General features: G+C 41.3%; 2 protein-coding genes across 3 annotated transcripts in view; both read right to left on the bottom strand.

The window, feature by feature from the left end:
• The window catches only part of HMGCS2 (3-hydroxy-3-methylglutaryl-CoA synthase 2), a 19,479-nt gene extending 2,718 nt beyond the window's left edge, over window positions 1-16,761 (bottom strand). The window contains exons 1-6 of one of the 2 annotated variants that reach the window (XM_065927072.1): window positions 16,658-16,761; window positions 9,657-10,111; window positions 6,018-6,143; window positions 5,272-5,436; window positions 3,342-3,507; window positions 713-883 (exon numbers count right to left, since the gene is read on the bottom strand). In XM_065927072.1, coding sequence (XP_065783144.1) covers window positions 713-883; window positions 3,342-3,507; window positions 5,272-5,436; window positions 6,018-6,143; window positions 9,657-10,111; window positions 16,658-16,761 — 1,187 coding nt within the window. The remainder of the gene's footprint in view (window positions 1-712; window positions 884-3,341; window positions 3,508-5,271; window positions 5,437-6,017; window positions 6,144-9,656; window positions 10,112-16,657) is intronic. The other variant, XM_065927081.1, reaches the window with a different exon arrangement.
• A 24,460-nt stretch (window positions 16,762-41,221) lies between these two features.
• REG4 (regenerating family member 4) lies at window positions 41,222-57,871 on the bottom strand. Its single transcript, XM_065927067.1, has 5 exons — window positions 57,805-57,871; window positions 52,801-52,898; window positions 49,151-49,288; window positions 47,516-47,621; window positions 41,222-41,289 (listed from the first exon to the last, which is right to left on the bottom strand). Exons 1-5 carry the CDS (start codon window positions 57,869-57,871, stop codon window positions 41,222-41,224), a joined length of 477 nt encoding a protein of 158 aa, XP_065783139.1.
• Window positions 57,872-72,089: the final 14,218 nt, after the last annotated feature.

Here is a 72,089-nt window from a genome sequence, read left to right as displayed (position 1 = left end):
ATCTATAAAAATAAAAACTAACTCTGGGGCACCTGCCAAGCTTTTACTGTTTTAATTGCTTTTGATATTTAACATTCATCAAAATTTTAGACGGTAGGTATTGTTATTATACAAATTTTATAGTTGGGAAAAATGAGGACCATAATAGTCATTTTTCCAAGGTCAAAGTTAGTAAGTGGTAAAGAAATTTGAACATAAATTGTGGGTTCAAAAGCTAGACTTTCTTAATCACAATGCTTTACTGAGTACAGACATTTTAAATGGATGAGATAAAGATATGCATAAAAGTTCTCCTATTTTCTTGATGTATCCAAATAGATCTTGCACATCTGCTGGCATGATACATGCATTTCAGTTTGGAAAAAGTGTTAATCATGTCCCCCAGGCTCCTCTGGCCTTGGCGTTCTCCAGGCAAAAATACTGGAGTGAGTAGACATTGCCTTCTCCAGGGGAATCTTCCCTACCCAAGGATCACACCTGGGTCTCCTGCATTGCAGGCAGATTCTTTACCTTTTGAGCCACCAGGGAACCACTGTTTAATACTGATGGTCAATCTACCTACACATACACCTTTGAAATACATTTCTTTCATTTTCCTTCCTTCCTTCTTTCATTTTTGAAAAAATTCTGTACGAGAAAAGGAATGAAACTTGGCTGACTCTTCAGACCAGAGGCCAGAGTAAGAGGAGGGAGGGACAGATGCAGTACTCACTGGGCCAGAAGTGAGGCCAGGCATCCATATAGGGATGAGGTGTACATATTCCCGTTGTACGTGGAGAGGTAGAGGGAGTTCTTGGTTTTCTTATTGAACATGTCCAGAGAGGCTTTTAGAAATGCTTTATCTACATCCTTATTGGTGTAGGTGTCTTCCAGCTTTAGCCCCCTGTGAGGCAGTCAAAGGAACAGGCCATATGAGAAGCCACATGAAGGAATAAGGCAGCAAGCAGAAAGTATAATAGCTACTGGAGAGAAGACTTTGGAACACATGTTTTTATTATAGAATATTTGGAAATACAGAAAATATAGAGGAAGTGTCACTAATAGTCTTACTGCTCAGAGAGAGAGCATCAGTCATAGTTTTCTTATGGAATCCACTCCAACTTTTATAGTTTATTGAAAAATAAAACCAAGCTATACATTCTGTTTAGCATGCTTTCTTAACTAATTTTCTCTATAACATGAAATCATCTCCTATAGCATTATTTTTAAAGACTGCCAAATAGATCATGATAGGATGTAGCCCTCTTTAAACAAACTCCCCATTTTCTATCCTCATTAGCTGAAGCAGTGAATAGCTACATGTTTTTTTTTTTTTCATGAAACAAACACTTTTTTTCCATTAAAATCTTTTTTATACAATTTAAAAGAGTTATTGTCCATTTACAGTTATTACAAAATGTTGGCTATATTCCCCATGTTGTACAATGCATCCTTGTAGCCTGTTTTATACCATTGTATATCTGTTGGAGTGTACCACTGATATCTGTTTGTGCTCACTCAGTCGTGTCCGACTCTTTGTGACCCCATGGACTGTAGCCCGCCAGGCTCCACTGTCCATGAGGATTCTCCAGGCAAGAACACTGGAATGGGCTGCCATGCCCTCCTCCAGGGGATCTTCCTGACCCAGGGATGGAACCTGTGTCTCTGGTGTCTCCTGCATTTCAGGCAGATTCTTTACTGCTGAACCACCAGGAAAGCCCAATATCTGTCTAATGGAGAAGTAGTCCACTGTATATCTAAACCACATCTTCTTCCACTGTTCATCTATGGATGGACACTTAGGTTGCTTCCACATCTTGGCCATTGTCAATAATACTGATTTGAATATCAGAGTACAGGTGTCTTTTCAAATTAATGTTTTGTTTTGTTTTGTTTCCAAATGTATACCCAGAAGTGAAATTGCTGGGTCATGTGGTAGGGTTTTTTTTTTCCCCCGCTTTTTTGACAAATAACTACATGTTCTTTTAAACAGGTGAAATTATTGAGCCAAAAGTTATGCATGTCTTTAAAGCTTTTGATTCATGTTTCCCTATTACTCCCCCAAATCTGTCCACTATTGCTCATTTTCTCATAGCCTTAAGTCTGGGTATTCAAAATTTTTAAAGGCTATGTAAAGAAAACATTAGGCTTCTGTCCTAGCTCAGTTGGTAAAGAATCTGCCTGAAATTCAAGACACCTGGGTTCAATCCCTGGGTCAGAAAGATCCCCTGGAGGAGGGTACAGCAACCCACTCCAGTAGTCTTGCCTGGAGAATCCCCAGAGACAGAGGTGCCTGGTGGGCTACAATCCAGGGGGTTGCAAAGAGTCAGACAGGACTGAGTGACTAAGCAGACACATAAAGAAAACATTGACTTGTTTATATGCATTACTAATGGGCATGCACATTTAAAAATATGCATATGTGCATTTCTTCCCTGAGGAAACTTCTTGTCCATATCTTCTATTTAGTGGGTTTATCTTATTACTGATGAAACTTTCACATATTAAAAATATTAGCCTATTACTTTTGGTATATGTTAATATTTTTTCCATGGGGCAAGTCTTAGAAGTAGTGTTTGTGCTAACTTTGCTGTTTTGGTTAGTTAATAGCAGGGTTAGCAGTAGTAGTTAGAAGTGGGGACAAATGTTGGTAGAAAACTCTAAAACTTGAAATGAGAAGATACCAAGAAGAAAGGGAAAGATTCCCTTCCCAATGAGATCTCTTTGTGTCAAAGTTTCTTTTTTTCTAAATGCCTTGGAGTATTGCATCAATAAACAGCATTCTCCCTGCTTTATTGACATCCAAGGAAGGGGAGTATGTTGGACTATCCCTTTTTCATAGATGAAGGGGTGGAGGCAACAAGTTAGACATTCTTTAAGGCAATGGCAAGTGAGAATGAGACCAGACCTTCCCCAAGTTGCCGTCCTGCACTGTGATTATTTGCTTCTAGGTGTTCCCGTACAGACTGTGAGACCCTCTAGGCAGGGAACACGGAGTCACACCACTTTTATGTCCCTAGAGTTTCATATGAAGCCTGACACACAGTTGACATTCATAACATGTTTATTGCCCAAATGAATTAGGCACACTCCCTTTCCCTTTTTCTTATTCTCTGAAACTTCCTTAAGTCACCTGATTGACAGGTGCCAGCAGGGTCCCTCTGCTCCCTGAGATACTAGGTGAGGTCCTATGTAGACAATAACCCAGTAACCCACAAGAGGACTTGATGTCATTTCTACTTTGTTAGAGGATTGTTGTTTTTACCCCACAGGAGTGGCTAGTCGTCCAGATTCAAGGCATGAGGAAGCCCCTTCCTTCTCACCCCTCCTGAGCCTCTAGGCTCCTCCTGAAGAGGACTCACCTGAAGGACTCCAGCCCCTTGTAGATGCCAGTCTGTGAGTCACCACTGGCCAACAGGAAGTCATTGAACATCAGGCGGGCCAGGGATTTCTGGACTAACTTGCAGAAAGGCGTGTGAAAAATCACATACTGCAAATCATCGAGAGTGAAAGGCCGATCGATGCCAGCTGGAAGAAGAAGTGTGAAAGCAAGGATGCAGTGTGACCCTTTCTGAGATCTACCTGTTCTAAGGCCTCCCAGAGAACGGGCTCCTACCTACAGTGAACACACAGCTCGTTCATTTTACAAGCATTTTACTAAACGCTTTCCCAGGTGGTGCTAGTGGTAAAGAACCTGCCTGCTAACACAGAAATGTAAGAGACGTGGGTTAAGTCTCTGGGTCGGGAAGATCCCCCTGGAGGAGGGCACAGCAACCCACTCCAGTATTCTTGCCTGGAGAATCCCCGTGGACAGAGGAACCTGGCAGGCTACAGTCCATAGGGTTGCAAAGATTTGGACAGGAATGAAGTGACTTTGCATGCACATTACTCATGAAAAAGGAAAAGAAATAAATGTTTTCTTCCTTTCTGCCACTGCCAACTTCTGTGACAGATAATTCCTCAAATCAACTTCATATTGTATTATTTTCTCTATCTTCCAGAGGAGAAAACAGGGTCTCCAAAATACGAAGCTAAGTTACATGTCTGAGGTCACTCAGCTTGAAAACAGCTGATTTTGGCTTTAGGTCCCAGTGTCTCTGACTCTACACTCCAGACCCTCTTTCACTCCAAAGAGAAGAGCAATGCGCCCTCTGCCCTTAGGAAGTTTACAGTTTGGTGCTGAGATTCAAAGCAGCATGGAGCAAATTCCATATGAGAATGAGGGGTAAAATGAAAATGTCATGAGTTCAGAGGGTGACAGAGCAATTGCTGTTGTTTAATTGCTAAGTTGTGTCCAACTCTTTGGGACCCCATGGACTGTAGCCCGCCAGGCTCCTCTGTCCATGGGGTTTCCCAGGCCGGAATACTGGAGTGGGTTGCCATTTCCTTTTCCAGGGAATCTTCCCGACCCACGGGTTAAGTCTCCTGCATTGCAGGTGGACTTTTCACCATCTGAGCTACCAATTAGCCAGTAGCAATTTTACAATGGGTGGGCAGAGGCTGAGAAGTCTAAGTTGACTCCTTTCTCATGGGGGCAAACTGCATCCCCCCCAGCGCAGTGGAAAGGGCCAAGATGCTTTAGGCCAGCCCTACAGCATCTGTGCTCTGATGCTTCAGCACATGCCTTTTCCCACGCTGAAAGCTGCCTTTTTCAGACACCTAGCTAGGCATAGCCAAACAGGTAAGAACCTTTTCATTTTATTTTTTTTTAAGGTAGGTAAGTTTCTCTGTATTTTTAAAATAAGATTTGTTTCTTATCTGATTATGAAATTGGCACATATTTTTTAGCAGAAAACTTCAGAAACCAAAGGTGAAAATAAAATTAACTTGCAAAGCTACCATGCAGAGAAGGAAAATTACTGATAACACTTAAGTATATTGAAAATATAGGTAAGAGTTTTCAACATCAATCAGACTTTAAAAGGTGGCAAACTATAAACTGAGTCAAATCACTCCTGACTTCAACAGAAATGAATCCTGTCATCCACAAGACATGGTCACTCTGACTCACACACTACCTCCCCAGGTGGTTGACACCTACAGGCTTCAGGTAGGTTAGGGTTGTTTACTTTCTTTCACTCAATTCAAGTTAAAGGCAATTTCATACTTGACTTTGGATGACTTCCAAAGGGACTTCAGCCTAGACCCAGGGAAGCAAATAAGAAGAAGATGTGAAATAATTCTCTTGAGATCATTGGCAGAGGTGAAATGAGTCCTTGTCTTAAGAGTTTAGGACATGCTCTCAGCCTCATGTAAGTAGAGTCCGTGACTTCAGCCCTCTGAGCCCCATACCTTGCTTCCACTGTTTCTCGATCTTTTGACGGTAGAATGCATAGCATTTGTCCAGGGCCCGTAAGTAGCACTGGATGGAGAGCTTCCCATCCACCAGTGGGTACTCTGAAGTCACATCTGGTTTGTAGAAGTCGTACACGTTCTCCATGTGGGTTCCTCTAAGCCCTGGTGAAGCACACAGAGGGATTCAGAAACTGCACAGTGAAACCCACATTGAGCATAGAGGGTGGGAGCCCCATGTACAAGCAGCCCCCTGGTCTTTATCTGTCTCATGCCCAAGCCCAAGGCCCACTGACTATCCTCAGGTGTTCAAAGGGAGTTAATTAGATGAATACCTTTTTATAAGTGAGATGTATGTTTCTATTTCCACACCTATATGGGCTTAAAGAAATCTGGAACAGACTCCTAAAGTCTCAAAGGACAGCTCTTACTTTATATCCAATTATTTGCTTTCATTTTCAATGGTCAGTTTAGCTCCCAAAGGGTCCTTGTCAGCAGCACAAATGCCATTCAATCCAAACCCCATTATCTTGATGTGTGACGGTGTAGATGAAGCCACTTTGCTGATCCTTCTCTTCCCTTTCTCCCTGCCCTCTGCTCCCCAGTCTAGTCTTTTGAAGACAAGCAGTTTTCATCCTCAAGTCCATCCTTCAGCCCTGAATATGCCAATTTGGAATTAAGAGCTAAGCATTTGGCCATGCCATGCAGTCCCCTGTATCGCGTTTATTGCACCGTTTACTACAAACCTCTCTCGAGGACCAGAGGGGCCTCGGGCCCAACCAGCATTGCCACAGCTCCAGCCCCGCCTGTGGGGCGAGCGTTCCCACTGGGGTAGACCGCAATGTCCCCACAGACCACCAGTGCATAGCGACCTGTAAAGAGAAAAGAAATTATTATTATTACTGCCAAATCTCCAGTAAAGTGAAAGCCTCCTCTATGCCAGGCACGATTTTAGGTACTGGCAATAGATCACTGAACCAAAATAAAAATTCCTGCCCCCGTGAAACTTACACTCTAGTGAAGTGTAAATGACGTTGCTTTGGAAATGCAATGTCAAAACTCAGTGTTCTCTGACTCAGGCTATAAAAATTCCTCATTTATTCAACAAAAAATTCATAAATTAGCACTTTTGAAAATAATCTATGTTTGTACTCTTTGTAGTGCTATAGTGGAAATTCTTTCCAAATCACAGAAGGCCAAAGGATGGGAAGGAAACTAATATTTGAAATTCTAGACACCAGTTATCCTCAAACCATCCTTTAAACAATCCATTGAGTCAGGTAATGTCCACATTTGTAGAGGAGGACATTGCTTTCCAGAGAATTCAGGTAATTTGTCTAAGGTCACCTATTTAGTGAACATGGAATTTTGTATTCAAACTCAGCTCTGACTGGATCCTAAATAAGGTGCTTTGAAAAATCTAGTACCACTTTCTTTGTGAAAAGAATTAATGTTCAGTAACCACATTTAATGTAGATGATCTATGAAGCTACTTCTATAATAGGCAGATGATTATTCAATAAATAACTGTTGTCTTGAATATTATTTGTTACTTCTTCATCTAGTACTGCTTGCTCCTAAACGTGGGTGTGTGGAAAGATATGGCAGAACTTTTGGTATTCTACCTAACCTGTCTGAAACAGTTATCTCCTCTTTATAGACAAAGGAATTGGGACCCAGAGAACTTAAGTCACTTGCCTAAAGTCACACAACTAATAGATGATGGGATAAGGATTTAATCAGAATTCCAACCCAAATTCACTGAAACCCAAGAATTTTCTGGTAAGATTGTTTAACCACTCCAACAAAACAGTATTTTTTTCCCCTAATTTTATATATATGAATATAAAAACAATATATAGAAGTATAAGATAAATATATAATAAATAAACATAACATATATAAGCAAAATTTATATGTTATATAAAGTTTGGAAACTATAGAAGAGTATTTATTAATACAAGCCATTAAGGAAGAGATCAGTAAATTTGATTACCTAAAAATGAAAACCTTCTATCAGAAATACAAAAGACAAACTGTATTTATAATACTTACAGCCAACAAAAAATTATTTTCCTTCATAGATAAATGTCTCATCAGAAAGGTATATAATAGGTATATAAAAGGTATAATAATAGGAAAATGGCCAATAGAAATCATAAAAATATCAAAATTCTCTTATAATAACAAAGGAAAATCAATGATACTATACTTTACTTATTAAATTGACAAAGATTAGAAAGTTTGAAGTTAGAAAGTACATTCCAACAATATGTTAGTACATTTTGAAGAGCAATTTGGCACATTCTATCAAACTTTTTAATTAAACGATCCTGCCATTCCACTTCTAGGAATCTATTCTTACAACATATAGTTATGAGCATGCAAAGCTACTGTCTTAAATATTAACACTTTTTATAATAATTGCAAAAAATATACAATAATCTAAATATCCATCTAAATGGGACTGAGGTTTGGTGTACCCATCAATAGAATTTATAACGTCTTTTAAACGAATGAGTAGACCCTATATGTTTCTAGAGATATCTATAGACTAACCTCTAAGACATAGTAAAGATGAGGAATAACATGCAATGTTAAAAAATGAATATATAAGTATATGCTTACAGGGATATACATAGAAAATTTATGAAAAAAAAAAAAAAGAAAATTTATGAAAGAATCCATGGAAACTATGAGGATTAAATTCTGGGAATTGGTAATGGGGTGTCAAAAGGAATTTTTTCTTTACTTTGAACTTTTTTGTCTATCTATGTACACACACATATATACATATACACTGTAGGTTTCATTTACCTTCATAATAAAAGGCAAGGAAAAATAGGTCTCTCAGGCAGTACAAGCCAGTACCACTCTTTCCTTCCCCCATACCCTGCTGTCTCTCTGGAGTGGTTCAAAACTTCTTGGTGAGCTCCAGAACCACCTCCTTCCTTCTAAAGGTCCTAGGTGGATGGTTGGCCAGTTCAGAAGCAGAAATCACACCTACACTGGCCTTGTCTGGTCTTGGAGGTTGCCATTAGGCTCAAACTTAAATATGCTTTTTGTGAAAGTACAGACTAACAATTCACTTCATAATGTTTGTTTAATAATTTTCCCAAGAAGACAACACATTAAAGAAGGATGCATTCGAAGCCCTCTCCTGTGGAATACCCAACCATTCAGCAGAATCTACTCATTTGAAATGACATGCTTAAAACTGATAATGCCCCCAAATATAGGCTCTGATTCTTCACTAAAAGCTGGCGAGTGTCCCTTGTCTTTAATTTGTACTCTCTAACTAAATGCTTGGTTTGACAGATTGGTGGTGTTGGTAATAGGGGCTGCTGGAGAGGTAATAATACAAATACCAAGCAAGAGCACTGGAAGGACAGATTTGAGGATGTAGAGTCTGGAACATCACAAATCAATGGAACTATTAATGGTGAGGCCATGCAGAGCAATTGGAAAAACACTGAACAGGTGTATGGAATTGTACTGCCTTGCTGCATGAACAGAGAAAAACCCTTAAAATCTTCTTGGCCTCTATGAGGAGTACTGGATTAGATAATCTCTAAGGTCCCCACCAACGTCAAGGTTTCATAATTAATTTTTAAATTAACGCTTATTATGGTTTCTAAAGTTTTAAGTTCTAATTTCCAACTTAGTAAATGGAGGGCCTTGTCTGTTCAGGAACTGTTTTGTCACATCTCCATTGATACCATGTTTAGTACTATCAGCCCTGGAAAGCAGGTAGGCAGATAAAAACTCCTAGTCTCTCAGAGGTTAAGGGACTTGTCATTAGTTATTGATAAAGCTAGGTTTCTAATTCTCCTAGGAACCAGGCAAGGGAGAGGGAGTAGAAATACCCTGTGTCGTAGTCTGTCCTGTGATTCTTTGGGTCTATTTTCATCAGGGTGCTTTCTCCTTAACACCTACACTTGTTCAAACCTTTTAACATCACCAATCTCTTTGTCCCTTAGAGACTCAAGAGAAACCTTAGAGAAACAGGAACACTGAAGTGGGAAATATACTGAATTTGGTTTGATTTCCGGCTCCCGCCACACACGACATGTAAATTATTAGATTCTCCATTTTTTTCACCCATAAAACAGGTCTGACATCCACTTCCTAGGGTGTGAGGAGTGAATAGTGAATAGCTATGTGAACAGTGAATAGCTATGTGAACACGCTCCCTGAATAACTGTACGAAACCATCCAAGTCTGAGGGGTTGCTGTCCCCGTGGTCGTTGGATGATCACAACCGCTGTGTGTGTAACGTGTCCCTTCTTTGGTAGATGAACCTGCCCGGGGAACGGAGAAGCAAAACCGAGGCCTCAGCATCTACCCCAGCCCCCTTCTTACATAAGGCCTCTGGCAACACATACCATCCCAGGAGCTGGATTCCATCCAGTTGGCAGCATTGAAGAGGGAGGCAGTGCCACCATAGCAGGCATTGGTGGTATCGATGCCCTCAATGTCAGTGTTGCCTGAGTCCTGGAAGAGCTCCATGAGCACTGTTTTGACAGCCTTGGACTTGTCGATGATGGTCTCAGTGCCCACTTCCAGGCGGCCCACGGAGTCCCAGGGGAGCTGCGTGCGCTCCATCAGCTGTTGCACCACCGTCAGGCAGAGGGAGTTGACGTCCTCCTGGACCGAGCAGAAGCCCATCTGGGTCTGGCCCAGGCCCACGGTGTACCTCCCTGCCTCCACCTTGTTAAACTTCTCCAGCTCCGTCTGGTCCACGTACTGGGCTGGAAAGTAGACCTCCATGGCAAGAATACCCACATCCTTGGGCCAAGTATCTGTTTTGGCCAAGGGGACAGCCGGAACTGTAGAAAAACTGTAACAGAGAAAACAATCAAAATTCCGTGAGTGGTCCCTAGCTAGTTTCCTTAAAAGACAATGCAGCAATCATTTCATTCATTTTTGAAAATATATTTTGAAGATATCAGATAGATACAAATTTAGGATTGTTCTATTTTTATCAATGAATACAAATTTAAAATCACTGTATTTTTCTGTTTACCCTTTTATCCTTGGTGATGGTCCCTTTGGTATTTTTATGGCTAAATATATGTGGAACAAGCAAAGGCTGTGGGAATATAGAAGGCTGAGAGGGAAATTCTATTTTTTCTTTTTAATTTTTGCCTCTACCCTGTGGCATGTGGGACCTTAGTGCCCTGACCAGGAATCAAACTCATGCCCTCTGCCTTGGAAGGCAGAGTCTTAACCACTGAATCTTCAAGGAAGTTCCAAGTGCAATTCTAAATGGAAGGAGAGAAAAAGTGGAGAAAGAGTCAGTAAAGAGGGAAGAGATAAACTTTCTTTCCTGGACCCACCACCTCTTTTCTTTTTTTTTATTATTTATTTATTTATTTCATTTATTTTTATTAGTTGGAGGCTAATTACTTTACAATATTGTAGTGGTTTTTGCCATACATTGACATGAATTAGCCATGGATTTACATGTGTTCCCCATCCTGAACCCCCCTCCCACCTCCCTCCCCATCCCATCCCTCTGGGTCACCCCAGTGCACCAGCCCCGAGCACTTGTCTCATGCATCCAGCCTGGGCTGGTGATCTGTTTCACACTTGATAATATACATGTTTCTATGCTGTTCTCTCAGATCGTCCCACCCTCGCCTTCTCCCATAAAGTCCAAAAGTCTGTTCTATACATCTGTATCTCTTTTTCTGTCTTACATATAGAGTTATCATTATCATCTTTCTAAATTCCATATATATGTGTTAGTATACTGTATTGGTGTTTATCTTTCTGGCTTACTTCACTCTGTATAATGGGCTCCAGTTTTATCCATCTCATTAGAACTGATTCAAATGCATTATTTTTAATGGCTGAGTAGTATTCCATTGTGTATATGTACCATAGATTTCTTATCCATTCATCTGCTGATGGGCATCTAGGTTGCTTCCATGTCCTGGCTATTATAAACAGTGTTGTGATGAACATTGGGATGCACGTGTCTCTTTCAGATCTAGCTACCTTGGTGTGTATGCCCAGGAGTGGGATTGCTGGGTCATATGGCAGTTCTATTTCCAGTTTTTTAAGGAATCTCCACACTGTTCTCCATAGCGGCTGTACTAGTTTGCATTCCCACCAACAGTGTAAGACGGTTCCCTTTTCTCCACACCCTCTCCAGCATTTATTGCTTGTAAACTTTTGGATAGCAGCCATCCTAGCTGGCATGTAATGGTACCTCATTGTGGTTTTGATTTGCATTTCTCTGATAATGAGTGATGTTGAGCATCTTTTCATGTGTTTGTTAGCCATCTGTATGTCTTCTTTGGAGAAATGTCTGTTTAGATCTTTGGCCATTTTTTGATTGGGTCATTTATTTTTCTGGAATTGAGCTGCAGGAGTTGCTTGTATATTTTTGAGATTAATCCTTTGTCTGTTTCTTTGTTTGCTATTATTTTCTCCCATTCTGAAGGCTATCTTTTCACCTTGCTTATAGTTTCCTTTGTAGTGCAAAAGCTTTTAAGTTTCATTAGGTCCCATTTGTTTATTTTTGCTTTTATTTCCAATATTCTGGGAGGCTACCACCTCTTTTCAATTCGGATTCCTAATCCCCCTGGAGATCTGGAATTTCTCTTTCTAGTTAGCAGTAAAGAACTCACCAAGCACATCTTCCATTTGTTCCATATAAGAGTACCTGAAAGCCGGTTACTTTAGAAATACTCTTAATTTTCCAGATGTTGAAAGCAAGGCAAACATTGGTGAAGTGTTATGCCCAGGGTAACTTCTTAGTTTCTCATGTGTTAGAAATATTCTGCCCTGGGGCTTCCCCTGTAGCTCAGTGGATAAGAATCCACCTGTCAATGCAGGGAACACGGGTTCGGTCCTTGCTCTGGGAGTATCCTTCACGCTGCCCAGCAACTAAGCCAGTGAACTACAACTACTGAGCTCGTGCTCTAGAGCCCAGGAATGGAAATGACTGAGCCCACAGGCTGCGACTATTGAAGCTCTAGTGCCCTAGAGCTTGTGCTCCCCAAGGGAAGGCACCTCAGTCAGAACCTTGCTCAACACAGCGAAGAATAGGCTCCGCTCACAACTAAAGAAAACCTGAGAGCAGCAATGAAGACCCAGTGCAGCCAATAAATGCATAAATCTTTTTTTTTTTTTAATAAATATTCTGTCCTTTCAGTCCTGAGTGCTGCCAGATTCCTTTGACTTGCATCTGGCTACAGAATTCCTGATGGTGGAAGTGATAAGATGGCTCTGCAGGCTTATCAATTTAGCTCTTTGCAACAGAAATTGTAGTTCAGATGGAATGTATCCACCCATCATCCTTAGGACTCAGGACTTCTCTTAACGCCAGTTTTTCTATAACAGAGGTAATTTTGAAGGACTGCTGGGAGGCAAAATGTGGATCATGTGATCACAAGATAGTGAGTCTAAGTGATAAATGTTTATTCCTATTGCACAAGGGAGGATCGAAGTTTAGTTCTCTGCCCTATTTATTTGGTGCCACTCAAATAAGTGGAGTCTGTACTCTCAAACGTTTGTGGAAGAGCTCCCAGTACTAGGAACTAATAATTAGCCAAATCTCAGTCCTCTGCTTGAATGGGCTTGCCCTCATCCTCATTCCCTCTCCGGAGAAGGCAATGGCACCCCACTTCAGTACCCTTGCCTGGAAAATCCCATGGATGGAGGAGCCTGGTAGGCTGCAGTCCATGGGATCGCGAAGAGTCAGACACGACTGAGTGACTTCACTTTTTCACTTTTCACTTTCATGCACTGGAGAAGGAAATGGCAGCCCACTCCAGTGTTCTTGCCTGGAGAATCCCAGGGACGGGAGCCTGGTGGGCTGCTGTCTGTGGGGTTGCACAGAGTTGGGCACGACTGAAGTGACTTAGTAGCAGCAGCAGCATTCTCTCTCTCTGTCTTCTCTAAGCTCACTCCATTCCTCTCCCCAGTGAGACTCTCAAGTGTCAAGGAAAGGTTCCAAAAATAAATCTCTTGGTAACTTTTGTAACTGTCTTTGTAGGAGGTTATTACTTGGAAATGGATTCCAGAGCCTTGAAAAAAAGATGTAGACGTTTCCAGAAACATAAGACTACAGGAGTTAAGAGTATCCATCTAATTGTGCACTTTCTCTAAATGACAATACATATATATATGCATTAATATACAATATTTGTTGTTCTTTTTCTGATTTAATTCACTCTGTATAACAGGTCCATCCACATCTCTACAAATGACCTTAATTCACTCCTTTTAGTTTCTGAGTAAAGACCCTGATGCTGGGAAAGATTAAGGGCAGGAAGAGAAGGAGATGACAGAGGATGAGATGACTGGATGGCATCACCGACTCAGTGGACATGAGTTGGGTAGGCTCTGGGAGTTGGTGATGGACAGGGAGGCCTGGCATTCTGCAGTTCATGGGATTGCAAAGAGTTGGACACAACTGAGCAACTGAACTGAACTGAACTGAATATTTATAGAGAACGGACTTGTAGACACAGCTGAGGGTTGGGGGAGGGAAGGCTGAGATGCATTGGGAGATTAGGAATGACATTCGCTAACATGTGTATAATAGCTAGCTAGTAGGAATGTGCCGTTTAGCACAGGAGCTCAGCTCTGAGCTCTGTGATGACCTAGAGGGGTGGGAAGGAGCGGGGTGAGAAAGAGGCTCAAGAGGGAGGGGATGTATGTATACATATAGCTGATTCACTTCATTGTGCAGCAGAAACTTACTCAACATTGTAAAGCAATTATACTCCAATAACAAAGAATACTATAAAGACCCAAACATACAGAACAAATGTATGGATACCAAGGAGGAAAGAAGACATGGGATGAGCTGGGAGATTGGGATTGACACCATTGAAACTATGTATAAAATAGATAACTAATGAGAACCTACTGTATACCACGGGAAACTCTACTCAATACTCTGTGGTGACATAAATTGGAAGGAAATCCAAAAAAGAAGATATACATGTATAAGTATAGCCTCTTCACTTTGCTCTACAGCAAAAACCAACACAACATAACAACTATACTCCAATAAAAAATTTTTTTTAATAAATAAGTTAATTACAAAGCAAGTAATAGCTTTGGTTAGTTTAAAACTGGTTTTGTTCTGGTGTTGCTTGGTTCAAGAACATGCATCAGACTTTTATTTCTTTATTCCCTCTCGCCTCTTTTGTGTTTCAAAATTAGTTATTACATGCTAGGCACAGTGCCCTGGAGAGCTGTGGGGGTGAAGGGATTGGGAAGAAAGGAGCTCAAGTTTTTGGGAGCCAGTGAGAGGAATGAGAGGAGCACATACATACTATGTAACCCAACGGAGAGTCAGAATGTGCTAAAGGTCACAAAAAAACCCACAGGAATTCAAAGGAAGCAGAGATCTGTGTGGGGGAGGACCAGGAATGGTTTCATGGAAGGGACTAGATTTGAAGTCAACTTTGATGCATGAGTGGAGTTTCTGCTGATGAAGAATTTGGCAGGGGGGCTACAGAGGCACTGCCATAGCAGGTGGTGATTGAACAGCTAAGGATACCTGGAGCAGAGAGCGAAGGGGAGCAGGGGGATAACACATGAGAAAAGCAGGTGGGGAACCGTGAAGTGGAGGGCACAGTTCTCCCTTCATTTTAAAGGTGGTGAAGCACACGGGGTGGGAGCAGTCCTTCTGGTAGATTTAGAGCTGATGCAGGGTGGGTTAGAGGGAACAGATGCACAGAGACAAGGAGAGTCATGAGGAGAACTCTTAATACCCACCAGGCCATGGAAAACGGGATGAACCGTGTGGACACCAAAAAGGAAATGTGAACCCTGATTCCAAGTGTTTGAACCCAGGACATCAGAAGTGGGACAGGCTGGTGAGGATTGAGGTCTGTCTCCTGGTGGGAAGCCAATGATTGCTTATTGAAACAGGCAAATATACGTCAATCCCTTCCTCACAAACACAACACCAGGTTAAAGTCTGGTACATTTGGCCTGTATGCAGAGGGTGGAGGAGAGTGTGGAGGAAGGTGGGGAGTCATGAAGAAAATAAAAAGGCTAGGGAGTGTCACCTCCTACCCGACACATCCACACACCCATGTTCCCTTGGTACCCGGCAAGGGAAGACCCTGGACCAAAGTTGTTTTTCTAAACATTCATGGAGGGCTTCTCATGTGGAACTAGGTGGACTGGGTGGTAAAGAGTCCACCTGCCAATGCAAGAGATGTAAGGGACACAGGTTCGATCCCTGGGTTGGGAAGATCCTCTGGAGGAGGGCTTGGCAACCTACTGCAGTTTTCTTGCCTGGAGAATCCCATGGACAGAGGAGCCTGGTGGGCTTTAGTCCACAGGGTCATAAAGAGTCAGACATGACTGAAGCTACTTAGCATGCACACGCGGGAACTGCCCTGGTGGTCCAGTGGTTAAAAATCTGCCTCCCAATTCAGGGGACACATGTGGTCCAGGAGGATTCCACATGCCATGGAGCAAATAAGCCCATGTGCCACAACTACTGAACCTATGTGCTGCAACTACTGAAGCCTGTGCACCTAAAGCCCATGCTCCACTAGAAGAGAAGCCACCGCAATGAAAAGCCCGCATACTGAAACTAAAGTAGAGAACTGGAGAAAGCCCACACCCAGCAATGAAGACCCAGTGCAATCAAAAAGAAAAAGATCCAATGCGGCAATAAACAAATGAATAAATAAATATTAAAAACCTATCCAAGGAACTTGATGTAGAGATGGGAGGTAAGAAAAGGCTAGTCCTAAAGTACAGTGGATAGTTTAAGGACCCTAGGGTGCTAGTGGTTGCTGCGTTACATCAATGCTGGCAGATTGCTAATACTTGGGCCAAACTGGGAGAATGTTTACAAAGGAAAGGAGAGTGTGTGTGCTTCTGTGCACAAGCACACTGCACACACACAGGCAAACGCTTATCTTTTACACTCATGTTCCCCTTTCCTGAAATCAGAGAGCGGAGAAACGCCTTCTTATCCTCAGTCCATTCTGAATCTGGCTGCAGTGACTTGCAGCAGCTGGTTTTACTAACACGGCAGTTGAAACAGCATCCTGAAGGTCTCAGCAGGGCTTGGGTGAAAGGTGAAAACAGTGCTGGGGGGGGCCCTGGTACTGATGTTTCTACTGCTTTGTGACTCTAGGGGAGTAAAATGGGTCTTGCTGACATCAGCGGGGGCAGAGGTTTGCTGTCCCGGAGTTCTGTAAACATCCCTGGGCTGTCTGTTTAGAGATGAGGTAACTGAGACCTTGAGAGGTTCACTTGGGGTGACCTAAGGCTGTGCCCAAGACTTGTCAACTTTTGACTGGGATTCTAATGAGCCCTCATGCCTCTCTTTTACTGGTTCCTCGCCGCTTCTCAAAGAGTAACCCATGCAGTCCTGGGGACCGGCTAGACTCACCCGGGGTGGGCTGCTGGGAGAAGGCGGGCAGACAGGAGGGAAGCTTCCTGCATCACTCTCTTCGCTTGCAACACCTGCCTCACTGGAGTCAACAGCCGCTGCATTTTTGGAGGAGCGAGCAGAAAGCCAGCAATTCACAGTCCTTGGGGGAGATGCCCAGTGGTGTTGGTTCGGGCTTTATAGATCCCGGAGACTCCTGCCTCCGGAAGCCCTGCCCCTGCTTATCGAGGCTCTGTGACTTCTAGAACTAGGTAAAAGGTCTCATTTAGAATATGGGCGAGTCAAAGAAAAACATCATCTCTCCAACATGTACATAGCTGCCCTGCTCCTGGGCATGTGTGGGAAAGGGTGGCGCTGATACCTCCTTTTCTTGGGCTCTTGTGGCAGCCTTGTTTATGCTCAGCCACTTCAGGAGGGCATGGTGCTCCTTGTAACAGATCCTAGGGTACCCCCACCTGGTCTGCTTTGAACCCTTGTCTGAATTACTCTCACTTGGCAGTCCAGGAAGCTCTCTGTCTAGTTACCTGTTATTATTGTGCTGGCCAAATATTTTTTTCAGGTTTTTCTGTAAGATGTTATGGAAACTCCAAGTGGACTTTTTGGTCAATCTAATTTTTAAAAGTAAAAAAATTCATTCATATATTTATTTTTTGGTGGCACTGGGTGTTCATTGGGCCCGTGGGCTTTCTCTAGCTGTGCTGAACAGGGGCTACTCTTTGTTGCAGCGCATGGGCTTCTCATTACTGTGGCTTCTCTTGTGGCATCAGTTTCGTCAGTTCAGTCGCTCAGTCGTGTCCAACTCTTTGCAACCCCGTGAATCGCAGCACGCCAGGTCTCCCTGTCTGTCACAAACTCCTGGAGTTTACTCAAACTCATGCCCGCATCAAGTCAGTGATGCCATCCAGCCATCTCATCCTCTGTTGTCCCCTTCTCCTCCTGCTCCCATTCCCTCCCAGCATCAGGGTCTTTTCCAATGAGTCAACTCTTCACATGAGGAGACCAAAGTATTGGAGTTTCAGCTTCAGCATCAGTCCTTCCAATGAACACCCAGGACTGATCTCCTTTAGGATGGACTGGTTGGATCTCCTTGCAGTACAAGGGACTCGCATGAGTCTTCTCCAACACCACAGTTCAAAAGCATCAATTCTTCGGTGCTCAGCCTTCTTCACAGTCCAACTCTCACATCCATACACGACCACTGGAAAAACCATAGCCTTGACTAGACAGACCTTTGTTGGCAAAGTAATGTCTCTGCTTTTTAATATGCTATCCAGTTTGGTCATAACTTTCCTTCCAAGGAGTAAGTGTCTTTTAATTTCGTGGCTGCAATCACCATCTGCAGTGATTTTGGAGCTCAAAAAAATAAAGTCTGACACTGTTTCCACTGTTTCCCCATCTATTTCCCACAAAGTGATGGGACCAGATCCCATGATTTTAGTTTTCTGAATGCTAAGTTTTAAGCCAACTTTTTCACTCTCCTCTTTCAGTTTCATCAAGAGGCTCTTTAGTTCCTCTTCACTTTCTGCCATAAGGGTGGGGTCATCTGCATATCTGAGGTTATTGATGTTTCTCCCGGCAATCTTGATTCCAGCTTGTGTTTCTTCCAGCCCAGCATTTCTCATAATGTACTCTGCACATAAGTTAAATAAGCAGGGTGATGATACACAACCTTGACGTACTCCTTTTCCTATTTGGAACCAGTCTGTTGTTCCATGTCCAGTTCTAAATGTTGCTTCCTGATCTGCATACAGGTTTCTCAAGAGGTGGGTCAGGTGGTCTGGTATTCTCATCTCTTTAAGAATTTTCCACAGTTTATTGTGATCCACACAGTTAAAGGCTTTGGCATAGTCAACAAAGCAGAAATAGATGTTTTTTTGGAACCCTCTTGCTTTTTCAGTGATCTAGCGGATGTTGGCAATTTGATCTCTGGTTACTCTGCCTTTTCTAAAACCAGCTTGAACATCTGGAAGTTCACGGTTCACGTATTGCTGAAGCCTTGCTTGGAGAATTTTGAGCATTACTTTACTAGCATGTGAAATGAGTGCAATTGTGCGGTAGTTTGAGCATTCTTTGGCATTGCGTTTCGTTGGAATTAGAATGAAAACTGACCTTTTGCAGTCCTGTGGCCACTGCTGACTTTTCCAAACTTGCTGACATATTGAGTGCAGCACTTTCACTGCATCATGTTTTAGGCTTTGAAATAGCTCAACCGGAATTCCATCACCTCCACTAGTTTTGTTTGTAGTGATGCTTCCTAAGGCCCATTTGACTTCACATTCCAGGATGTCTGGCTCTAGGTGAGTGATCACACCATCATGATTATCTGGGTCTTGAAGAAATTTTCTGTATAGGTTTTTTGTGTATTCTTGCCACCTCTTCTTAATATCTTCTGCTTCGGTTAGGTCCATACTGTTTCTGTCCTTTATTGTGCCCATCTTTGCGTGAAATGTTCCCTTGATATCTCTAATTTTCTTGAAGAGATCCAATGGATACTCAGGGTTGATTTCCTTTGGGACTGACTTGTTTGATCTCCTTGCAGTCCAAGGGACTCTCAAGAGTCTTCTCCAACACCACAGTTCAAAAGCATCAATTCTTTGGTGCTCAGTCTTCTTTATGGTCCAACTCTTACATCCATACATGACCTCTGGAAAAAGCATAGCTTTGACTACATGAAACTTGGTCAGCATTTTCGTTTGACTGAGACAATAGAGACAATCAGAAGAGAAGCACTCCATCTTTTACTCGCAAATTCAGCAAACTGCCTGCCTTTATACCCCAGACTCTACCTTCCTGCAGTTCCTATCTAGAGGAAATACCCCTGCTCTAATTTAAATACAATGTCACCACTTGTTCACTGATGGTACTCCCTCTGCTCTTCGTGAATGGTGGTCCTGCAGTCGTCCTCTCTTCTCTCTGATTATTTCTCCTTTCTACTTGGCTGCTCTTATCAGTGCACAATCCCATCTTTAAAAACTCCCTTTTGACCTTATATATCTTACCAAATGTGCCATCACATCTATGTTCCCCTCTATAGAAAAGCCATTAAAATATTGTCTGTTCTGTGTTTCACGTCCTTGCTTCTCACGCAGTCCTTAGCTGAACCATTTAGGCCTTTGCCTCACGTGTTCCATTGAAATTCCTTTTGTTAGGGTCATTAGTGACTTCTTTCTTGGCAAACCAATGGTTGGTCCTGAACCTTAAGCTTACTAGATTTCTTAGGAGCACATGGCATGTCTTCTCACGGCATCTTTCTTGAAATACTTCTTTTCATTTGGCTTATAGAATCTGACAGTCCCAGAGTTTTCCTCCAAATCATTGGCCACTCCTCATAGCTGCCCCTCCTCTTTCGGAAATGTAGAGTGCTCCAGGTTGCTGCCACACACTTCTTAATTCACTGAGAAAATAGATGGAACTGACTAAGAACATTAGGGGCTTAGACCAAAGCACCCAAATATTCACATAAATTACAGATATGTAATAGATCATTTTGATAAAAATTGAAGATCAAAACAAACTAGTTAATCCAGTAAAATTTTGCTTAGTATATATAAGAGATTAAGCACTGGCAATATAGGTGGATAGATCAGCTTTGTTTCTCTCTCTCTTTTAAATTGGCAAGTACTAAGCAATTACTCAGATATGCAGATGACACCACCCTTATGGCAGAAAGTGAAGAACTAAAGAGCCTCTTGATGAAAGTGAGAGAGGAGAGTAAAAATGTTGGCTTAAAACTCAACATTCAGAAAACTAAGATCATGGTATCTGGTCCCATCACTTCATGGCAAATAGATGGGGGAACAGTGGAAACAGTGGCAGACTTTATATTTTGGGGCTCCAAAAGCACTGCGGATGGTGATTATAGCCATGAAATTAAAATAGGCTTGCTCCTTGGAAGGAAAGTATGACCAACCTAGACAGCATATTAAAAAGCAGAGACATTACTTTGCCAGCAAAGGTCCATCTAGTCAAAGCTATGGTTTTCCCAGTAGTCATGTATGGATGTGAGAGTTGGACTATAAAGAAAGCTGAGCACCAAAGAATTGATGCTTTTGAACTGTGGTGTTGGAGAAGACTCTTGAGAGTCCCTTGGACTGCAGGGAGATCCAACCAACCAGTCCATCTTAAAGGAGATCAGTTCTGTGTGCTTACTGGAAGGACTAATGTTGAAGCTGAAACTCCAAAACTTTGGTCATCTGATGCAAAGAACTGACTCATTTGAAAAGACCCTGATGCTGGGAAAGATTGAGGGCAGGAGGAGAAGGGGACGACAGAGGACGAGATCGTTGGATGGCATCACCAACACAATGGACATGGGTTTCGGCAGACTCCGGGAGTTGGTGATGGACAGGGACTCATGTCGCAAAGAGTCGGACACGACTGAGTGACTGAACTGAACTGAACTGAAGCAATTGCTCTCCTGCAGGAGGAAATGGAAACCCACTTCAGTAGTCCTGTCTGGTGAATCCCCTGGACAGAGGAGCTTGGTGGGCTACAGGCCAAAGGGTCACAAAGAGCTGGACATGACTGAATGACTGAGCACATACAAGCAATTACTCTGTGCCAGGTAGTATGTTAAGCACGTTTTGCAAGTTTTCTTTTTTAATTCTTGCAACTGAGATGGGTACTATTATTCCACCCATTTTACAGATGAGCAAACTGAGATTTTCTAAATTATTATACAGTTCTTATAAAATTAAAAAATATAAATTATATATAACAAAATTATAATATATAAATCTACATATAATAAATAAAATTATTATATAATTCTAAATTAAATGATATAGCCATCTGTGGCTCAAGACCTTGCTAGTGACTGAAATCGGCTTTGAATCTAGGCTCTCTGGATCTATGCATGATTTGCACCAATCTTCAACCATTTTTGACCTGAAAAATGGCAACAGCAATGCTGCAAAATTAAATCTAATATTAAGTTGTTTCTTTGGAACGAGGGAAAATTGTTGGTTGAAGAAGTACCAACAAGGAATACATTGAGGAATACATTATGTAACGTGTAAATTGGAGGAAAAAATATCATAACACCATTAGGTGATAGTTTTTCATAGTGGATAGAATTTTGTTGACCAAGTAATTGTAGTCAAGCTCAATAAAGAAAATGGTTTTTCTATGAATTATCCAAAGTGCTGAAGGAAAGAGAGTACCACATCTGGCTGTTAAAGAAGTCACTACTCAAACACTTACATAAACTCACATTTTGATATTTTCTAAATGAGGATATTTTAATTCTTGCTTTGAGACTTTGAGATCCTTCAACTCCCAGAATGCAGCTCTTTAGCTGGACGGTTGATGAAAGAGAGTTGATTAATCAAAAATGTGTCAGGTGCTAGATAAACATTAAGAATCAGAAACATTGATGATTATGGATTAAAAAGTTTAGACATCTAGGGTGAATCTTGCATAAACAATGTTTGTTTTTAAAACAATTCTGCCAAGAAAGCTGATTTAAGAGAGAAAAACTATAAACAAGATTCCTGGGCATCTAGATTTACCATCTTTAGCTACACCTGCCTCTACTACCCCAAAAACTCATTGTCCTTATTTTAACAAATGCACAGAAAATGTGTTTAGCCAAGATTCCTATGACTGATAAATTGAAGTGGAGCCTCGGTCACACAGATTTACACTTTATATCTCAATGTAAAGGAAAGGAGTTTTCACAGAGAGAGACCCACAGACTTAGGAAACTAACTCATGGTTGCTGGGGTTGTGGCAGGGTGCAGGGTAGAGGACCTTGTGAAGGTCATGTGCACATTGCTATATTTAAAACGGATAACCAGCAAAACCTATTGTATAGCACAAGGAACTCTCTCAATGTTATGTGCCAGCCTGGATGGGAGGGGGTTTGGCGGAGGATGAATACATGTGTATGTACGGCTGAGTCCCTTCATTGTTCACCTGAAACTATCACAACATCGTTAATCGGCTATACCCTAATACAAAATGCTTTTGGTGTTAAAAAAAAAATAAAAAAGAATTAAAAAAAAAAGAAAAAAGTGATAGAAAGGTTTGATCTAAAAAAAAAAAAAAGAAAGAAAAGAAAAAAGGAAAGGAGTTTTCAGATTTCCAGGCATCTGAAAGTATGTAAGAGTTATTTCTACAGAAAGTGTAGATCTAGGCACAAGCCTTATGTTTAGAGAGATAAACTTTGTTTATTTAATAATAATACTATTTCAACCCAAGCATATCTGATACTTCATCAGTTTTGAAATGTTCTCACATGCAATCTGTACTTACACCAGTTCTAATAAGTTGATTTGGGCATGGAGCTTCCAGAGATGAAGTGACCTTGCTTGTGAGTGTGTGACTAGTTCATGGCAATGTCTGGGAGCAGTAATTTTGCTGTATCTCCAGATTGGGGACTCTTTCATCACATCTCCACGTGGATTCTGCTATGAAAGGGAAGGAGTATCAGTGTTGCTTATGATTTTATTACTGGTTAACTAGCCTCTCTTTGCCAGGTCTTGCCTTCTGTGATTACCTGGGGTAACATTCAGACCTTTGATTCTAAAGCTTTCAGAGTTTTGTGAGGGAGGACTAGTAAGTCTCATAGATTTATTCCTATCTATCTAATTAGGTGAGAGTTCCTGAGAAAAGTAGGGGAAAGGGCTTGGAGCCTGATGATATTTCTCAGAAGAAAAGCATTGAGCACTGATGTTTGTTGTTTACCCTGAGTTACAGCGTTCCAGGAGTTACCTTGTGTTTGCAGTATCATCTAGGGAGCAAACCTAGCAAGATGATGTACAGTCTCAAGAGGGAAAGATGCAATATTTGCACAGGAAAGGCACAGAGTAGTGATGGTAGAGTTTCCCATGAGTCTCAATGAGCAAACCCCTGCATCATCTGTCATCCCTTCTTTGCCCTTTATTATCCAGATCCAGCCTTCATTATCTCAGACATTTAAACAGTCTGAAAAACAGCCAGCTACATTTCCATGACCATTTTGTGTCAATAACAAATATGTCACAAAAGGTTTGCATAAGTAATAAATTTTTCTTTTTTTTTTTTTTGAGCTCTCAAAATTTTGTTTTAGATAATTATCATATATTTGTCTTAATTACCATAATTTATATTTGCATAACATTTTCTCAAACCCAAATTTTTTCTGCTTGGCCACATGGTAAACTGTCACAGGCTGTTGAATGCCTCTTCCCAAATCCACTTGGAAAACACTAGGAAAAAATGGGTAAAGCATAAATTCGAAGAACAATTTGGAGTGAAAGCTGTGAGGAAATCCCTGAGGGGTCTGAAGGATGCCCTGGATCAGGGGATGTGGGAGAGAGGTGGGGATGAAGTTGGATGAGGCCTGGAGCTTGGAGGGGAAGGATGGCTAAAAGCCGCAAGGGGAGGAGGGAGACTGGTGCCTTGTTCATGAAAAAGAGCTGCAGACTGACCAATCATACACTGACAACTACTCTAACAAACCTTCATTCTCAAACTGCTAACTGGTGACCCAGCAGTTTTTTCTCCAGGTGCTGTAGTTTCCTAGCAGTTTAATTGTCCAGGCTTGGGCAGAAGAGTTTCCTGGTGAAATAGCAGCAAACAGGATCGTCATCATTGTTTCTCCAATGTCTGGGGCTCACTTGAGATGTGCCCTGAGGAACACAGAGTGAGGCCAGATTTTCACTGTTTCCCCGACACAGAGTGCTGGAGAATATCCATCATCCCTGGGAGCATGAACTCATATGCCAAATTAAAGATGCCTTGAGGTCTTTAAAAGAAAGCTAGTGCACTGAACAGAATGTTCGAAAGAGACAGACCAAGAATTTAAAATGATCATCCTATGTGCCCTTAAGAAGGGGAAGGAAGATTTTGTTCTATAGGTCACTGATGAGATCACAATGAAGAGTTCATATATAACTAATTCTACATAATGCTGAAATAAAGACTATATAGATGAGAAATATTACAGAATAGATTTTTAAAAATAGTGAGTAGGAATAGTCAATTGAGAAACTCAAAAAAGGCCAATAAGAAAGAGCAAAAAGAGAAAATATTGTTTTAAAAAAGCTAAGAGATCGGAAGAATAGAGTAAAAGCATCAATATTTGAATAATGGGAATACCCAAATGTTGGTCCTTTAATGGACCAGAACCTGGTGGTCCAGAGTCGACGATGGGAAAGTGAAAGAAGGAAAGAAGCTAATAGTCCCTGGGTTATGCAGCCAGCTTTCACATTCCAAGCAATCAGCCAGAAATAGAGAGAGAAAGAGAAAGAGAGGGAGAGAAAGAAAGAAAGAATGAAAGAAAGACATGGGGACCAAAGCGCTGATGGAGCAAAGGTGTTTTAATCAACATGGTCTGGGCATATATACTGTCTTACAAGGTAGCTATTCTCAGCAAAGATAAAGATTAAAATTCCAGACTTCCAAAACACAAGGCGATCCCTATTAAAGAGAGAAGAGGGTACTTATCACCATAATGAGAAACTAATAAAGGAAATGCCTGGATTCCTCAGCCCTGGGAAAGGCGTGCCTCTCCTCTTAATTCCTGAATATGCAGGTATTAATAAGGGCCAGCAGATTCCTGACACCCAAAGGAAAAATATTAGAAGAAATAGTAAAGATACATTTTCCACTTTTAAAGAAAGAAGACACATCTCAGTCTGAAAAAAACTTATTGAGGAGCAAACAGAAGAGTCATTGAGAAAATGGATCCAGAGTACATATAGACAAAGGGGACATTCTAAAAACTTCTAGAAAGGAAGATTGCCTGCAAAAGACCAAAACTCAAGTGGCATTGCGCTTCTTAATAGCAACACTGGACTAAAGATAGTGAAGTAATATGTTTAAATAATTATGGGAGTGACATAAGTTGTCATTCAAATGTAGGGCATAACAAGTATGTTCTCAGGTACTCAGAGACCCATGATGAAAACAAAGTTGGAGGAAGCAGCAAATGAAAAGAGAAATAAACTCAGGAAGATGTAGCACTAACAACAGAAAAAGGTGGCATTGATCTAATAATTTGGTAAACATATCATTGTTTATGGACAAGCTCAAAATAAAGAAAATGAGAAAGCAAATCTATAACAACCTTAATAAAGAAGCCTAGTTATATCTACATGACAGGGGAGTGGGGTGGAAAAGATGGAAGGAACAAGAGATCTGTCTTAGAGCAAAGAATATGAAAAAATTCAAATGGGTTAAACAATTAAAAACCATAGAGTATCTGATGGGAATAAAAAATGATTTGACATTACACCACCTACAAAAAATACCTGCTAATCACAATGGCACACAAAAGTTGAAAATGAATGGTTGGAATAAAACATACTATACAAATATAAATCAAGAGAAAGCTGAGGTAGCAACGTTAATATTTAACAAATTGGGAGAGGCTAGATTATTTAATGGTTAATGTACATGTGGAAAAAGGTAAAACTGAATTCATATGAGAGTTGGAGGTAATTTGGATATCCATCATTTTAGAGAGAACAGGTAAAATGTGGTTGAAATTATAACTCAGAGTGTTATAAAATGGTTAGAAACACCACAAATAGCAAGATAGATGCATCTTAAATGCAATACTAAAGTCAAGCAAAGTAGCATTTATGTAAGTTTAAACTACTCACAAAACAAAAATACCTATTTTATAAAAACAGATACAAAGAGAAATGGCTGCGAAGGCAGGATGGGTGAGAGAGCTGAGAGCGGAATAACAGTAAAACCACAAATTCCATATCTAAGGCTACCAGATCTTATAGTACCGAGGTATTCACATAGACTTTGGAGCCAGGCCGATCTGGATTTGAATCTTAACTTTTCTGTATCCTACTTGAGCAACCTGAAATAGTCATTTAACCTTTCTTAGAATCATTTTCTTATGAATTTCTCCACTTGTTAGGGGTGGACAATAGTAGTTCCTGCATCATTGGTTTGTGGTGATGGTTAAATGTATGTAAGGCACTGAACACAGTAGTTGTTTAATAAATGAATATTGTTATTATTTTCCTTATGTGTTGGGAAAAGGGTGAGAAAATGAACCAGTATCTATAGGCTGAAAAGGATCTGTAGATATTGCTGGGCTTCCTCTCATTGCCCACTACCACATTTCTTCCTACCAAAGAACCCATGCATTTCATTTGGTGCATTTTGACTGGACCTTGAAAAATCAAGGGAATTTCTGCTGGGTGAATGCTATTAACCTTTCAAGAGAGGAAAGGAAGAATGACTAGAAGGAATTTGGCAAAAAAGTTTAAAGAAGGAACTTGGCAACCTGCAACATTGTTGGGTCCAAGATGGAGAACATCAAACTAGGATAATTATACCTGCAGGTCATTTTTTTACCATAGAAAGGATTTTCTCTGCATAGTGATTGGGTTAGTCTGGCTTTTGGCTGACCTGTGAGCCCAGGATAAGAGGGCAGAATAAATTTCCTCTCATGCCCATTGGAAATGTCCTCCCTTCATTTTGAAATCAGTTCATGTTTGGTCATGAGGAGATAGGATCTAGATGGAAGGTCAGGTAGTTAAACCATTCAACAGAGTAAATGGCTCAGAAAAACAAAAAGTTTTGCTCATGTGGTAGAGCCAAGGACTCCTACTCCTGTGAAAAGTCTGATGCCTGAAAATTGTCAAATATCTGGAATTCTTAGTATAAATGTCTAGACAGCAAATATGAATTTTTTTTCCCCACAAAGGAAGTTTCTTTGATTATTCTCTCTTAATACGAAGACAAAGCTCATTTCTGAAAAATACTAGTAAGCAAACAAAATATATTCCATCAAAACCATGGTTAATGCCTTCATGTGTGTCCTTATGGATGGTTTCTGAACAGATATATTATAGGTGAAAAAATATAACATCAATAGAGAAAACTCTAAGCACTTCCAATTGGTAATGGGTGAGTGAATACACTTCAAATGTCCCCCTCTCCCCCATTCCCATACTGGTTTTCTTTTATTCTAATTTAAAAGTCACTTTCTCCCTTCACTTTGTTTATACACTATTATGTTGTTTATGATGTACTCCCCGAAGAAATGTTCTTATATTTTCCTTCCCATCCGTCTCATCTACACAAGGTCCCCGATCCTCCCAGAGACTGACTCACCCACACCAAACACCACCCACACCTTTCATCACAGCTAATGGTGGTCTCTCTCCTCAACTTCTAGAATTGTCTACTCTAGGCAGAACCACATTCCTCGGTATCCCCTAGACCCAGGGGATTGATTTCAGACTCCACAGCTCTTCAAAGAGTACCATCTTTCTGTGTTTGTTTAACATCCTCATCACCTCTGAAAGCATCTATTGTTTTAATTAATTAATTTTATTACTTTTATTTTTGGCTGTGCTAGGCCTTCACTGCTTTGCGGGCTTTTCTCTAGTTGCAGTGCACAGCCTCCTCATTTCAGTGGCTTCTCTTGTTGTGGAGCAAGGGCTCTAGGGCTTGCAGGCTTCATGGCTGCAGCATGTGGGCGCAGTGGTTTCAGCTCTCGGGCTCTAGAGCACAGGTTCAATAGTCGTAGTGCACGGGCTTGGCTGCTCCTCAGCATGTGGATCTTCCAGGACTAGGGATCAAACCCATGTCTCCTGCATTGGCAGGTGGATTCCTTACCACTGAGCCACCAGGGAAGCCCAAACAGTACCATTTTGCTCAGGCCCCCTTTGGAGCTGCTGACACAGTATGGAATGGAAGGATGATTAAAAACTCTCTCACTTCTTACCATATCAGAAACTTTCATTCATCCTTTAATGAAAGGATTAATTTAATCCTTTAATGCAACTGTTAACTAGGTTAACAGTTACAAATCAAATGCTGCTATGTCAAAATCAAGATACAAAGAACTCTTTCCTAATGTGAAGTAAGATCTGCTAATTTCTTGAGGAAATAATTTGTGATGGAAGAAAGAAAGAAAATAAAGAAAGAGGGAAGGGAGGAAAGAAAGAAGGAATGAAGGAGTGAAGAAAAGGAAAAAGGACAGGAAGGTATCAAATCCTGGATTTGGATCCTCATGTGCTATTTACTCACTAAGAGACCTCAGTCAATATATTTAACATCCCAACTTTTATTTTCTCATATATGAAATTGGAATAATAATTTTAAATACTTTATGACTTGTTGTGAGGATTAAATAATTTGTAAGTATTTAATACTTAGAAAGTACTGAATAAATTTTAGTAATTGTGATGGCTAATTTTATGTGTCAACTTGGCTGGCCCACAGCATACACAGATATTTGGCTAAACATTATTCTGAATGTTTTGGTGAGTGTATTTTTTACTGAGTTTAACATATAAATTGATAGACTGAGTAACACAGATTGCTCTCCCTAATGTGGATGTGACTCATTCAATCAGCTGAAAATCTGAGTAGAACTATATATATATGTATATATATATATAATCTCCTATAGTTTCTATTTTCTGGAGAATTGTGACTAATAGAATAAGTGATATTATATTTTAAAAGGTTACATCTCACGTGCCTTTCTCTGGTTCAGTCTTGTGGGAAATTATGTTATTTACCAAGTGAGGAACTGATGTTAAACCTGAGAGGATATTTTCTGACCATGAGTCCTGGAATCTTCTTTACTTGATGAGGAAGTTCCAGAAAACTAGCTGTCCATGAGAAGATTAAAGGTTTCAAGCTTAGCTGAGAAGATGAAAGGTTTCAAATATTTGTTTTATGTTATTACATTGGCATCTAATGAGTTAAACATGATGAGGAAGCTGGAGGAACTTCAGAGTCTGTGAGAAGCAGGTAAAAGGTCATCAGACTCAAAGAGGGAAACTTGGCTTAGTAGCAGAGAAGAAGGATCTTCTATGAAAGCTTTTGCTGAGGCTGATCAGCAGCCCTCCAGCTCATGCCCCAAGGAGGCCTTTAGGGGTTTCATGGAAGGAGAGTGACAGATCTGGGTCCAATTCACTGTTTCACAAAGTAGTTTTCAGTGATTTGAACACAGACAATTTAAAAACCAGAGCAAATCTGCATCTAACTTGTAGATTCTGGGAATATAGTGGTACCATTGTCTTTGAATTTCTGAATCCCTGCACAAAAACAGGTAGGGAAAAACCAAAATCTGATAAATATTTGCAATAAAGCTAAGTGACAGCAAATCACTGTGACCCCAAATTCAAGTGGATGAGGATAGACCAACAGTCATAAAACCTGGTTGCAACTGTGAGGGAAAAAGCAGTGGTCATCAATGTGTGTCTGAGGAATCTGAGAACAAGAGAACCTCAGAACAGCCAATGAGAAACTGCCAGAGAGCAGGCAGACCAATTCAGGAGCCCTTGCTCAATTGGGAGTGGTTCTGTCCACCCCAATGCCAGTGAGTGCAAGCTCCAATTCCCAGCTCTCCAGTAAGATCCCAGGAGCCAGAGCAGCATAGCCAGCAGTGTGCTGGTAACTGTCTAACAGCCCACTTTGTGGTGTTTACTGATTTCCATGGTATAAATGGGCTTCCCAGGCGGCCCAGTGGTAGAGAACCCACCAATGGTGGCCAATGCAGGAGACTCAGGTTCAATGCCTGGATCAAAAAGAGCCCCTCAAGTAGGAAATGGCAACCCACTCCAGTATTCTTGCCTGGAAAATCCTATGGACAGTGGAGCCTGGCGGGCTACAGCCCACAGGGCTGCAGAGTCACCACATGACTTAGCGCACACACACAGTATAAGTACTTCTGCCCCGGCCACCTGCAAGCTACTAGCATGAGTATAAAGCTAGGAAGAGATGAGCACAGTTGATTCTTGCAAAGTGGGGGCTGGATGTGAACTCTGGGAAGAACCAGAGCTCTTTTCCAGGATTTAAAGGACATTGAATAGAAACTGCTGGGAGTGGAATAAAAACTGAGTAGAAGAACAACAGCCACAAAGGAAAGAGGAGGCTGAGGTAAACACTGGGGAGTGGAACAGAGCCAGGAAATCCCAGGGAGCCAGCTGCTGTACTCCTGAACATGGCAGGAAAACAAAACAAGAGGGAGCTCTGTAAAGTTGGAAAAGCTACCCTGAGCCACACTACCTTTTAAAAGTTCAGGAAAACAGTGTCACACAAATAAGAGCAAAAGACACATACTGAGGTAAAATCTAATGCAAAGTTACCATAAGAAGTCATTTAACTCCATGATTCCCAACCCTGCTGCACATGGTCGTGTGAAGAGAATCACTGTGGGAAAGAAAACAAAAAACCAGAAAACATTCTTTCTGGGCCATTTGTTCTGGATAGAAGGGCACTCTCCTGACTACCTACAACAAGTTAGACTGGCCTAATCAGTGATGTTCACAACACAGTGGTTCCTCAATATCCTTACAGATTGATTCCAAGAACCCCATGAATACCAAAATCTTATATACAAAATGGCAGATCCCTTACATAACATGGCATGTGTGTGTGTGTTAGTCATGTCCGACTCTTTGGACTCCATGGACTGTAGCTTGCCAGGCTTCTCTGTCCGTGGAATTCTCCAGGCAAGAATAATTTCCTTCTCCAGGGGATCTTCCCAAGCCAGAGATCAAACCTGGGTCTTCCGCATTGTAGATAGATTCTTTACTGTCTGAGCTACCAGAGAAACCCATAAAATGGCATAGTGTTTATATATAACCTACGCAATCCTCTTTCATACTTTAAATCATCTCTGGATTACTTGTAAAACCTAATAAAATTTAAATGCTATGTCAGTAGCTGTAAATACAATGTAAATGCTACATATAAGTTTGCCAGAGCTTGGGAAATTCAAGTTTTGATTTTTGGAACTTTCTGGAATTTTTTTGGAATATTTCTGATTAAAGTTTGGTTGAATTTGTGTCTGTAGAGCTTGTGGATATGGAGGACCATGAGTAGTTGTCTCCACTGTTTGCTTCTACCCAGCTGACAACTACCTACACCCTCATAATTTTCTCCCAGTTCCCCAAAGATTTTCACCTCTGGGTGAAAGGGTATTGTGTGCCAAACTGCCTCATTCTAACCCCAAAACTATCCATTCTATATTCTATCCTTTCATCAAAGAATGATAAATGAGAGCTGAAAAGTTTATGACAACTTTTGTTGTTGTGGTTGTTTAGTCTCCAAGTTGTGTCTGACTCTTTGTGACCCTACAGACTTTAGCCAGCTAGGCTCTTCTGTCCATGGAATTCTCCAGGCTTGAATACTGCAGTGGGTTTCCATTTCCTTCTCCAGGGAAACTTCCCGATCTAGGGATAGAATCTGAGTCTTTTGTGGCTCCCACATTGACAAGTGGATTCTTTACCACTAATTAATTTTAGCTTACTAAAGATTCCCTCCCAAATACTTTCATACAACAGCTGTAGTATTGCACCTGTTTTCACCCTCAAGGAATTACTAACTTGAAAATTAGTGAAACATTTTAGGTAGGCATATAGGGGAGAGATTTTTGGTCAGAGGAGCTTTAACAGTTCAGGTTCTTTGGTGGCAAACAAAAGAACCCTGAACAGATGGGAAAGAAGGGCTATGTGTGATCTTGAGAAGAGGAGGAACCAGGGACCCTTTGAGAACTGCAGGAGTGTCATTTCTATTACACACTTTCTATTAGAGTGTAATTTAGGTAACTCAGTTCCAAACAAAGTTTAATTCTGAAGATTCAAATTCCAGAGATATAAACTTTAAATTGCTATATTGGGTCACATGTTCAAGTTTCCTTGCCACAAGTTTCCCTGATACTTAAGTGGAATTTTATAATCAACAGTTCCACGCAATAAGGAATTTCTCAGGAAGGGAAGAAAGAAGAAAAATGAAACAGGTTTCTAGAGACCTCTCTCTAGATCTGCCTGGTTCTAGTCACTGTGAGTAGGTGACTTGAGTGCACTTCTGTTGAATGAATCCTAAGTGAGTAATTCATGATATCAAAATAAAAAAAAGTCAACCTGATGTGACTGGTTCTCATGTACCTCCTGCTCTACCCCACACTGTATCTGATACTCTGGACCTGGAAGTTCCTTGCATTCACTTTAAACAATCCCTTCATATCATACATTATTGATGAAAGATTTTGTGTTGAGACAGAGAAGAAGGTTGTTTTGTACACCACAAAAATACGAACTAAATCCTTTCAGCAAACTACCCTAGTGCCCATCATCAGTAGAATGGACACATAAAATGTGGCATATTTGCAGAATGGACTACTATATAGCATGAGAATGAGTGACCTACAGCTACGTAGTGACACGGATGGCCTCACATACCCGATGCTGAGTGGAAGAAGTCAGACAAAAATGAGTAGAGATTGTGTGATTCCATTTAAAGCATGAAACAGGCAAAGCTAATCATACTGTTTAAGGTCAGGCTGGCGGCCTCCATTGGGGAAGAGGTCATGATTAGAATGGAGAGCAAGGGCGGCTTCTAGGGTAATGGTCATGCTTTGTTTCTTGATCTGGGTGTTGGCTCCATGGGTGTGTTCTGTTTGTGAAAATTCACTAAGGTGTGTACTTTTGATATGCTTGCCTTTTTGTGTACATTATATACCTCATCAAGGAGCTAAAGAAATCTTTCCAGACATTCCTATTCTTCTCAAAGGTCCTCCTTGCCTGCCTGGCCAACCAAGGGTCCTGTCTCTCTCCTCTCTCTACTGTATCTCTGCTGTAACCCTCATGCGCAGGGATCTTTTCAGTTCCTGCTCCAATCAAGTGCCCTTCCCTGTTTGGGACAGCTTCCTGGAAGGGATAGTTTTTTTTTTTTTTTTCCCTCTCTCTCTCTATCTGCTTCCTTCTCAGAGAATGGCCCTGTCTGGACTGGTCTTCAAGAGTTCTTCTGGAAGTTCTTGTGAATAAATGTTCTCATTCCATTATATTTTCACCTGAGAAAATTACTTGCAAATATTTACAGTTTGGGATTTACAAATTCTCTCCCCAAGGGATAGATTTGAAGTGAGACCTGGTATTTCACTAACTTAACAGTTCATATATAGAATATTTATTCATCTTCTTCTCCTCTGTTTTCCTTTTCTCAGGGTAGTTAGAAGCTAAGTACCAAGGGTGGGAGTCTAGTGATTATCTTTGTGATATTTGGGATTGTGAAGTTTCAGCCTGGCTCTGCCCATATCCTCTCAGGCCTCACCATTTTCAGTGCCTGCTGTCGGTGTATAAATATCGCAGCTCCCTTGCCCCAGTGTATGATGACTCTGAGGCATGTGAAGTAGGCGGGCTTCCAGAATTCTGTAGAGGGATAAAGGCTCAAGTTGTCAATAGTTCATAATTCCTTCACACACCCTTTATTAGCTGTCCCTCTTTCCTATTTCAGTTCCTCAATCCCCTGCATATTTCCTAGGATCATCTCCCAATTCCGTGTGAACCCTTATTTCAACATCTGAATCCAGAGGAACACAGACCAAGGTGATGATGTACCTGACACACCTGTCCATGTGCACGTATACACAAACATACAAATAATGAAGTGTACTGTATTAGTGTATGGCAGACACACTCTGGGGTGACTTCTGGGTCACATCCCTTGTGCTATTTTTTACTTTTGAGTGTAGATGGAACCTGGGACTTACTTCTACCCAGTCAAATAGAATGGATAGTGTTTGAGTAGTAACTCCTGTGCTTATAGTACCTTTTAAGAGAGACCTTCTGTAGTCAGTTTTGAAGACATAGACGACCATGTTTGAACCTGTGGGAACGAGATGGCAGAGAGCTGTGATGGCCTTTAAGATCTGGGTCTTGCCTCTGGAAAAGCAAAAGGACCCAGCTAAGCTATACAGAGGCTCTTGACCCATGGACATTCTGAGACAACAAATGCAATGTTTTAAAGCCACTAAGTTTGTGATAAATTGTTAATCAATAGAAAACGACTGCATTCTTGGTATAAACTTTTGACCTGGGGTTGGGACATGTTTCTCCCATTCCTTAAGATCTTGCTGGCAGAAATTCAACCTCAAGTGCCTCAGTCCAACTTTACTCTTTGATTCGTTATCTGAGAACAGCCAAAATCGTCATCTTTTCTTGTTTCCGCTGAGTTGTTTTCACTAGAAGTGACTATTTGGATGGCCTACCAATTCTCTGGTTAATGCAAGTTTCTCCCATAATGTCTCTCTAGGAGTTCCTTCTGGAGAGCTTGATCCAGGAAAGCCTGATCTTTCCAAGGTCAGGACCAGGTCCAGGCTTGCAGGGCCTTGTTCCATGGCTCATTTCAAAAGTCTTGTGTTGTAACATGATACTTAAAGTTCTTTTCTTCTTCCTGTGTATGTCAGCAACTTCACTTAAAATTAGGGTTATCCTCTAAATTGCTGCAAGGCTGAGGCTGTCTCTTCTGTTCTCTGAGATGTTACAAGAAATTTAACAATAAAATTTGACAGTTCTCTTTATTTTTAAGCACTGTTTTATGAGCTTCCAAGAACTTCCATACAGCCACAGAGCAGAAGCAGTTTAGCCTCCTCTTGTGATTCCTGCTTTATACCTGTGATACCTCTTTCTGATACCTGCTTTATCTAGTAATTTAATACTGTTTCCAGTCAACATTTAAATATTCCTTCTCAGGAGATGATATGCAAGTGGGAGTTATGGGGAAGATTCTTTTAGCATCTCACATTTCTTTACATGGATGCACGCCCAGTGAATTCAGTTGTGTCCAATTCTTAGCAACCTCATGAACTGTAGTCCACAAGGCTTCTCTGTCCATGGGATTTTTCAGGCAAGAGTAGGGGAGTGGGTTGCCATTTCCTCCTCCAGGGATCCTCCTGACCCAGGGACTGAATCCACATCTCCTATGGCTCTTGCAATGGCAGGTGAATTCAGTATCACTGAACCACCTGGGAAGTCAGACATTTCTTTATTTTATTTTATTGAAGTATAGTTGATCACTTCTTGGCCTTTTGGCTAAGATCAAGGGTAGTGAAGTATAATTTATTTATAATACTGTGTTAATTTTTTCTGTACAACAAAGTGATTCAATTATATGTTTATATATATTCTTTTTCATATTCTTTTACATTATGGCTTATCATAGGATATTGAATATAGTTCCCTATGCTATACAGTGTGACTTTGTTGTTTATCCATTCTATACATAATAATTTGTATGTATTAATCCCACAGAAGTCTGTTATCTATGTCTGTAGCATCTCGCATTTCAAGGCAGCCAAATGGAGTTTTCCACTGGCTGCTCCATATGCCAGACTCCTATGTCCTCCACTGTCTCCCAGAATTTGCTCAAATTCATGTCCATTAGGTAAGCATTTGGCAAATGAGGCTAGTTTAATAATCTTAGTTAATAAAAACAACTAAGTATTCACTGACTTATCAGAACTGAATATGTGTAGATTTTTATTCTGTAAGTAGCTATAACTTAATGCAGGTTTACTGATCAAATAAGCTATTATTACTTCTATTTAAAGTTATCAATATGTAAAAAAATGAAAAATATGTTTTATCAAATTGATTTATTATTCTGATAAAATTTTATTTTAATGACAATTATGTTTTGTAGTAAGTCAACTTGAAGATAACTTTCAAAATGTTTAGGTAAGTTAAAACTTTAGACCAGCATTAAGTTGAATTAATGAATATTCATTGGATACCTGCATAATTTCTAAGTAAGATAGAACGCTGAAACATTAATGACTAAGCATGATTTTAACTTTCTGTTTTTGCTTCTTCTCATATGCTACAGAGAGACTTATATATCTTTGGGTCTATTAAGGAGCATGTTCATTTTTGTCATTCTGAGAAGTTGTATTAAGTATGGCTATAGAAAGTTGTGTTCTATTTGAGCTCTTCAAGACTTGCAAAGACGCTGGTATGTAACCCCAGTTGTCTCCCCCAAGTTTTTTTTTTCCTGTGAAATCGAAATTACTTTGGTTTAAAGTTATGATTGATATATGTGGATGAGACTCTATTTGGGAACAATAATTTCAGAGAAATACAACTCTGAACATATTTGTTAAGAAAAAGGTTAGTCTTGTCCTAAAGTACTTCTTTGTTGGTCTCTGAACCCATGTGTACTCTTCATGCTTATTGAGGATAGCAGGGAGCTTTGTTTGTGGGTTGTAGCTATTAATGCTTTGTTGTTATTGTTGTTCAGTCGCTATGTCATGCCCGAATCTTTGCAGCCTCATGGACTGCAGAACTCCAGGCTTTTCTGTCCTCCACTGTCCGCTTGAGTTTGCTCAAATTCATGTCCACTGAGTCAGTGAACTTGAAATTCGATCTAACCATCTCATCCTTTGCTGCTTCCTTCTCTTTTTGCCTTCAGTCTTTTCTATGATCAGGATCTTTTCCACTGAGTCAGCTTTATTGAAAATTGAAACAAAAACAGAAATTTTACCATGCTTACTTACTGATCCATTTGAAGACAGTGACAATGAATGCATGGCATGTTAATAATATTTTAGCAATGTTATAAACTTAGTTTTAACCTCATGAACCCCTCTGAGATGGTCATAAAGTAAAACATCAGTTTGTTCCAGAATATAAAAGACTCCAATGAAGAACAAAATTTTTAAATCAATTTTATTTGGCATGGTTTATAATTCTTAACTTTGAAAATTATGAAGTATTTAAAATCTTATAAAGTGGGCTTAATTTCAATGTGCTAGTTTTCCTAATTTATTGTTTATTGCTTCAATCTACAAATATGAAGGGTTATTGTTTTTTTTCTGCTGTAACCTGCCTAGAACCACAAAGATTCTATGTATGTCTACCAGAATAACTTTCTATGGTTTGTGTTGAATTTATTATGTCTTTGATTATTTAAGAAAATAAAGGTTTGTCGTTTAAGAAAGAACTAAAGCTTTTTATAATCATGTTACCTTCTCTCTCTCTCAATGTTTTATTGTTTTATTGAATATTGCTTCTTAGTCACCATGATCTTTTTCCTATTGTAAGTGTTGAATCTCCTGCCAACTTGATTTCTGCCTTCCTAAAATCAAATTTTACATTCAAAATAAAATTTAAAAATAGTACTTTGACGTATTTTTACATCTAAAATTACCTTCAGGATTTCCCAGTTTTCCCAAAAAGCTCCTGGTAAGTCACACAGATTTGTTTTTTCATCTTATAAAAAGACAACTGTTAGAAATAATTAGGTTTATTTAATACATTATTAAATAAGTTGCATGGGAAGAGTTGTCAAATCAGAAGAGATGCTTAGCCTTCCAAAGCTACATTTATATGAGTAAAATGTTATTTAGTGTAAATGTTCACTCTTTCCATGTAATTTCACTTCCAATTTGCCTTGATTCATGGACCTAACATTCCAGGTTCCTATGCAATATTGTTCTTTACAGCATCGGACTTTACTTCCATCACCAGTCCATCCAAAACTGGGCGCTGTTTTTGCTTTGGCTCCGTCTCTTCCGTCTTCCTGGAGTTATTTCTCCACTGATCTCCAGTAGCATATTGGGCACCTACCCACCTGGGAAGTTCATCTTTCAGTGTCCTATCTTTTTTGCCTTTTCATACTGTTCATGGGGTTCTCAAGGCAAGAATACTGAAGTGGTTTGCCATTCCCTTCTCCAGTGGACCACGTCTTGATAAAAATCTCCACCATGACCAGTCCATCTTTGGTGGCCCTACACGGTATGGCTCATAGTTTCATTGAGTTAGACAAGGCAGTGGTCCATGAGATCAGTTTGATTCATTCTCTGTGATTGTGGTTTTCATTTTGTCTACCCTCTGACAGATAAAGATAAGAGGCTGATGGAAGCTTCCTGGTGGGAGAGGCTGAAAGTGTCCGACTCTTTGCCACCGCATGGACTGTATAGTCTGTGGAATTCTCCAGGCCAGAACACTGGAGTGGGTAGCCTTTCCCTTCTCCAGGGGATCTTCCTGACCCAGGAATAGAACCCAGGTCTCCTGCACTGCAGGCAGATTCTTTACCGTCTCAACTACCAGGGAAGCCCTCGACTAATACTTTCCTACCTCTGTTCCTCATCCCCACTGAAGGGTATGCTCTAGATGGCAAAGAACTTTATCTGCTTTGCTCACTGATGGATTATTAGTTCTTGATATGAGTTCATAGCACATAACATGCATTAAATCAGAGTTTGTTGAATAACATACCTACTCAGTGAATTATTAAGGATTATTAAAATTCCACATGCATAAGAAAATCACATAGTTCTAGAGTTGACTGAGGACCATATCAGTCTTCTAATAAGATAGTGGGAAGGCAATGAAGCTTGCACTGTGCACCTATACAGGCAGATTGTTGGCATTTCAGTGATTTTAGGGTGTGTGTGTGTGTGTATTAGTCGTTCAGTTGTGTCTGATTCTTTGCAACTCAATGGACTGTAGCCCACCAGGCTCCTCTGCCCATGGAATTCTCCAGGCAATAATACTGGAGTGGGTTGCCATTTCCTTCTCCAGGAGATCTTCCCAACCCATGCATTGATCCTGGGTCTCTTGCATTGTAGGCAGAAACTTTACTGTCTGAGTTACTAGAGAAGCCCAATTTCAGGTAGGGGGCTTAGTTATTGTTATCTCACCAAGATGTTTTAAGTTGGTGATGCTTTTCCGTTGGAACTCTTTCTAAATGCATTTTAAATACTTTTCGTATATTTATAGAATGACTGTTAGGTTTTACTTTGCTTTCATTGCTGTACCTGCTGGTTTTTACTCTTTGGATTTTTATTTTGCTCATGTCTACTTCTTTGCTATCATGTTGTATTATTTTTCTTTGGACCGTGTAACTGAATTAGAGGAGGTACGTAAACCATGGGTTTCCCTGGTGGCTCAGATGGTAAAGAATCTGCCTGCAATACAGGAGACCTGGGTTCAATCTCTGGGTCAGGAAGATTCCCTGGAGAAGGGAACGGTAACTCACTCCAGTATTCTTGCCTGGAGAAATGCATGGACAGAGGAGCCTGGTGGGTTACAGTCCACGGGGTCACAAAAAGTCTGACACAACTGAGCAACTAACACACACAGGTGAGCCATGGTGTCTTTTATCTCTCATATGTGCCATAGTCAGAAAAAAACTAAGAACCTCTACCTTTTGGGAGGATTGTTATCCACTTTTCATTTAAATTATTGCACTTCTGGTACTTAATCTAATAAGGTTCTTACATGACTCCTATCTGTCTGGTAATCTCTGTTTATTTACCATCTCCATCATGGAATCTGATACTCTGATTTTATTTCCTGACAGTGACTTGCCCCATGAACCCTCTTGGGAGTTGGTGGTTTCTTTTTGCTGAAGCTAACTATATGCTTTGTAAGAATGACCTCTTTCCATCCGCCTGTCATCTTGTCTGAACTCTATTAAAAGATTTATCCTTTGTGTGAACAAGCTATTTAATGCTTCTGGGGAGCAATACATCATTTCTGTTGTTTTTCTTTGACACACAAAATAGTGACAAGGTTGCAATGGAAGGAAGGGCGAAGAAAGGAAGGAGAGCAGGGAGAGGTGGGTCGGGCTGATGCTCTGTTTCATTTCCCCTCTCTTCTTTCAGTCCACGCTTGGCAGCTGGACTTAGCCTGTTTAGGTGATAGGGAGCATCCTCAGGTTGGGATGTAAGATTCTGTGTTCACTGGTCGGCAGTGCAGTGTGGGTGAAGCAAGTGGCCACACAGCCTGACTGCCTGGCCAAGCCACATGTCCTTTCCTCTCTGGTCGTGTTTGTTGCTAATAAACAGGCATGGGATCACACCAAAGTCACCTTTTCTGTAACTGTCAAGTCTGTATTGTTTCGTTTTTACATTGCCAAGTAGATTCCTGACCTAGGGAGGGAAAAAATGACCTCCTCGGCATTGGAGCCACCACCCCAAACCTCACAAGGCAACGAGATTTGAGCAAGACATGAGTTGTCAGCACCCGGAAAGACAAGAGCACCCAAGGCCAGGTCAGCTCCCCTGCACCTGCTTGGACTGTCATCTCCCCTCACAAGCTGCAGGGCTGACAATGAAACAACCTCCCACCCACTCACTCATGCTTAGAGGCTGGCCAAGCGTGCCACCTCCATCTCTCCTCTATCTAATCATGGCTGCAGCTGGGGAGGAGTTATGCTAAAGAGGTGGAAAGCAAATACTAGAAGGAAGGAAATGAAGAAACACTTGGGTGTTTTTTCTGAGTCTTATTTCATCTTTTTACTCTCATCGCCACTGAACTGGAACAGAACAAACTTCTCTGCACACAACCATTCATTTAAAAATGGCCCTGAAATTTTATGGTCTATATCTGCTTAGCAGAGACTTTCCTGGTAAATGTTCCCAAGACAAACAGAAAAATAAGCAGATGGCTGAGGAGGTGGGTGAGAGCAATAGAGAGAGGGTGGAGGAATGCAGAAGCTGAAGAGGGCAAGAAAATTTTTCCTGAATTTCTTCTCTCACCATCAAAACTTTATCCCTGATGACCAAAGACCTGACTCTTTCATCAGTGGGAGAGGCACCCCTCATCTGCTAAAGATAGTGGAAGCGGGGAGGAGGAAAGGAGAGTACTATGGAAAGGGATTGTGGGGTGAATATTTAGAGCTAGAAGACACTGTCATACCAATGTTGACATCCCCGCCTCTGAGCTTAAAATGTCAGTGGAATAAGGGCATCATCAGTCTTAGTTGCTATGTTTACTCTTCGAGACAATGATCAGATAGGCAGCATGGCAGAGAAGGAAGAAGAAAGGGCCTTGAGCCAGGGTTGGCAGGATCTGGATTCTTGCTCTAGGGTCGATACTTGCATAGGAAGTGTTGGCGATTGTCACATTCTTTGCTGCTCCAATTTAAAAAATCTGTAAGAAAATAAACATATATTTAAATCCACCCAACTGCTATGCTGAGTTTATCAGCATTATCTAGGTGTTTTGCTTGGACCCATGGATGGGGTACAAAAGTTTGTGTCAGCTTGACTAGGATGTCAATAGTCAAAGCTATGGTTTTTCCAGTAGTCATGTATGGATGTGAGAGTTGGACTATAAAGAGAGCTGAGCACCGAAGAAATGATGCTTTTGAACTGTGGTGTTGGAGAAGACTCTTGAGAGTCCCTTGGACTGCAAGGAGATCCAATCAGTCCATCCTAAAGGAAATCAGTCCTGAATATTCATTGGAAGGACTGATGCTGAAGCTGAAACTCCAGTACTTTGGCCACCTAATGCGAAGAGCTGACTCGTTTGAAATGACCCTGGTGCTGGGAAAGATTGAAGGTGGGAGAAGGGGATGACAGAGGATGAGATGGCTGGATGGCATCACCGACTTAATGGACATGAGTTTGAGTAAACTCTGGGAGTTGGTGATGGACAGGGAAGCCTGGCGTGCTGCAGTCCATGGGGTCACAAAGAGTTGGACAAGACTGAGCGACTGAACTGAACTGAACTGACTAGGATGTGGTGCCCAGTTGTTAGGTCAAACACCAGTCTACATTTTGCTGTGAAGGTATTTTTCTATTTAGAAGTGATTTAGAGGCTATCCACTCCAGTATTGTGGCCTAGAGAATTCCATGGACTGTACAGTCCATAGGGTCACAAGAGCTGGACATGACTGAGCAAATTTCACTTGCATTTAAATCAGTAGACTTGGCATAAAGCAGATTACCCTCCATAACTTGGTAATCATGTAATCAATGAAGGCCTTAAGAGAAAAGACTGAGGTCCCCAGAAGAGGAAGGCATTCCAACTACTCAGCCTCAAGCCTGCAACATCAACTTGCAGGAACATCCAGCCTGCTGACTTGTGCTGTGAACCTCAGATTTGCCAGCCCCCACAATTGCATGAGGGCTTCCCTGGTGGCTCAGCTGGTAAAGAATCCACCTGCAATGTGAGAGACCTGGGTTCAAACCCTGGGTTGAGAAGATTCCCTGGAAGGGAACGGCTATGCACTCCAGTATTCTGGCCTGGTGAATTCCATGGACTGTATAATCCATGGGGTCACAAAGAGTCGGACATGACTGAGTGACTTTCACTTTCACAACTCCATGAGCTGATTCCTTAAAATAAATTTCTCTATCCCACATGCTCTGTCTGTCTGTCTCACTCCACTCACTCTTTCTTCTGTTTCTCTGGAGAACTCTAAGACAGGCTAAAAGAAAAATAATTTAAGCATCATACACAATTGCAAAAGCTCCATACCAGCATTGCTTTTGAGGAAGGCAGGACTTGACATTTTGTTGTTGTTGTTTAGTCACTAAGTCATGTCCAACTCTTTTGCAACCCCATGAACTGTAGCCCACCATGCTCCTCTGTCCACAGGATCCCCAGGCAAAAATATTGGAGTGGGTTGCCATTTCCTTCTCCAGGGGATCTTTCTGACCCAGGGATCAAACCTGTATCTCCTGTATTGGCAGACGAGAGCTCGATGAGCCCCATGGAGCTTGATATACATCAATTGAAAATGAGGATGTGGGGAGGAGTCCTATTTTGTTTGAAACATGATGCTGTAAGGAACACAGCTGAGGCTCTATGAAGCTCCCGTTTGAGGTTCACAGAATTGGAAGCTGCTGAAGCCAGCCATGTCCCAACAGGCCACTTATGTATAAAGGAGGACAGAGAGGAAGGACTTTGGAAGGACTGAAGTATTTTTGAGGAGAGGTTCATTTTTTTCTTTTCCAGAAAATAAGCTCCACAGAATGGCTTGTCAATCTGGGATGTTTACCACTGAGTGGTGAGTGGCTCCCCAGTTGGCTGTCTGCCTGGCTCTGACTTGTAGATCTGGCCCTGGCACTGGTACCAGGGTATGTCAGGCCAATGGGATAAGAGCCTGGGAAGGAGGGCATGGAGGTACAGCCAGGCAAACCAAGGTGAGGTGCCTGGTTCTCAGGAGGAAGAGGAGATAGGTCCTGACCACTCCCTTAGCCACAGGGCCCAGAACTGGGGCCACAGAGTGGAAATAGATGGAGACGCAAACATTCAGGGCACTGCCAAAGTATGGGGCAAAGAGAACATGGCACGAGCTTCAAACAACCATGGGGAACAGAGCAGGCTCCCCAGGGGGCACTGACTTAGGAAAGTGTCTCTCCTCCCTTGTTCCTCCATGAAAGAGGGGCAGGTTCAGGGAAGGGTGTGGGAGACCATACTCGCCTCCCCTCCAGGCCATGAAAGCCACGAGCCCAGACTGCACAGTGATAAGCATCTGACACATATTGGGCTTCCCTGGTGGCTCAGCTGGTAAAGAATCTGCCTGCAATGTAGGAGACCCTGAGTTTGATCCCTGGCTAGGGCAGATCCCCTGAAGAAGGAAATGGCAACCCACTCCAGCATTCTTGCCTGGAGAATTCCATGGACAGAGGAGCCCAGTGGGATATAGCCCTTGGGATTGCAAGAGCCGGAGTTAAAGACTAACCACCACCACCACCACCACGATGATTAGTATTATTTTTCCCTCTGTACAGAGTGGCATCTGAGGCACAGAGAAGTGAGGAATCTGGTCAAGGTCACACAGCTAAGTGAAGGAACTAGACTCCTACCCTAGGCATTCAGAATGCAGACCCAGGGCCTTGACCTAAACTATATTAAATATGAAATTTATTTTTCGGTTATAGAACCCTAGTTATCATTACTCAATATCTCACGGTGAACCAGTGGGTAACTTAGGAAGCACAGTGAAATACAATTTTACAAAAGGTCCTGGTCTTTCTAAACAGAAAAAAGGAACAAGTCCAGTCACAGAGAAACACACATATGGAATGCGTATGGCTGTAATTGGGGATACTAATATTATACCTTATGAGTCTTAAACTGTGTAGCCCCTGAGTTGGTGAAGCTAAGTCTGTTATATAAATATAAAGTGATATTGACAGGGCTGAGGGCAATACTCTTGAATTCTACCCTCACCAGTTTCTAATCCTTGCTTCCTTCCTTGAGCTTTTCTGCCTCAAGAGCCTGTATCTTGAGAGTGGAAAGTTAGGCTGAGTGAATGGGAAGAGAAGCGTCCTGTGGCCTGGTGTTCTCAGGTGGACAACTGGCTTCTGGTTCCCACATAGGGTACTTCATTGTTGGGAACTTTGCTGATGTGGACACAGACTGACAGCGTGAGGATTTTTGTTTGAGAACTCTATCTGATTGAAACCTTAGAATCATGGGAGGGACCTTGGAAGGCCACTGGTTCACTGCTCCCCTGGAGCTTGGTCTGGCATCCAGCCCTAGGAATTCTGATGTTGTCAGTCTGAAGCGATCCCTGAAATTCATATTTTTAAAATGTTCCTGAGCTGACTCTCATGTGCCACTGAGCCTCTTTTAATGCTTTTTTAAAAATTTTAATTTATTTATTTTAATTGGAGGATAATTACTTTATAATATGGTGATGGTTTCTGCTATATATCAATATAAACCGGCCATAGGCATACATACAGAAGCCCCATCCTGAACCCTTCTTCCACCTATCTCCACACCCTATCCTTCTAGGTTGTCCCAGAGCACCGGCTTTGAGTGCCTTGCTTCATGCATCAAACTCGCACTGTTTATCTATTTACATATGGTAATGCACCTGGTTGGTTCAATGCTAGTTTCAAATCATCACACCCTCTCCTTCTCCCACTGAGTCCCAAAGTCGATTCTTTGTGTCTGTGTCTCCTTTGCCGCCCTGCACATAGAATCATCAGTACATCTTTCTAGAGTTCACGTATATGCATTAATGTGCAGTATTTGTCTTTCTCTTTTTTAATGCTGCACCTGCAATAACAACCACATGCATGTGTGCTCAGTTGCTAAGTCGTGGCCATGGGATTTCCCAGTCAAGAATACTGGAGTGGGTTGCCATTTCCTCCTTTTGGGGATTTTTCCCAACCCAGGGATCGAACCCATGTCTCCTGCATTGGCAGGCAGGTCCTTTACCATTAAGCCACCAGGGAAGCCCCAGTAACAACCACAGTGTCCACTTTTGCTTGGTTAACTCTACTGATAGGTTTCTTACTACTTTCTAGGGTAGCTGATTATAATTTTGGACAGGGCTGATTGTTCAGAATATTTTCCTTATCTTGGATAGAAATTTACATTTTGGTAGCTTCTGCATATTGGTCTTGGTGTATTCCTTCCATCAGAGATGACTTATTCCTTAAACAGCAGCTGTAGTCCCTTCCAGACTGTGGGAAATCCTTCCTTGGTCTGTGATATGACCCACTTACCTCCGAAGGTTTGCTTAGAGCTCACCTCAGAGTTTGTCTCCACATGTCCATCACTTTGCTGTCAGAAAGTTTTCTCATTCTTGTGTGCATATAACCTTTATTCTTCAGATAATAGTAAACCTGTTCCACGTCCCTTTCCACCTGAGCCCCAGTACCTGAGTTCTCAGTCCTGGCCCTGCCCAGGCTCACGCCCTGGCTAGTGGGGGAATCCTGGTGACGCTACAAAGGCCTTTTAAACACACTGGGATGTTCTCTTTCAGATCAAGCATCTTTTGCAGCTTTGACATTCTGTTTCCTTTTCATGCCACTTATTAGCCGTGGTTCTCCTATAGGAGTGATTTTGTCCCCCCAGGGGCTATTTAGGGCTTTCCTGGTGGCTCAGACGGTAAAGAATCTGCCTGCCAATGCAGGAGATGTAGGTTTGATCCCTGGGTCAGGAAGATCCCCTAGAGAAGGGAATGGCTACTCATTCCAGTACTCTTGTCTGGCAAATTTCAAGGACAGAGGAGTCTGTCAGGCTACTGTTTATGCGGTTGCAAAGAGTTGGACAGGACTGAGCAACTAACACTTTCAGGGGACATTTAGCAAAGTAGGCAGACATTTTTGGTTGTTACAAACTGTGTATGTGTGTGTGTGTATGCTGCTGGTATCTGCTGGTTAGTGACTAGGGAATGCTAACTCTACAATGCACAGGGCAGCTCCCACAACAAAGCATTACCCACCCCAAATGACTTTTGTAGCAAGGCTGAAAACCCTAACATATTAGCATGAAAAGCAAAGCTTGAAGGCAGGCAAGAGAACTGAAGAGGCTGCAGTGAGTGCCCAGCCTGCAGCTGAGGTTCTGGGCACTATTTTCTGGGATGAAACTCAGAGAATATGAGGGAAGAATGCAGGCAAAGTGAGGTTTCTAGGGCTCGTGGGGAACCCTGACTGTAAAGAAGCCCGAAAGCAATCACACATATTTGCTCCCTGTGGCCTGGATTTCCTCAAAGGTGACATATTTCTCCCTCCTGGTATAGGACAGAATTTTAAGATAAACAGAGACACAGATGTAGAGAACAAATATATGGACACCTAGAGGGGAAAGGGGGAGGGGATGGGCTGGGAGATGGGGACTGACACATATATACTACTATGTATAAAATAGATAACTAATGGGAACCTACTGTGTACTCAGTGGGAAAAAGAGGGTTCAATCTGCTCATAGGCCATATATTAAGTTAATCTTAAAAATGCATTCCAATATACAGTAGGTGCAGACAAATACTATTTGATTCCACTTATATGAGATACCTAGAATAGTCAAACTCATAGAGTCAGAAAGGTCATTGGTAGATGCCAGGGATGGGAGTGGGGAGGGGGTGTGGGGAGAGGGAAGGGGGATTTAGTGTTTAATGGGGACAGAGTTTCAGTTTAAAGAGGTGAAAAATTTGGGAGATGGAGGATGGTGAGAATTGCACAACAGTGTGTATGTCCTTAGTGCTACTGACCTATACAGCTAAACATGGTTAAAATACTGTGTTTTATATTATGTGACTTTTACTATGATAAAAAAACATTAAAAAGTGAACATAAAAAAAGCAAATGTAATCATTTGCTATATAGCAGTAATCAATGCGACATGGTTAATCAACTATATTTCAGTTAAAATGAGTTATTGAAAAATAAAAAAAAGAAAAAAGTGATTGGAGCAAAAGAAACTATTGATAACTGAATGGCTGGTACACTGATCTGGCAAAGATTGTGACAAGGTCACAAATGGTCAGTGAGTAAAGTCTGGGACGAGGCCACTGTCCTGTAGAGTTGTTGGTGTGAAATGGTGCAAAGAGGAGTCAAGGTCCAGCTTCGCTCTTAACAGGAAAGAGAAGGAGCTGGGATTCAGGAAGAGATGTGGCAGAACTTACTGGTCTTGGCATTCATCGCAGCACAGTACTTGTTCTCACCCACGGACTTGCCAGACAAGGATCTGTAAATATACACGGCTCCATCCACCCACTGCCACTGATGCTTCTGCAATGACAGGAGATGGGAGACACGTACACATCAGCCTGCCCACCTGCTCACAGCCCAGATGGTCACCGCAGCCCCCTTAGACACAGCTTTCACCGTAAAACTTGGGAAGGCACAGAAATGTGTGAAGGGAAAATAGAAAAGTCACTCCATTTAACCTTCAGGAAGACAACATTACTGATATTTTACCATATTTACTTGTGGTGTAACCATTTTTATCTATCACAATATTTTTATGTACTGAAAAATGTGGTAGCGTTTAAAACATGTATATTCAATTTTGTAGTATTTTGCTTTCCAAACATTTTTTAATGGTAAGAATGTACCACAATTTACCTTACTGATTCTCCTATTGATTGATGTTTATGTTGTTTCCAATTTACAATTATTGTAAAGAATACCGCTATGAACAATTTTATTTGTAAAGCTGTTTCTGTACTTAAAATTATTTTTTAAAACTATCCTCCCAGAAGTAAAATTAATGACCAAGGGGCATGAATATTTTAAGGATATTAAAATGCATTCCCAAACTGCTTTTCAAAAACAGTTCAGTTGTAGGAATTTATACCGTCATTAACTGGGAAATTTCTCCTTATCTTAAAAATATTATTCATTAACAAAAAGTAAGCATCTAGTAATCTGAGTCAAGTTATATTGTTATTCTAATTTGTATTTCTTTCATACATTCATTGCACAATTCGTTAGGCTGTTTATTAGCCTCAGTCATGAAGGTAAAAAATTAAATTTAAAAAACCTGGGAGAAATCCCTTCAATTAAAAAAATAAATAAAAATTTAAAACTCAGATAGAAATAGATGTAAAATATTTATCCTATCTTTGAATGAGAGGGCTCTGGTTGATAGTAGTGTGAATACTAATAATGTAAAATTAACTGTATAAATTATTTGTAACATCTATAGCAAAGTTTATTAAGAAACACAAAGTCTAGGATTTTTCTCCTTGTATTCTTTGTGCTTTTTGGTTAACATAGAAGCCCCACAAAGAATCTATAAATTGCAGTTCCCACACAGAGACTTCAGCAACCTCACATGTCATTTCTTACAAAGAGGTACTGAGAGGGGTAAAATGAAAGGCCAGTGAAGAAAGTTAAAGATGGCATAAAACACGTGATGGCATCTAGTGAAAAGCTTAACTGAAAGCTTTCCACTTTAACTCAAGATCTAACTGGAATTTAATTAAGCGGGATCTCATGAGGCTCTCTGTGTGTGTCTGTGTTTATTTGTATAGGTATATGGCCCTATATACTTACAGAAACTTTTTTTTGAAAGACTCTGAGGAGCTGGTAATTTTGTGTTTAAAAAGACTTGAGAGGGCTCTAAACGGATAGGTCTGTAAATGGAGGACATGGCTTTGTCCCTAACCTGGAAGCCTTGGCCTCCATCAGCTGGAGGCAGGTGACTGAAGATCTGTTGTGTGTGCCCTCGTCAGTGGGCCTGGGGCCGTCTCCCAGACAGGCGCTGTCTATCTGCTTCTCCCAAGGGGCCATCAGTGGGCCAGGTCTGAGGTTACCTTCTGCGGGTCATGCAGGCCAATCCACACCGGCTTGTTTCTTTGATAGGCACGTATGTACTTTGCTATGGTGCTGGCTTCCTTCAAACCCAGGACAGATGCCAAGTGGGCTCCGTTTCCATATGACTGACACTCGAGCTGAGGGCAAGGAGGAGAAACGAGGTTTAAAAACATGGCCCACAACCTAAATGTCCATCTACAGACAAATGGGTGAAGACGATATGGTATATCTCTTTGATGGCTGAGTAATAGTCCATTATGGGCTGAGTAATAATGGACTATTACTCAGCCACAAAAAAGAATGAAATAATAACATTTGTGGCAACATGGAAGGACCTAGAGACTATCATACTAAGTATAGTAAGTCAGACAAAGACAAATACCATATGATATCACTTACACGTGGAATTTAAAAAATGATGCAAATGAACTTATTTACAAAACAGAAACAGACTCACAGTCATAAAAAACAAACTTCTACTTACCAAAGCGGTCAGAGGGGGAGGGGTAAATTAGAAGGTTGGGGTTAAAATATACATACTACAATATATGAAACAGGTAAACAAGGATCTACTGTACGGCACAGGAGATTCTACTCAAGATCTTGTAAAGACCTAGAAGGGAAAAGAATCTAAAGAAGAATATATTGGTAGAGGTATATGTATAACTGAATCACTTTGCTGTATGCCTGAAACTAATAGGATATTGTAAATCAACTGTATTTCAAGAAAAATTAGAAAAAAAAGAAAGAAAAGCACAGCCTTCACCTCAGAACCCTAGCTCACCAAGCAGCATGCACACACACAGCTCTCCTCTGAGGATCTAAACCCCACAGAAGACGTCCTGTCATCATGGGAGAAAGCATAACACACAGGTGTCGGGCCTCCTCGAGGCCGGGTCACGCGCTTTAGGGCCAGTGGAAGTGCCTGGGGTCCTGGACTTGCCTCTTATTTGTGTCTGTGACCCTGACAAGGCTCTGTACCTCTCTTCCTCGTCTGTAAAATGCAAGACATAATTATGGCTACACAAGGGAGTAGTTACGAGCATGGGACTGCCATAATGATGCATTATAGTAATGCACTTAAACAAATCGGAGCCCACTGATTGTAAAATGTGCCATTCTCTAACTAGAAACTTACTGCCCAATTGAAAAACTCATTGTATATACACACACTTTACAGACAGACAGAGAGATACTTTAAACTCTCCTGGGCTTTGGTATAGGATCTGCCTACATGATAAAACTTAATTTAATAAAACCATGGTTTGACTGTGGTTGCTACCCTAATGCTTGCCTTTGAACTTGCTCAGTATTAGATGTGGTTATTGTTTGATGATAATCTTGTCCTGGAGGAGGGCATGGCAACTCACTCTAGTATTCTTGCCTGGAGAATCCCATGGACAGAGGAGCCTGGTGGGCTACAGTCCATAGGGTCACAAAGAGTTGGACACGACTGAAGTGACTTAGCAGTCCTCACACTAAGTGTCAGCCACTTTACAAAACCCAAATGTTTTTACATCCATAATTTCATTTGCCTTTCAAATTTGTGAGGTGTGGAAGCTGGATTACCAGTCCACGTTTAGGGAGTGTACCAATCACAAAGATTCTTGGGACAGAAGAGCAAACAGGCTCAGTCGGTTTAAGTGATATTCTCCCTGTAAATTCACATGGCTAGAACCCAGAGCTCTGCTTGTTCAGTCTGAGATTGGGTTTACCTGTCATTTTCATGCCAGCCCCATTGCCCCCAGGAGTTTTGTGAACTAATATAGCAGCTAGGAATCAAGAAGCACAGCGCTGTGAGGTCAATTTCTCCGGTCCTTCCCGACACCTTCTCTGCACTCTGGTTCAGGAGTGGTTAGTTCGGATAAGGCTCAGCAGCAATCTTATGGATTGTTTTTGCCTTAAAAATCTGAATTGAGCATCTACCATGTGCCAGAGGTTTTTTGCAACAACCTCAGCAACCCCATGGGATGGAAGTATTGTCCCCATGTTACAGAAGAAAGCTGGTAAAGTGAGGTATAGCTCTAACTAATGCCTGGCAAAACATAATTTAAATGCACACCTATTTTATTCCAGTATAGACTTGGACTTCACAGGTGGGCTTCCCCGGTGGCTCAGTGGGTAAAGAATCTGCCTGCAATGCAGGAGACACAGGAGACGTAGGTTCAATCCCCGGGTTGGGAAGACACCCTGGAGAAGGGCAGGGCAACCCACTCTAGTATTCTTGCCTGGAGAATCCCACGGACAAAGGAGCCTGCCGGTTATAGTCCATGGGGTTGCAAAGAGTCAGATAGTTCTGAAGCAACTGAGCAAACGTGTTATTCCAAAGCTCCCCAGATATCTTCCTCTTTGTTTTGGTAGAATTAGCGTTGGGCTCTCCGGGGACAGGCAGTACAAATGTCTGAGGCCATTGTGGGCCCAGATTGTACCCCACATCCCCACTGGTCTCCCCAGTTGGTGACTCCAGTAAAACTACCACAATTCAGAGACACAGCAGCCCTGACTCCTCATGTTCCGAGGTAACTTACTCTGACTGACTACATGGGTTTCTCTTAGGAAAACCTCAGTGAAAATAAAACCAATGCATTTCTTGAGTTATGGGGACACTAAGGCCTTCCACGTGTTCGGAATGCTTCACTCTCTGTCAGGTGGCTCTGAGGCTGGTAAATCTTGTACAGCAATTCAAGTTGTTCTTTCTGTAAGTTCCTCATCTCATCCTCTTTGGCTTAATGTGCTTCTGTCTTTATCCCTGATAATGGACTCCCGGAGGGGAGGCTGTCTCTGGTTCATTCTCATGCCTTTGCAGCCCCTCCAGGGTCTGGGCCTGTAGCACACACTCCATCGATTTGTTGTTGTTCAGTTGCCCAGTCAGGTCCAATTCTTTGTGATCCCATGGACTGCAGCACGCCAGGCCTCCTTATCCCTCACCATCTCCCAAAGTTTTCCCAAGTTCATGTCCACTGCATCAGTGATGCCATCCAGCCATTTCATCCTCTGATGCCCTCTTCTCCTCCTGAATTCAATCTTTCCCAGCATCAGGGACTTTTTCAATGAGTCAGCTGTTAGCATTAGATGACCAAAATACTGGAGTTTCAGCTTCAGCATCAGTCTTTCCAATGAGTACTCAGGGCTGATTTCCCTTAAGATTGGCTGATTTGATCTCTTTGCTGTCCAGGGGACTCTCAGGAGTCTTCTCCAGCATCACAGGTCAAAGGCATCAATTCTTCGGTGCTCCACCTTCTTTATGGTCCAGCTCTGACAACCACAACTGTACATAACCACTGGGAAGAACATAGCCTTGATTATATGGACCTTTATTGGCAGAGTAATGTCTCTGCTTTTCAACACACTAAGTTTGTCATAGTTTTCCTGCCGAGAAGCAAATGTCTTCTGATTTCATGGCTACAGTCACCACTGCAGTGATTTCAGAGCCCCAGAGAGGAAATATGTCACTTTCCACTTTCCCCCCTCTATGTGCATACAACATTAAAGGGATTGAAGGGGTAACCCTCTTCTCTCCACTTCACCTGCCAGGTGACTTCTCAGAACACCAGAGAAGGACCCTTGGCTCTGAGTTGAATGATACCTGGAGCTTTGGGTGTTCCCTTGCTCTAGAGACACCTCTCTGAGCATGAGCCAGATTTCTTACCTCAGCCTCAGACCAGTTCCTCAGCTTCCGGAAGTATCCATAGCAATACGACCTGTGGTAAAACCACCCGGTAGGACAGCTAGGTCTCAGGATAATGGCTGTGCAGAAACAAAAGGCAAATACAAGTTACAAAGGAAAGAAAAAGCAATTCAACACCTTAGCCAGTTTAAGACCTAGGTCCCCTTGAAGGAGGAGAGGCTGAGCGTCCTGGAGGCAGGATCGCTCTCTGCTGCCACAGCTTTATACTGTTCACCTTTCTCCTGGCATCTCCGGAGGCGGCTGTGGTCTCTTACCAGAGTACTTCAGCATTGGGGAAAAGGAGATAATCAGATCTTTGAGGCTACTGGACACTGGCTCTGAACTGACACCGATTCTAGGAGACCCCAAACATCACTGAGGTCTGCCAGTCAAGTAGGGTTTATAGAGGTCGAGTGATCAATAATGTTTTAGCTCAGGACTATTTTCCATGGACCCAGTGGTCCCCCAAGCCCATCCCTGTGCTAATCTCCTCAATAAAGGATTATGTAATTGGAATAAACATCCTCAGCAACTGGCAGAATCCCCACGCTGGTAGCAAGATCAAACAGATGTAATTCAAGAGATCGCAAGAGTGGATAAGGGGTATAAGTTGGTAGTTTTAGGCATCATAGGGAACAAATGGGTTTTTCCTTTTTTTATCTAGGGGAATGCATGACCGGTTAGATGGCAACTTGGCAGGAACCTGAAAATGGGGGTCTGTAAGTCAGTAGCCAGGGGAGGGGAACATTTTAGGCTAAGGGGGTGGGTGAGCAGAGAAACGGCAGCAAGAAGAGCAAGCACTTAGGTTTGCCTTACGTGTAGAGGATCTGTCAGGCAACCACTACAGAAAACAGAAGGAGAGAGCCAGGGCCCAGAAGCCAGGGAAACCATGATTCAGAGAGAAGCACAAACTCTTTCAGCTAGTGGACTGATGAATGGGCCCTGCCACTGAAACTGCTGGAAATGCAGAGGACCCAGATAATGAACGGGATGCTGAGCTAGTAAGTTTGGACTTTGTGCCAGTGTGGCCACGTGGTAATGCTGTAGATGGGCGCAGGAGTCTTTCCACCCCCAGTGTATGTCCACGGACTGTTGTGGTCACATAGCATCTCCTCTCTCCTCAGGCAGATGACACAGCCATCACTTGCTTGCGTGACACTTCTGTTCCACTTCATTGCATGTGTTAGCCCCGCAGTCGTGTCCAACTCTTTGAGACCCCATCGACTGAAGTCTGCCAGGCTCCTCTGTCCATGGGATTCTCCAGGCAAGAATACTGGGGTGGGTTGCCATTCCCTGATCCAAGGGATCTTCCCAATCCAGGGGTCGAACCCCTGTATCCTGCATTGCAGGCAGATTCTTTACTTCTGAGCCACCAGGGAAGCCCTGATCTACTTCATTCGTTGCCTACAAATCTCCTCTCTTTCAAATCTCCTGTTGCTTTCAGATAAGCTCTCCACTCAGTTGGACATTCAAGGGTGTTCAGAGCCTGGTCACATGGCCCTAGTGAAACCCAGCTTCCAGTGCAGCAGCCCCAGCTCCATCCTGGAACATGACGCTCGTTGTTGACATAGATTCTTTGCTTATGCTCCGCTTTGTACCTGTGAATGATGGACAACGACTAACCTAGTGGAGGCACAGCAAGACAAGTTTCAATGTCAAAGCATCTCTTTGCCCTTTCCTGTTTTCCCATCTTGTTTGCCTTTAACCTTGCCTGTGTGCTAAGTCACTTCAGTCGTGTCTGACTCTCTTTGGGACCCTATGAACTGTAGTCCACCAGGATCCTCTGTCCATGGGATTCTCCAGTGACCCTATAAACTGTAGTCCACCAGGATCCTCTGTCCATGGGATTCTCCAGGCAAGAACACTGGAGTGGATTACCATGCCCTCCTCCAGTGGATTTTCCCGACCCAGGGACCAAACCCACATCTCTTATGTCTCCTGCATTGGCAAGCAGCTTCTTTACCACTAACATCACCTGGGAAGCCCTCTGTTTGATCTCGAAAGAGCTTAATTATAGGCATGAAATCACTAGGCAATTTAACCTAACTCTTGAATTATGCTCTCCTGAATGCATACTATGCCTTATCTAAACTGCTGATTATTTTCCTAGATAAAAAGAAGTAAAAATGAAGAATTCAGCAGTTAGAAAATGTTGTTGTTGTTTAGTCACTAACTCATGTCTGACTCTTTGTGACCCCATGGACTGCACCACACCAGGCTTCCCTGTCCTTCACCATCTCCTGGAGCTTGCTCATACTTATGTCCATCAAATTGCTGATGTCATCCATCCATCTCATCCTCTGTCGTCCGCTTCTCCTCTTGCCTTCAATCTTTCCCAGCATCAGGGTCTTTTCAAATGAGGATGAAAAGTATTGGAGCTTCAGCTTCAGCATCAGTCACTTCAATGAGTATTCAGGGTTGAGTTCCTTTAAGATTAACTGGTTTGATCTCCTTGCAGTCCAAGAGACTCTAGAGTCTTCTCCAGCACCACAGTTTGAAAGCATCAGTTCTTCAGTGCTTAGCCTTCTTTATGGTCCAACCCTCACATTCATATATGATTACTGGAAAAAACATAGCTTAGACCATATAGACCTTTGTCGACAAAGTGATGTCCCTGCTTTTTCATATACTGTCTAGGTTTTCTTAGCTTTTCTTCTAAGGAGCAAGAATATTTTAATTTCATGGCTACAGTCACCGTCTGCAGTGATTTTGGAGCCCAAGAAAATAAAATCAGCCACTGTTTCCACTTTTTCCGCATCTATTTGTCATGAAGCGATGGGACTGGATGCCATGATCTTAGTTTTTTCAATGTTGAGTTTCAAGACAGTTTTTTCACTCTCCTCTTTCATAGTCATCAAGAGGCTCTACCCTTAATAGTCCCCTTCTCAATCCTGCAGGCAGATCATGCAGGCAAGATGACATTGGACTAGTCAAGCAGTCTGCACACAGTGGGGAATAATGCAGAATCCAATTTCCTGCATCAATAATTCATTAAGATTCTTGTCTCTTTCTCCCCTTTAAAAATCATCAAGGCTGAGCAGAATCTTTGGAGTTGGTCTCTGGACACAAGTTCACCTTCTCCCTAGATTTCCAGCTTTTCTGAGTCAAGCACCTTTCCTTTCTAAGCAACAAGCAGTCAAATTGGGTAACAAAGGGGTACCTCAAATGTATCAGTAATTGTCAAAAAAAAATAGTAACTACTTAATAAATTGCAGCTATCAAAATAATCACATTATCATTATAACCCATGTAATATGTTTTGAAAATAGTAACTAGTTAGGATGTTTTTTGTTTTGTTTTTCTAACTTTTTATGTTCTATTGGAGTATAGCCGACCAACAATATTGTTGTAATTTCAGGTGAACAGTAAAGGAATTCAGCCATGTGTGTGTGTGTGTGTGTGTGCATCCATTCTCCCCCAAACTCCTCTCTCGTCCAGGCCGATGCAGAGTTCCCTGTGCTATACAGTAGGTCCTTGTTGCGAATCCATTTTCAGTATAGCGGTGTGTACATGTCCATCCCCAACTCCCTCACTCTCTCTCCCCCCACCCCCCTTCTTGGACAGCTCACTCTCCACGGCACAGTTTGGGCGAATTTCAAGCCCCCTCAGGGAAGCCAGGACCAGAGCAGCAAGGCACTAACTCCCCAGGCTGTTGACTAGAAATGGCCATGGAACGTGGCCCGCTGGGGGAGCTTGAGGGCAGCCCCTCCCAGTCCTTCACACGCTAGCACGTTCCAGAGAAAGTGGTTGAGCTCCCCAGGTCCTAAATGGCCGTAGGTGGTCAAGAGAGCTGGTAGCTGGACCCACAGACTTCGGCCACGAGCACCAACATGAGGCCCCAAGAACCCTGCTTCTCTTTGTATCTCCTTCCAGTCACTCTTTACCCTGGCCTGGGCATCCCCGCTGGCTGACGTGCTGGGTCATGAGCAGCCCTGGGCCCTCTCAAGGGGCCTCTTCTCCGTAGAAGTGCTGCTCAGGCGAGTTTCTTCACTCCCCGTACCACGCACGACACCAGCAGGAACTCCGCAGACTGTCAAAGCAGCCAGGATACTTATTCTTAGCCCATATATGCAGCTTTCTTCCCCTGCTTTCTCCACTGGTAGATTCTAGGGTATTGCTTACTACCTCACAGATGTGTTACTTCGATATTTTATTTATAAAATATTTTATTTTTGTTTATCTATTTATTTGTCTGTGCCTGGTCTTAGTTGCAGCATGTGGGATCTTAGTTCCCTGACCAGGGATTGAAGCCAGCCGCCTGCACTGGGAGCGCAGTCTTAGCCATTGGGCCCGCAGGGAAGTCCTGACATGTGACTTTATACTTGATTCTCCCTAGGGATTGAACCCAGGTTTCTCGTATTGCAGGCAGATTCTTTACCAGCTGAGCCACACAGGAATCCCAAGAATACTAGAGTGGGTAACCTATCCCTTCTTCAGCAGATCTTCCCAACCCAAAAATTGAACCAGGGTATCCTGCGTTGCAGGTGGATTCTTTACCAACAGAGCTATCAGGGAAGCCTCGTTTTTGTTTGTTTATTTACTTGTCTGTGCCAGGTCTTAGTTGCAGTATATGGGATCTTAGTTCCCTGACCAGGGATTGAACCTGGCCGCCTACATTGGGAGCGCAGAGTCTTAGCCACTAGACCACAAGGGAAATCCTGACGTGTGACTTTATACTTGATGCTGGGCCTACATGTGTGTTGGAGCCATCTCTCCAACTAGTCTTATGTTCTTTGCAAACTGGAATTCCCCAATATGTTGAAGTAGGAAAACAGTGTACAAAGCATTGGGTAGTTCTAATTATGGTTATCATTTCTTGACTGCCAGGTGACAGGTACTTTAAATACATTATCTCCACCCTTCACAATAAACTTGCAAAATAATCATTATAATCTACATTTGATTGATGATGGTGTCACTACGGCTCACATCCATACAAAGAACATTGACTGTGGGCTCAATTCCAGCTTAGTGACTGATACTCACCATCCAGGACTTGAGTGCTGGCTACACAGCTCATCAGAAAAACCAGCCACATGCTTTTCGGAGCCATCTTCCTCTTCCCCCAGGGACAGAAGTGCTTCAGGAAGCACGGATCTCAGAGTCCTTGTCAGTTTTTCCTTGATACTCCTGGATTCACCCAGATCTGAAATTTCAACACATTTGCACTAGTGAAGTGGACCCAGGAATTTATAAAAGCCAAATCATATTAGTAGATGCATTCTTCTCCATCACTCGGTTGTACCCAATTCTTTGTGATTCCATGGACTGTAGCCTGCCAGGCTCCACTGTCCATGGGATTTTTCAGGTAAGAACAGTGGAGTGGACTGCCGTTTCCTCCTCCAGGGGATGTTCCCAACCCAGGGATCAAATATGTGTCTCCTGCATTGCCTGCATTGACAGACAGATTCTTTACCTCTGTGCCACGTAGGAAGCCCAAATCATAAATGAAGGAAAAAATATCTCTCTGGCTAAACCCAAATTATACAACAAAGGGAATTTGAAAAGATAGATGCACCCCAATGTTCGTTTCAGCACTGTTTACAATAGACAATAAATAGAGGCAACCTAAATGTTCATCAACAGATGAATGGATAAAGAAGATGTGATGGACCTAGAGATTATCATACTAAGTGGAGTAAGTCAGAAAGAGAAAGACAAATACCATATGATATCACTTACGTGGAATCTAAAATAGGAAACAAAGGAACTTACAAAACAGGAACAGGTTCACAGACTTAGGAAAGAAACTTATGGTTACCAAAGGGGCAAGGTATGGGGAAAGGGTAAATTGAGAGTTTGGGATTGATATATACAGAGTATCTTTAAAACAGATAATCAACAAGCATCTACTGTATAGCACAGTGAACTCCACTTTACTACTAATAATAACTCCGCTTTTCTGTAATAACCCAAATGGAAAAAGAATTTGAAAAAGAACGTACATATATATGTGTAACTGAATCACTTTGTTGTACACCAGAAACTAATAGCATTATAAATCAACTATAGCCTGCTGCTGGGAAAGACTGAAGGCAGAGGGGGAGGGGACGACAGAGGACGAGATGGTTGGGTGGCATCACAGACTCAACTGACATGAGTGTGAGCAAGCTCCAGGAGATGGACAGGGAAGCCTGGTACGCTGCAGTCCATGGGGTGGCCAAGAGTCGGACTCGACTGAGCAACTGAACAACAACATACTTCAATACTAAATAGGAATCTCGAGCTAAATATAAAGATTAGGAAAATTTATCTTATGCCAGCCCTCTGAGCCAATGCCAAAGATCTAACTCTGCTGGGCTGAATGGTTTCAAGTCTGAAAACCTTTGGTATAGTCTGGAGAGCCCGCCCTTGCTATTCTCAGGAGAGCCAAGAGAGGGCGGCCAAAGCAAGCTTTCTCTCAGATGAGGCAGTATTTGCGCTTTAATAGAGAGTCGGACACGACTGAAGCGACTTAGCAGCAGCAGCAGTTTAAGTCAATCAAGTCAATCCCAACCGTGAGTTTTTAATGTTAGAATTAAAACTGAGTATGTTATCTAATATCTCCACTTTACAGTTTAGAAAACCTGAGGTATGAAGTCATTTTCTCATTGTCACACAGTTACAAGAATTCCTGTCTTTAGTTCAACTTTCTTCCGTTTACATGATACCACACTTTAAAGAAAATAATTTTATCTTTTCCTGTGACAAAATAGTACACAAATTATTAAAAGATCATTGAAAACCTAGAGAATACGAAGTAATCTTCCAGAGAAACAATTGAGTGAAGAGCTTATTAACATTTTCTAGACATTATATAGACAACATGTGTTGTTTATATAATTTTGTATAGTCATATAATTCTGTAACCTGGTTTTCTCTCTCAGAAACAGATTGATTGTAATAAACCTTCTTCCACTCACATAACTTTTATGAAGTTTTGCTTCTCTCTTTAGTACAAATTCACATATGTGAGAGCCTGTTAAGTTGCTTCAGTTGAGTCTGACTCTGCAACCCTATGGACCGGAGCCTGCTAGGCTAATCTGTCTATAGGATTCTCTGTCCATGGGATTCTCTAGGCAAGAATACCGGAGTAGGTTCCCATGTCCTCCTCCAGGGGATCTGCTGGACCCAGGAATCGAACTCTTGTCCCTTACATCTCCTGCATTAGCAGGTAGGTTCTTTACCACTAGCGCCACCTGGGACGTCCAAATTCACATACACAGGGTTGTAATTTCACAGAACACACAAAGTGTCACATTGATATTCTTGGCTAAAATACCCTCTGAACCTAGAGGAGTAGGAGGGAGGCTCAAGGAGGGGATATACACACACTTATAGCTAATTCAGGTTGTTGTACAGCAGAAAGCCAAGATAACATTGAAAGCAATTCTAATTCAATTAAAAAATAAATTTCAAAGAATTAAAAAATGCCCTCTGAATGGGCTGCACTGTGTGTTCATTCTAGCACTAGTGGGCAGGAATGCTGCTTTCCCCAGCCCTTAATGAACACCTGATTTGTCCATTTTTTTTCTTGCTAATTTTGGTATATTAAAGAAAAACTTCATTTTAAAAATACTGATAAAGTTGAATGTCTTTTTATGTAATGATTAGCTTTTAAAATTTCTTTTATGAATTTTTGGTTTACAGCTTTGCACAGCTTATTGTGGGATTTTTTTATCTTTCTCTTCAGGAATTTGGAGGGCTTTCTTTGTATATTTATTGTCTTTTGTATCTTACCAAAAATATTTCCTAGTTTGTATTTTCTCTTGTTTACAATATATTTTTTTTGCCTACTGAAAATTTCAAAAATTGTCCTAGTTATCATCTCCTTTATAAATTTTGGAATTTATATTTGAAAAACTGGCCATTGCCATCCACATAAGATTAAAATATCAACCTCTATTCTCCTTTTATCCATTAGGCAACTACTTTAGTGTAAGCATGGAGTTGGGTAAAAGATTTTTTCCCCCAAATCATTACTAATATGAGTAATTCATTGCATTTTAATCTGAGCATACTTTATAATCCCCAAATCAGCATACATATTCTAACTCTCAAATAATAGATGACTTAAGGAAAATGGTGGAGCAGAGTATTTGAATTGGAAACTTTCCCAGAAAATCCAAAGATGAGGTCCATATTAAGGTCCATATGAACACTTTGACACAGTGTTGATGAGGAGGGAAACAAAAGAGTGAAGAGTGAATAGTGTGTGGCTGTGATGACCTCTCTCTCTCTCTAGTTATGGTATTAACCCTGCAATTAATTCCTCTGAGGAGCCTCCATTCCCAAAGTGATAGAGGTATTTTGGCTGTCCAGTACCCCCTTCAAGACACAAAAGGTAAAAACTTCACTCTCAGGTCAGTAATCTGGGGAAGGGAGGTTCAGCATCTTTTTAAATATGGTCCTCCCCACTTATCTGCAGGGAATACGTTCTAAGACCCCGTGAAACCACAGATATTACAGAACCCTATATATACTGTTTTTCCTATGCTAATCGGGATGGGGGGTGGGGGTGGCGGGAAGCAGTACGCTGGACAAAGGGATGACCCGCCTCCTGAGTGGGAATAAGCAGGATCATGCTAGATTTCACCAGGCTGCTCAGAACAGAGCATAGCACAATCTATAATTTATGACTTTTTTATTTTTGGAGTTTACCATTTAATATTTTCTGACCCCAGCTGACTGAGGATAGCAAACTTCGGAGAGTGCCACCAAGATAAGGCAGGGGCACTACTGTTACCTATAACTGAATCTTAACAAATCGACATTCATTGAATGCTCCCATATCATCCAGTTTAATCACCATAACTGGGCTGCCTTCCAGATATCATTAGCTTATTTCGCACGTGAAGACCCTGAAGTTTAAGTATCTAGATTAAGATTAATATCTAGATTAGTATCTAGATTAAGTATCTAGATTAGTATTAGTATCTAGATTACTATTAGATTAAGTATCTATCCTACAGTTTCACAGCTTCTAGATGGCTGAGCCAGGATTAAACTCAACACTATTTGAGACCAAAGCCAACACTCTATAAGACAAGAAAGGAAATAAGTAATTTAAATTAAACAAAACAGCAACACAAGCACGATTAACATGTTTTGAACTACACCTTGTCCTTTCTGGCCCAGTTAAAAGCTGGCAAAGAAAAACAGATGCTCAAAGGTAGCCCTGTGCCCTCAACAGCATGGAGGATTAATTACCTGGTTGGCATTCAAAGCTCTGAGGACCCTTGCCTTCTTCAGTGTCCTTAGAGATCCCGGCAGTTTCTGAAGTTCTTATATCTTCTTGCCTCAGGAATTATATGACGTTTGCTTTAATCATACAGCAGTGGTGTTTACAAATAATAGCCATCCATAAAAGTCTTATCTACAGTCAAAGTGAACTGTATGAGATATGAATTGAGAACATATCCAAGTTGTGTTTTAATTATTTAAGAGAACCTCTCCCTAATTGCAAATAGAGTCTTTTCTTTACAACCCATCTTAGCAATATCCTGTAATTTGTGATGGAAGAAAATTATACGTATTGAGGGATAGGAAAGTAATTTTGGCTTATATTATGATTTAACTTGAAATGTATGCTAACTAGAATAGCTTATTTGTAGAAATAGAGTTACAGATGTAGAAAACAAACACAGATACCAGGGGATAAGGCGGGAAGGGATTAATTGGGAGACTGGGATTGACATAGACACACTATTATATGTGAAATAAACTAATAAGGTCTTACCATATAAGATCTTCTACGGGAACTCTATTCAATACTCTGTCATGACCTATATGGGAATAGAATCTAAACAGGAGTGAAAGAAGTGAAAGTGTTAGTGGTTCAGTTGTATCTGACTCTTTGTGACCCTATGGACTGTAGCCTGCTAGGCTCCTCTGTCCTTGGAATTCTCTAGGCAGGAATACTGGAGTGGGTTGTCATTCCCTTCTCTGGCGGATCTTTGCAACCCAGGGTGGGTATATGTATGTGTATAACTAATTCACTTTGCTGTTACACCTGAAGCTAACATAACATTGTAAATTAGCTATACTCTAATAAATATTTTTTCTGAAAATTAAAAAAATCCAGCCTGTTTGTGGCCTATTAAACCTGCAAATGTACATCTGCCTTAACCATTAAAGAAAAGAATGCATTTAATAATCAAAATGGAAAAACTGTGGTTCAGGCATCCAAAATGGAGCTGGGGGGGGGGGCGCATTGTGAATGTGGTTTCAGACATGTTCCTGTATCCCTAAGAACTTGAATTTTCTGAACTGTAGCAGAATCAAGGACACCACTAGCTGCTTTCAAAATATCTGCTGGCAGCTGCCACTGCAACCTCGTGACCTCAAGATCTCCCCTTGTAACTGGGCAACTATTTAGCGCCCCAACCAATCCTTGCTTAACAAACACCGCTACATCTTGCCAGCTCCTATTACAATTCTTGACAAACAACTTATGTAATTTTGCAATTTTTGCCTTTATAAACCTCCCCCCATTTATGATCTAGCAGAATACAGTTCAGGAGCTTCCTGAATCTGTGTCTCCTGAGCTATATAGCCCTCATTGTGGCGCAAATAAAACTCTTTCTACTCTTATTATAGACTGTTTATTGATTATTTCCATTGACACCTGTTATAAGCCCATCCTCCTTTTCCTTTCTTTTCTTATCTCTCTTTTTTTTTTTTCTTATCTCTCTTTTTATCTCTTCAGATTCTTGATTTCTTTTAGTTTTCCTTTTTTCTATAAAGATGGCTTGCTTCTACTCTGGAGAATCATGATGTTTCTCTCCTTGCTGGAAGGATTTGTCATCGCGGCTGGACCAGCTTATGTTCCCTGTACTCTGCTTAAGGAGCACTTTACTCTCTAAAGTACAAATCACCCTCGGTGTGTCCCTGGTTCCCCCACTACCTCCTGCAGCTCCTCCTTGTTCCTGAGGAACAAGTCGCTAAAATTTCATTCTAACACAGGGCAGCCATGTCAGAATAACTTGCAGTGGTAAAATATTTTACAATAAAGTGTTTTCACTTAAGTCATCAAGCGAGATCCTAACGGAATCTCTGGGAGTGGTGTAGGACATTACTCCGTTTCACACCCTGGAAACTCGACGTAAGGAGAGATTAGGAAGCCTGGTTCCAGGTTCCTTTGAACCTGAATCCAGGTTCAAAGTCACAGCCAGTGGTAGAGTTGAACATTGACTCTGACTCCCAATCTAGCTGTTTGTTGAATCACAGGCTTTTTTTTTAATAGCCCATTTGGAAAGGGTCACAAGCTCTCCTCTCCTCTTATAGATAGCAAAGGGTTAAACTATGCTGTAGGTTTCAGAGAGTATTCAACCTTAACTAGACTACAACCTCAACAGACTATAACTTTAAGGCTGGAGAGAATAATCATGCTTATCAACTCTTACTCTTTTACTCAACTGATGAGGAACCTGAGGCCCAGAGGAGTACTCTGCCTGGCTCAATTCACAGTTAGTTGGTCTGAAGCTGATATCAGAAACCAGGCTTTCTTACTCCCAGTTCAGCATTTTTTTTATGAGGCTACTCAGCCTTTGTTATTGGATTTTTTTCCAGCCTGTGTATAAATTCATGGTAGGACAGGAAAAACTAAAGTTTCCGTGGTTACAAAGTGTACCTTAGAGGACCTCTGCACTCTGATGATGCCCTTGGGGGGAAGAGCATAAGGCTTGGTTTCTGAAGAATCTTGGTTCAAATCCTAATTCTGTTTCCTACTCACGGTGTAACATTAGACATACTCCTGAACCTCTTTGAGCTTCAGTTTCCTAATGGTATGTGGTATGATATTACGAGATGAATTTTATTTTTTACACTACTTGTTAAACACAAGCCCCTTCCCCTTTAAGCAGTTGGATGGGAATTGCGTTTCTTATGTCTCTTGCATTGGTAAATGGTTCTTTACCACTAGCGCCACCTGGAAAGCCCAGATGGTTGGTGTGTGTGTGTGCTAAGTTACTTCAGTTGTGTTTGACACTTTGAGACTCTATGGCCTGTAACTCACCAGGTTTCTCTGTCCATGGAGATTCTCCAGGCAAGAATACTGGAGTGAGTTGCCATGCCCTCCTCCAGGGGATCTTCCTAACCCAAGGACTGAACTCAAGCCTCCTGTGGCTCCGGCACTGCTAGCAGATTCTTTACTGCTGGGCCACTGGGGAAGTCCCAAATGGATGATATATTTCTGAAAAGAGGAGGGTGATTAAAAACACTTACATCAAAACAAATCTTCTGATGGAAAGTAGCAATATGACCTCTTGACATATAGCCACAAACATAATATCCAGCAAGTTCTCATCGAGTCACGACACACTGGTACAAATACCCAATAGGATTTTTCTATGATAATGGATATGTCCTAATCTGGGCTATCAATGCTTTAGCCACTAGCCACATACAGCCATCCAGGACTTGAAATAAGGCTAGTGAGAATGAGGAGTTGAATTTTTAATTTTATTTAATTTTTGTCAATTAAATTTAAACATGTGGTTAGTGGCTATGACACCGGACAGGAAAGACCAAGAAGATGGGAGTGGATTTCTTATCAAAGCAGGTTGATATGAAACAGAAAATAGTTTGCTCCTATGTTTGAGGAAGCTTAGAAACAGAGAGCAACTTCATAGAAGCAAGTCCTGATAATGTGAAGGAATTGGGAGAAGTTTTGGAGAAAAGCTATTGCTGTTATTTCAGTCACTAAGTCATGTCCAACTCTTTGCGAACCCATGGACTACAGCACGCCAGGCTTCTCTGCCCTTCACTATCTCCCAGAATTTGCTCAAATTCATGTCCATTGGGTTGTGATGCCATCCAACCATCTCATCCTCTGTTGCCCCCTTCTCCTCCTGCCCTCAATCTTTCCCAGCAGCAGGGTCTTTTCCAACGAGTCAAATTTAATGAGATCGCCAAGCTGACACCTAGGTTTCACTTTAGTAAGAAATCTTCATCATATCTGCAGGATGTTTTTTTGACTCTAGTTTCCCTGTTTGAAAGGTGAATGGCAGTGATCCCTTTGCCATCTTCTTCAAATGACCAGTGAACTCCACTTTGAGTTTGATAGTAGAGCTTTTCGCTGCTTCATCATTTGAGGTCAAGCAGAAATTGTCTTTAGCTTTAGTGTGACAGCAACTCACTTAATACCCATTTTAACTAATGAGCAGTTTCATACTTTACTCTTGGTGGAAGATTCTTTTGGAAAAGGTCAATTACTTTTTGACAGCTAAACATTTCAGTACTAGTAGACTGGCTACTAGTCTATGAAAAAAGAACCTCAGTCAGGCAGGGGCAGTGGAGTGGGGAACACCTAATGGAATGATCAGAGAAAGAGGTGAATTTTTTTAAGGTGCTTTAGGAGATTGTGAAAAGGAAAGTCTGGTAGAGGGATCTTGAAAAATCTGAAGGGACTAACACATAATAAGAAGGTGAGTCTTGAAATGCTTTCCAATCCTACCTCCTAAGAAAACAGCATAAACCACTCATTATTTTAAGAAACTATCAGAATTCCTCCTTTCCCCCTAAGAAGCAAGTTTTTACAACCTTGGACTTTGTGCTATTATATTTGACAGAGATGTTGACCCTGAATACTGCTGCAAGAAAGCCCTGTAATATCCCATGATATTGGAACAAATGGTATCAGTAGGAGAGAGGAAATGAGTCACCGCGGAGGTGCTCATTAACTTTTACAGCCAGTCTGGAGAAACTCTAGTCTTGACGACATAGAGTTTATGGCCACTCAGCCCCCGCTGTAGTGAACAGGTGGTACAGTGCAATCTCCTCTTCTCCACATTTCCTAGGCAAAATGTTGTCTATACTTGTGACAAGCTTTGCCAGCTACAAAGCATCAGTTGATTTGCCCAAGAAACACAATGGAAGTTATGCCACTGAATTGTAAACTGAAAAGTCTGTACATCATTAGCTCTCTTCTTCATCCTTCAGTGTGTTCAATCCAGGCTTTATTTCCTCTGTGAACTCTACCCTAAATCAGCCTCTCTTTTGTAACAAGATTTCCCTTATTGTATAGAAATTATTTATTTGTGGGCACGGATGCCACTCTCAAGAACAGGAATGTGACTTGATTTCTATCTGTGTGTCTGGCACTTGGATGGCGTTCAAAATGTGTTTGCTGGACCAAACTCAATATATTAAAGTCTCCAAGATTTTTGGCACATAAAAGGTACACAACATACATTAGTTTCCATTTTCTATATTTTCTGAATAATGTATGCATACATAGAGATGTGAAAAGATTATAATAATAGCAGGCACCCCCTGGTGGCTCAGATGTTATAGAGTCCACCTGCAATGCAGGAGACCTGGGGTTTCATCCCTGGGTTGGGAAGATCCCCTGGGAAAGGAAATGGCAACCCATTCCAGTATTCATGCCTGGAGAACTCCATGGACAGAAGAGCCTGGCAGACTACAGCTCATGGGGTGACAAAGAGTTGGTCACAGCTGAGTGAAAAGATAATTCATTTTTGAGGAGGGGAGGTTGTATTCAAACATATTAACTTGGGGCTTCCCCGGTGGTTCAATGGTGGCGAATCTGCCTGTCAATGCAGGAGACATGGGTTCGATCCCTGGTGTTGGAAGATCCTGGATGCTGCAGAGCGATGAAGCCTGTGCGCCACAGCTATTGAATGTCTGCTCTAGAGCCCAGGAACCACAACTACTAAACCCATTGCAGCAACTACTGAAGCCTGCACGCCACAGAGCCTGAGCTCCACAGTAAGAGAAGCCGCCTCAGTGAGAAGCCTGCACACCACAGCTAGAGAGTAGCCCCTGCTCACTGCAACTGGAGAAAATAAACAAATAAACAATATTAAAAATAGGCATTACCTTGATAAGAAAATGGGGATGATAATTAAGACCCTTAGGATTTTATTTTTATTACACCCTTAGGTGTAAGCATAAAACGTATATAGGCATACCTTTTAGATATTGTGGAGATATTGGTTCCAGTCCACCACAATAAAAGCAAATATCACAATAAAGTGAGTCACGTGTTTTGCAGTGTATATAAAAGCTGTGTTTACACTACACTCTAGTCTATTAAGTGTACAATAGTATTATGTCTGGAGAACAATGGACAAATCTGAGTAAAAATACTTTATTGCTAAAAAATGCTCAACAGCATCTGAACGTTCAGAGAGTCATAATCTTTTTGCAGGTGGAGGGTCTTGCCTCTATATTGAGGGCAGTAGACTGATCTGGATAATGGTTGCTGAAGACTGGGGCTTCTGGAGTAATTTCCTAAAATAAGAAAGAATGAAGTTTTCTGCATTGATTGACTCTGTCTTTTATCAATCATTTCTCTGTAGCATGCAGTGTCGCTCGATAGTATTTTACCCACAGTAAGACTTCTTTCAAAATCGGAATCAATTGTCTTGAACCCTGCCACTGTTTTATCAACTAAGCTTATGTTACCTCTGAATCCTTTGCTGTCATTTCAGCAATCTTCATAGCATCATCTTGAAGAGTAGATTCTATCTCAAGAAACTACTTTCTTTGCTCATCCAGAAGAAGCAACTCCTCATCCATTTTATCATGAAATCACAGCAATTCAGTCTCATCTTCAGTCTCTACTTCTAGTTCTTCTGCTATTTCCACCACATATGCAGCTACTTCCTTCACTGAAGTCTTGAACCTCTCAAATTCATCCATAAAGATTGGAATCAACTTCTTTCAAACTTTCATTAATATTAATATTTTGACCTCTTCCAATGAATCACAAATGTTCTTAATGGTATTTAGAATTGTGAATCCTTTTCAGAAGACTTTCAATTTACTCTGCCCAAATCCATCAGAGGAATCACTATTGATGGCAGCTATAGCCTTACAAAATGTATTTCTTAAGTAATAAGACTTAAATGTTAAAATCACTTCTTGATCAATGGGATACAGAATGGATTTTGTGTTAGCAGGCACGAAAACATCATTGATTTCATTGTACATTGCCATAAATGTTCTTGGGTGACATGTTTTATGTTTTATGAATAAGCAGTAATATTTTGAAAGAAATCTTTTTCTCTGAGCAATAGTTTGCAACAGTGTTCTTAACATGTTCAGTAAACCATGTTGTAAATAGGTCAACAGGTTGTTGACCTCTCATCCAGGCTTTGAGGTTTCATTTATAAAGGAGAAGCAGTGTAGATTTAATATAATTCTTTTTTAATTTAGTTTTTTATTGAAGGATAATTGCTTTACAGAATTTTGTTGCTTTCTGTCAAACCTCAACATGAGTCAGTCATAGGTATACATATGTCCCCCCCCTTTTGAACCTCCCTCCCATCTCCCTCCCCATCCCACTCCTCTAGATTGATACAGAGCCCCTGTTTGAGTTTTCTGAGCCATAGAGCAAATTCCCATTGGCTATCTATTTTACATACAGTAATGCAAGTTTTCATGTTACTCTTTCCATACATTATCACCGTCTTCTCCCCTCTCCCCGTGTCCATAAGTCTATTCTCTATATCTGTTTCTCCATTGCTGCCCTGTAAATAAATTATTCAATACCATTTTTCTAGATTCTATATATGTGCATTAGAATATGATATTTATCTTTCTCTTTCTGACTCACTTCACTCTGTATAATAGGTTGTAGGTTCGTCCACCTCATCAGAACCAGCTCAAATGCACTCTGTTTTATGACTGTAATATTCCATTGTGTGCCCGTACCACAACTTCTTAATCCATTCATGTGTCAATGGGCATCTAGGTTGCTTCCACTTTCTAGCTATTGTACATAGTGCTGCAATGAACAACAGGATACATGTGTTTTTTTCAGCCCTGGTTTCCTCAGGGTATATGCCTAGGAGTGGGACTGCTGGGTCATATGATGGTTTTATTCCTAGCTTTTTAAGGAATCTCCATGCCATCTTCCATAGTGGCTGTATCAGTTTACATTCCCAACAACAGTGCAAGAGCGTTCCCTTTTCTCCACACCCTCTCCAGCATTTAGTGTTTGTAGACTTTTTGATGATGGCCATTCTGACTGGTGTGAGGTGATATGTCATTGTGGTTTTGATTTGCATTTCTCTAATAATGAGTGATGTTGAGCATCTTTTCTTGCGTTTGTTAGCCATCTGTACTCTTCTTGGAGAAATATCTGTTTAGGTCTTTTTCTCACTTTTTGATTGGGTGGTTTGTTTTTCTGGCATTGAGTTGTATGAGCTGCTTGTATATTTTGGAAATTAATCCTTTGTCATTTGTTTCATTTGCTATTATTTTCTCCCATTCTAAGGGTTGTCTTTTCACCTTGTTTATAGTTTCCTTTGCTGCGCAAAGGCTTTTAAGTTTAATCAGGCCCCACCTGTTTACTTTTGTTTTTATTTCCATGACTCTAGGAGGTGGTTCATAGAGGATCTTGCTTTGATTTATGTCCTTGAGTATTCTGCCTATGTTTTCCTCTAAGAGTTTTATAGTTTTTGGTCTTACATTTAGGTCTTTAATCCATTTTCAGTTTATCTTTGTGTATGGTGTTAAGAAGTATTCTAATTTCATTCTTTTACACGTAGCTGTTCAGTTTTCCCAGCACCATTTATTGAAGAGGCTGTCTTTGCCCCATTGTATATTCTTGCCTCTTTTATCAAAAATAAGGTACCCATTGGTACATGGGTTTATTTCTGGGGTTTCTATCTTCTTCCATTGGTCTATGTTTCTGTTTTTGTGCCAGCACCACACTGTCTTGATGACCGTAGCTTTGTAGTATAATCTGAAGTCAGGAAGGTTGATTCCTCCAGCTCCATTCTTCTTTATCAAGACTGCTTTGGCTATTCGGGGTCTTTTGTGTTTCCATATGAATTATGAAATTTTTTCTTCTAGTTCTGTGAAAAATGCCATTGGTAATTTGATAGGGATCACATTGACTCTGTAGACTGTATTTGGTAATATAGCCATTTTCACAGTATTGATTCTTCTTACCCAGGAACATGGAATATCTCTCTACCTATTCATGTCATCTTTGATTTCTTTCCTCAGTGTCTTTTAATTTTCTGTGTACAGTTCTTTTGTCTCCTTAGGTAAGTTTATTCCTAGATATTTAATTCTTCTTGTTGCAATGGTGAATGGGATCGATTCTTTAATTTCTCTTTCTGAGTTTTCATTGTTAGTATATAGAAATGCAAGTGATTTCTGTGTATTGATTTTGTATCTGACAACTTCGCCACATTCACTTATAAGCTCTAGTAATTTTCTGATACTTTCTTTAGTGTTTTCTATGTACTGTATCATGTCATCTGCAAACAGTGAGGGCTTTATTTCTTCTTTTCTGATCTGAATTCCTTTTATTTCTTTTCTTCTCTGATTGCTGTAGCTAGGACTTCCAGAAACTATGTTGAATAATAGTGGGGAAAATGGACACCCTTGTCTTGTTCCTGATGTAAGGGGAATGCTTTCAGTTTTTTACCATTGAGGATAATGTTTGCTGTAGGCTTATCATATATGGCTTTTATGATGTTGAGGTAGGTTCCTTCTATGCCCTTTTTTTTTTGAAGAGTTTTAATCATAAATAGGTGCTGAATTTTGTCAAAGGCTTTTTCTGCATCTATTGAGATCATCATATGGCTTTTAGTTTTCAATTCATTAATATGGTATATCACACTGATTAATTTGCCTATATTGAAAAATCCTTGCTTTCCTGGAATAAATCCAATTTGATCACGGTGTATGAGCTTTTTGATGTGTTGCTGAATTCTGTTTGCTAAAATTTTGTTGAGGATTTTTGCATCTAAGTTCATCAGTGATGTTGGCCTGTAGTTTTCTTTTTTTGTGTTGCCTTTGTCTGGTTTTGGTATCACGTGATGTTGGCCTCATAGAATGAGTTTGGAAGTGTTCCTTCCTCTGCAATTTTTTGAAAGAGTTTTAGAAGGATAGGCAATAGCTCTTCTCTAAATGCTTGATAGAATTCTCTTGTGAAGCCATCTGGTCCTGGGCTTTTGTTTTTGGGGAGATTTTTCATCACAGCTTCAAGTTCAGTGCTTGTAATTGGGTTGTTCACAATTTCTATTTCTTCCTGGTTCAGTCTTGGAAGATTGAACTTTTCTAAGAATCTGTCCATTTCTTCCAGGTTATCCATTTTATTGCCATATAATTATTCATAATGGGCTCTTATAATCCTCTGTATTTCTGCATTGTCTGTTGTAACCTCTCCATTTTCATTTCTAATTTTGTTGATTTGATTCTTCTCTCTTTTTTTCTTGATGAGTCTGGCTAAAGGTTTGTCAATTTTGATTATCTTCTCAAAGAACCAGATTTTAGTTTTATTAATCTTTACTATTGCTTCTTTCATT

Source organism: Muntiacus reevesi, chromosome 1 (genome assembly GCF_963930625.1).
Source record: "Muntiacus reevesi chromosome 1, mMunRee1.1, whole genome shotgun sequence".
NCBI lineage: Eukaryota > Metazoa > Chordata > Mammalia > Artiodactyla > Cervidae > Muntiacus > Muntiacus reevesi.
The sequence above is the reverse complement of the archived record's forward strand: the minus strand, read 5'-3'. Positions and strand labels throughout refer to the sequence as shown.

What these genes read in the sequence shown, in the direction of transcription:
- REG4 (XM_065927067.1), bottom strand. Translation starts at nt 57,871, where the DNA reads ATGGCTCCGAAAAGCATGTGGCTGGTTTTTCTGATGAGCTGTGTAGCC. An exon ending in GCCTGCATGACCCGCAGAAG is followed by an intron (nt 47,622 to 49,150) that starts GTAACCTCAGAC and finishes CTGTCATTGCAG; the next exon opens with AAGCATCAGTGGCAGTGGGT. An exon ending in TGCGATGAATGCCAAGACCA is followed by an intron (nt 41,290 to 47,515) that starts GTAAGTTCTGCC and finishes ATTTTCTTACAG; the next exon opens with ATTTTTTAAATTGGAGCAGC.